Raw genomic sequence first — 72,089 nt, forward strand, 5'->3', positions numbered from 1 at the left:
CTAACTATGATGTATGCCGCATTCTTGTTGATAATGGAAGCTCGACCGATATTTTATTTTACGATGCATTCTCAAAAATATCCATTCTGGATGATCGATTAGGGCCGATAAGCTCCCCATTGGTAGGGTTCACTGACAATGCTGTGCCAGTGGAAGGAGTAATAACTTTGACCGTAGTTGCAGGTCGGTACCCCGAAATAATTTAGAGTGCAAGTGGATTTCTTGGTAGTAAGGGTGTCATCTGCCTACAACGCAATACTCGACCGACCTGACCTCAACGCCCTCCGAGCTGTGATATCGACCTACCATTTGAAATTAAAATTTTCTACAAGCCAAGGAGTCGGAGAGGTCAGAGGAGATCAAATCCTGGCAAGACACTGCTACAACATAGCCTTACAAAGAAATGGTCAGTCTGACCCCTGTCCGGTTGATAGATTAGACACCCGCGACGACCTTGCTGAAGAATGGGGTGAGCCAATTGAAGATCTTGTCTCAATTTCTTTGAATGATGGGAATGAAGAGCACATGGTGAAGATCGGCTCCAACTTGGGAGAAGAGGTACGGACACAGCTCATCAATTTTCTATAAAAGAATGCGGATATTTTCACTTGGGTTCTGATGAACATGCCGAGGATTGATGCGAAAGTCATGGAACATCGTCTAGCTGTTGATCCCAAACATCGGTCGATGAAGAAAAAAATCTGAGGTCATGCATCAGAAAGGCAGAAGGCAATAGCTGAGGAAGTTGATAAACTCCTGAAAGTCGGGTTCATTAGAGAAGTCAACTATCCGAACTAGGTCTCTAATGTGGTTCTCGTCAAGAAGGTGAACGGCAAGTGGAGGATGTGTATAGACTTCAAAAAGCTGAACAAAGCCTGCCCGAAGGACAGTTACCCTCTGCCCAAAATTGACCAATTAGTGGATGCAACCTCGGGCCACGAGCTTCTCACTTTTATGGATGCATTCTCCGGCTACAATCAAATCAGGATGGCACCAGAGGATGAAGAAAAGACTGCTTTTATCACTGATTGTGGTCTTTACTGTTATAGGGTCATGCCTTTTGGCCTCAAGAATGCAGGGGTGACCTATCAACGGCTGGTGAACAAGATCTTCAAAGAGCAAATCAGCCGCAACATGGAGGTCTATGTGGATGACATGCTTGTAAAAAATAAATCCTCAATGAACCACATCATCGATCTTGAGGAGACCTTCAGCGCCCTCCGAAAATACAAGATGAAACCGAACCTAACCAAGCGCACTTTTGGAGTAACCTCAGAGAAATTCTTGAGCTTTATGGTATCAGGATGCGGGATTGAAGCAAATCCGAAAAAGATTCATGCCATCTAGGAAATGACCTCTCCGAAGTCAATAAAGGAAGTTCAGCGCCTTATTGGGAGAGTAGCAGCCCTGAATCGCTTCGTCTCAAGGTCGGCCGAACGGTGCCTACCTTTCTCTCAGACTCTCAAGCAGTCGAAGAACTTCTGTTGGACCACTGAATGTTAGCAAGCGTTCGAAGAATTGAAGAACTACCTCAGCTCACCTTCGCTATTGGCAAAGCTCAAACCTGAAAAGGAATTGTTTCTGTACCTGGCGGTCTCCCCTGTGGCTCTCGTAGCAGTTCTGGTTAAGGAAGAAGCAAAAATTTAACGGCTGATCTACTACATAAGTCGAGTATTGAGAGATACCAAAATCAGGTACACTAAGTTAGAGAAACTAACTTATGGCCTGTTGATTGCAGCTCAAAGGCTCCGACCTTACTTTCAAGGGCACACCATAACACTGCTCACCGACCAGCCGATTAAGGTAGTTCTACATCGAGCGGATGCTTCCGAAAGGATAGTGCAATGGATGATCGAGCTCACAAAATTTGACATCAACTATCGATCTCGATCAACGATAAAAGCTCAGATATTAGCAGACTTCATAGTAGAATGTACTATCCTGGAAGAAGCCAAACTTGAACGAGGTGAAGCTGACAACCCAGGGCTCCAGCCGAACTCCCCTAAGAAAAAAATAGATCTCCCTGATGGTTTTTGGGCCCTCTATGTGGACGGTTCCTCCAACATGTCAGGCACAGGTGCGGGTCTGATCTTGGTCAATCTGAAAGGAATTATCATGGAGTACGTGCTGCACTTCAAATTTTCTGCGACAAATAATGGAGCAGAATATGAAGCTCTGATTGCAGGACTTAAGATCGCCAAAGAATTAGAAGTAGGTCGGCTCCAAGTCTATAGTGACTCCCAATTGGTGGTGGGACAAGTCAGCGAAAACTATGAAGCTCGGGAGGACAGTATGGCCAAGTATCTCGAAAAGGTAAAAGAGATCATCCCTGCTTTTGGCAGCTTTGACATCAAGCAGATTCTAAGAGCAGAAAATACTAGGGCCGATCTTCTCTCCAAGTTGGCTACACTGGCTCTAGCTGAACTACCCAAGGAAGTCCTCTTCGAAGTTCTAAAATGTCCAAGTACGGAAGAACCGCAGCTTGTAATGGAGATCAGCCATGAACCCAGCTGGATTGACCCACTGGTTGCATATCTCAAAGACGGGGTTCTTCCTCATGATGCAAAAGAAGCTCGAAAGCTTAGAAATCAGGCCTCCCGATATATCCTTTATGAGGGCAAGCTGTACAAGAGGTTGTACTCTTTGCCCCTCTTGAAATATCTCCGACCTTTTGAAGCCAACTTTGCCTTATGGGAGGTACATGAAGGAGTCTGCGGAAGTCACCTGGGGGTCAGATCTTTATCCTACAAACTGCTCCAACAAGGTTATTACTGGCCTACAATGTACCACGACTCCATTGAATATGTCATAAAGTGTTATCGGTGTCAGAGATATGCGAATATCCAAAGACAGCCTGCCTCCGAACTTACACCCTTGAGTGCCCCATGGCCGTTTGCACAATGGGGGATGGATATCTTTGGACCTTTTTCCATGGCATCCGGACAGCGAAAGTTTCTCCTAGTGGCAATTGACTACTTCACCAAGTGGGTCGAAGCCGAACTTTTGGCGAAAATCACAGAAGCTAAAGTGCAGGACTTCGTCTGGAAGTCAAACGTTTGTAGGTTCGGCTTACCCAGAACTCTCATTACTGATAATGGGCGATAATTTGCTGGAGCAAAGTTTGCTAAATTTTGTGAGGACTTAAACATCTCCCATAACCTCACGTCAGTAGCCCATCCGCAGGCAAACGACGAAGCCGAGGTGACTAACAGGACTCTGTTGCAAGGAATCAAAGCGAGACTTGAAAAAGCAAAGAGAACTTGGGCAGACGAGCTTTATCATGTGTTATGGGCATATCGAACTACCCAAAGACTGCCCATGGGGGAGACCTCCTTTGTCTTAGCCTTCAGAATAGAAGTCATTATCCCGATTGAACTCAAGCTTCCGTCGGTGCAAGTCGTGGCATTCGACGAGCAGCGCAACTCACAGAATCTCAAGGCCAACCTCGACTTGTTAGAAAAAAAGTGGGAGACAGCTCAAGTTCGAATGGCAGCCTACAAGTAGAAAGCAGTCCGCTACTACAACTCCCAGGTCAAGAGCAAAGCCTTCAGAGCGGGGGACTTAGTACTTCGGCGAGCCGCTGTTTCACAACCTCAGAACCAAGGAAAACTTGCCCCAAACTGGGAAGGCCCGTATGAAGTCAGGGAGGTAGTCTGGCTTAGAACATATTATCTAAAAGAGCTCGAAGGAGCGGACCTTCTGCGACCATAAAATTTGAAAAATTTACGAATGTATTACCGATAACTTTGCCTTAAATAAAAGTGTCATATTCACATATCTTTTCTTTTGGCATGAGCTTATAACGACAGGGAGTAGCTCCTTCAGACAATCGAAACTAAGCGTGTCAGGAACAAGAAGAGAACCTCGTCCCGACACAAACGAAGGTCCGATTATTTAGAGATCGGATAGGGGGAGAGGCCCTCGCAACGGCCCTTATGCGCCCCCACAGCCATGTTAGGAACAGGAGGAGAACCTCGTCCTAACATGAGCAAAGTCGAAGACCCGATTATTAAGAGACCGGATGGGGGGAGAGGCCCTCGCAATGACCCTTATGCGCTCCCACAGTCATGTTAGGAACAGGAGGAGAATCTCATCCTAACATGAGCAAAGTCGAAGATCCGATTATTAAGAGATCAGATGGGGGGAGAGGCCCTCGCAATGGCCTTTATGCACCCCCACAGCTATGTTAGAAACAGGAGGAGAACCTCGTCCTAACATGAGCAAAGTCAAAGACCTGGTTATTAAGAGACCGGATTGGGGGAGAGGCCCTCACAACGGCCCTTATGTGCTCCCACAGTCCTGTTAGGAACAGGAGAAAAAAACTCATCCTAACATGAGCTGAAATTGACTGTGTCAGAAACAAGAGGAGAACTTCATCCTGACACAAATGAAGACCTGATCGTTTAAGATCGGATGAGGGAAAAAACCTCCTCAACAGCTCCTTTACACCCCTACAACCCTGTTAGGAGCAGAGAAAAACCCTTACCCAAACATAAAAAAAAAGAGAGAGAAAAAGAAAAAGCGACGAGCTACGCCAGAGATAAGAGAAAAATAAACTACATCTAAGACACAAGGGACCTCATCTCAACGAGGAAGAAAACTCTTGTCAAAAATCCTCGTCTCTAAGGGGGAACCCAACACTAGCAGAAGAAAATAGACTTCCTCAAAGTAACGAGAAGTTCAGATCCAAGCTTGAACATCGAGAGAAAGCATCAAATTCGAATGGCCTCAAAAAGACCTTCAGTCATGAACAAAAAGGACGAATCAACACGGCGATGATCAGGAACCTTCAAACAACGTCGACATCGAATAAGACAAAAGACAAGAGAAGCTCGGTAAACGACAACTCAGAGCAAGAATAGACAAGGTAATGAGAAAATTTCATTTCATTTCATTAGTAAAGAGTGCATTACAAAAGCCTTTGAAGGCCAAAAAAAAATAACAAAAAAAGAAAAGAATACATGGAACAAAAGGTAAAAGAAGCTCGGCTTCTTCTGACTTCGGACTCTCGATTCCAGCCATTATCAGGGATTGCTTTAAGTTCTCAACTTCTTCTTCCAGTTCCTTCTTTCTTAACAGCATCTCCTGATATATTTGGTGAAACCGCCGGCTTTCGCCCTCTAATTTTTGAAGCCTCTTCTTCAGAACTTCGGACTCCGCTTCTGCATCCTTGACCGCCTGCTGCTCATAGGTCAGCTGAATTTTCAATCGCTGCAGTTCGACCTTCTCCTTCCCAAGGGCTACAGATAGTTCTTCCATGGTCCTCCTCAAGGATCGAAGCTCGTCAGAGCCTTGAACCGAAATGGACTGGGCTTTTTCAGACAACTGCTTCTGAAGGTGAGCAACCTCGTCGATCGTCGTCTTGAGCCTCCTTCTGTAGTTATCTATTTGCCCGCACCAGCCGACTCGATAAGTGTTGTAATTCATCTCGATGTCCTGTAGCTGCTTCTGAAGGTCGGAGAATTTCTTCGACCAGTCCCAACCGTAGTTAGCCTGAGTTGGAAGCCAGGATGAGCTCCCTTCCAATTGATCGATCTTCTCTCGTGCAGTTGCCAACTCAATCTCGAGGGAGCTGATCTTGGAGGCCTGAGTCCAAGATCGATCGCTGGCGCATTTTTGAAGTTCCTCAAGCTCCTTCTCGAAGTTGGCCATCTTCTGACTGTAGTCCTTGAAGTCCTTTTTATGGAGGTTCTGAAGGCGAGTAACCTCCACGATGGCTTCCGAATGGCTCTTCCTCAGCCTGTGAAGTTCGTCATCCATCTTCTTTGATTTCTTCGTTAGGTGATAAACTTTCTTTCTCAGATCTCAGATCATAGACTTCAAAGGAATCCCCTACGATAGGGGAAGAGCTTCGACAGGGCATTGTTGTCGGGAAACAAGAGCGTCACAACACAAATCATTGCAAGAAAAAAAAAAGAAGTAGAAGGAGAAAAAGGAGCACTCTGTAAAGAGAAATCTGATTTCATTGATTGAATAATTCTTAAGTACAAGAGAAAGAGAAAAAAAGTTATAACAAAAGAAAAGTATAAAATTAGAGGTCTCGGACCTCTGGAGCAGAAGTGGAGGAGCTCGACGCCCCCGGAAGGTCGGTCACGATAGCTGCGGTAGTTGAAGAGGTCCCGACTGGAGGGAGACCAGCAGTAGCTTCGGAAGGTCCGGCTTCATCGTCGGACGCTTCATCCAGGAAGCTGAGGTCGAGTTCGAAAAATTTTCTGACCACCTCCTCCTGGCAAAGCTCGAAGCCTTTGATAAAGGTGGTCTGGCCGAACTTGATATTCAGATCCCTCATTTCGGAGGAGGTCTTGAACTCCTCCACTGCTTGGGCCCTTGCCTCTGAGACTAGGGTCGGGATCTACTCCTTCAGCTTGGAGACCTCGGCCTCTGCCTTCCTTCTTTCCTCCTCCAAAGCAGCCTTCAGATCCGTCGAAGTTTGTTCCTCCTTCTGGAGCACCTTTTGGAGACTTGTGACTTCGGTGACCTTCTCCTTAAGATGGGCAGCCTCAGTCCGGCGACCTCCCTCTGCCTGGGCTGCTTCCTTCTTTGTATTTTTTATTGCCTCGATGTTGGCGATGAGCTGGTGTCCAATCTGCAAGAGCGGTCAGGAAGTCAATATGAAAGCTAAGGAATGAACTAAGTGAAGAAGCGAAAGGAAGAAAAAAGGTAAATCGGCCTACCTCAAGAAAAGACCCCAGAGAGTCCCAAACCCGCTGTTCAGGATCGGCATGGATGATTCTGTGGATGATCTCGAGCAAAACGCATGCGTCGACCAACCTTTTTATTAAATCCCTATTGTTGAAGAGATTCTCCTCCGGATCCTCTTCGGAGCCGTTGGACCCTTCGATGGCAGCCCTGCTGCTGATCTTGCGGGCCACTGTCTTCTTCCTTCTCTTCCTTTCGACCTCTGGTGCCTCCTCGGGATGAGACTCTGGAGCAGAAACCTCGGTCGGAGGGCTTCTTGAAGAAGCTCAGGGGACTGCGAGCTCAACGTCGGAGGGGGCATCAATGACAATGGCCGCCTGGGCAAGCACGGCCGAGCTTGTCTCCTCTACCCTCGCCTTCTTCGCCGACCCAGAAGTTGTAGTGCCTTTCCTCTTGTGGGCCTTGAGACCCTTGGCTAGTATCTGAGCTGCATCTGTGTCCATGTCTGTAATAAAAAAAAATCAGCACAGCTTAGAAACAGAATAAGAGAAAGAGGAAGCAGTGAATGACTTGAGAAAGAAAAAATACCGACAGGATTGAGAGGACTCAGGCCGACATTGAATAAAAGTTGCTCCTTCAGAAGGTCGAAGAGAAGAGGAGCTGGATAAGTTTTAAGTTTATTGGAGGCTTCAAGATTATCCTTTCCCAGGCTAGAAGCCCGATGGATGGAGTCCCTCAAGGAGCCCCAGGGAGGCAACCCCAGCATTAGGGTCGGGCATCGAACGTAGAAGTACCTCTCCTTCCAGTTGTGGATAGAAGAGGGGGCACCTTTCAGCAACCCCTTTCTACCGAATTGGAGAAGAAGTACCATCAGTCCTTTGCCGAAGGATGACGCTTAAAGGTATAAAAGTTTCTAAACAAGAGAAGAATTGATCGGACTTCAGCTAAATGACAGAGGGAAAGAAATCCTATAAGAAACCTAAAGGAGTTCGGCGCTACAGAAACTAGAGAAATATTTAAAAAATAAAAAAGAACAAAAACAAAAGGTGGAAGTGGAAGTCGAAGCCCGATGCGAAAGATTTCCTGGTATAAACAAAAGCGGCCAGGGGGAGGGACGCTAGCCCGGTCAGTTGGCCCAGGAAGCTCAAGCTCATACTCTGGAGGAACCCTGTACTAAATCCTAATCGATGAGAGTTCGTCTAAGGTCAAAGAGTTGGAAATGGTGTCTGGTACAAAGATCGGATGAGGTCCGATCCTAAGTATGGGTTCATCTACAGTATTAGGATTTTGGGGGGCTGGAGCTGACGAACTTCTAGAACTGCTAGAGGAGGAAGTGTTGGAGGACATTTTGAATCAAATGAAATCCCCAAAAAATTTTGAAAAAATTGAAAAAAATAGGAGACAAGGCGCTCGTTGAGAAACCGAACGGACAGAATGCAGAGAAAGAAAAATGAAAGAACAGCAAGAAAAAGAAGGGTTTTGAAACTAACCTAGGCTGGTCCGAGAGGTGCAGGAGGGCAGCGAAGGCGATGGAGGTCGACCTGAAGGGCACCTAAGACCGAGAGGAATGCTGGAGGAGGACGAAGCTCTCAGAGAAGAAGAAGGAATCGAAGAAAAATCTCAGGCAAGGTGAAACCCCTGAAGGAGGGGGACAGGTTTAAATGGACCTCAGGGTCTGACGCAATAATGTTTGCAGATCTTCTTTGGCCGACCTACAACCGCCGTGTGTCCCACTCATCGTGGCAGACGGCTGATGACTGACAGAATCATTATTACACCATACCTGAAGCAACGCTCCAGTGAAAATTTTGAAAAAAATCTTTTCGGATCGCCTCGATTTGAAAAGACTCAAGCACCGACGTGCCGAACGTCAAAATATCTGAAAACAATCGAGTACGAAAATCAAAAGGGATAACTTCGGCTGTGAAAATTTCTCTGTACTTTCTTCATTCGAAACCCGAACTCGGAAGTAGGAGAACTAATGTTGGGTATAAAATAACCCCAGTCGAAGTTCGTAAGAGGCCAACCCTCCCAGGACTCTTCCGGCTTCCGACCTTGTGCGGTATCTTTCTGAACTCCTCCGACCGTCCAAGCTTTCACAGTACCATCCGAGCTCCTCCAGCAGTCGACCTTCCACAGTGTCCTCCAGATTCCTCCAACGGATGAACTCCTATCATACCCTCCGAATTTCTCCAATAATAAGCTCCTTCAGTCGTCTATCGGACTGCTCCAAATGCTCTTTGGACTTCACTATTAGTCGATTTTCTACAGTGATCGACTACTCTCCGAATCTCTTCTAGACTTTCTCCTGTCACGATCGAATTTACTCTGAGCTTCTTCCGAACTTCGTCAATGTCCAGGCTTCTCCAGCAGCAGGACTTCTACAGTAACCAGACTCCATTCAAGTTTCTACAGTGGTTGACCATCTTCCGAATTTCATCCGAGCTTCTACAGTAAGCAAATTTCGTCTGAACTTCTATTGCAAGCGGACTTCATCCGAGTTTCTACGGTAAGTGGACTTCGTCCGAGCTTCTACAATAAGCGGTCTCCATCCAGGCTTCCACGATAATCAATCTCCATCCAAGCTTCTACAATAAGCGGCCTCCTTCCGGACTCCTACAAGAATCGGACTCCATCCGAACTTCTACAGCGGATGGATTCCAGACAAACTTCTACAATGGATGGGCTCTAGCAGTTGGATTTCTACAGTGATCGACTGTCTCCGATGTCTTCCATACCTCTCCAGCCATCAACCTTCAACAGTGCCAACCGGACTTCAACAGTGCCAACCAGACCCCTCCAACGGACAAATTTCCTCTGGACCCCTCCAGTGGTCGACCTTCCACAGTGTCCTCCAGACTCCTCCAGCGAACGAACTTCCACAACGCCTTCCGAACTCTTCTATCGGTCAACCTTCTATAGCGCTTTCCAAATTTTGCTATCGATCGACCTTCTGTCGGATTCCTCATGCAACCGGACCTCTCCAGCAGACAGTCTTCAGACAAGCTTCTACATCAGACAAATTTCAAACGGACTTCTCTAGCAATCAGACTCCAGTCAAATTTTTTCAACAGAAAGTTTCCATCCGAACTTCTACAGCAGATGACTTCCATCTGCAGCATCAACGCCTAAGGTACCCAACAACAATTAACCCACCAGCAACCTCGAAAACATTTGAGCTTCTCTTAGATTGCTGAGACAGAGAGCTATTCCGCTCCACCAGACGTCCCAATCGAGCTTCAGCCATCCAGCCCGAACTCTCCGGCAAGTCGCGACAACGGACACCACTCCACTCTCTGTAACAAACTCCACGTGGCCCCACCACTCTCTGGCAAGTCGCGACAATGGATACCACTACTCTCCGTAACAAACTCCATGTGGCCCCGAATGGCCCACTATCAGGCAGTTATGGACGTCGCTGTCAATCGGTTACGCTCTCCCATCTATAAAAGAGACCCCCAAGATACTTCTCCTCTAAGCTCTAAGCACTATCTCTAAACTTTGCTAAAATTTTATTCGAGTGCTCCATTTTTGTTGAAGCAGAGTACTGACTTAAGCGTCGGAGGGTCTTGTCGGAGCACCCCCAACTCCGGTTTAGACTTTCCTTTCAGGTCCCAGCGGCGGTCGTGATCCCCTCGACTCCAGCTTCATCCAACATCGGCGGAATTCTGCACCAACACTTTATATTTATCTTTAATGCTAGATGTGACATTTAATGGCCTCTACCATTCACCTTCACCTTGGACTTGAAATAAGATCCTATAGATTCTTCAAATTAGTTTAGCATGTAGGTCTTACGTCTACAGTGAAGGTAACAAAGTTATAGAAAACCACATACATCTACCTTCGTAGTGTAATATCTGATCCTAAAAATCAAGACTTTCAAGTTTTGGCCCATCAAACCCCACAGAAAAAAAAATGAACGAAGACTCCCAACGGGAGTCTTCTTCTTCCTCCTTTTGCCCGACTAGAATAAGGACTCCTAGGGCAACTAGGAACCCTAGGAAGAGCCCTATAAAATCCTCCGTTCCTTATCCATAGCCAGCCACAACGAGCACCAGATCTCCCCTCTTATTTTTCTTGATTTTTTCCATTGAAGTCGTGGATGTCCTCATCGTGTTCATCTCAAATTCTCATCGGAGACCTTATCAGAGTCAGAGGTAAGCCCCAGCCCTCTTTTCTCTCTGACTTTTTCTCCTTTCCATGGCTTTGTGCACCTTCGCTAGCCATCAGAATCATCAAAAATCCTCAAAACATTATGATCCTATTTTGCTCTGTTCGATCGAGCATTCTCTCTCTTTTTTTCTGTTGGGAATAGTGTCCCAAAGCCAATCGTCAGCCTATTGATGGTTGTGCTTATTTTTATATTTATACATGAATTATGAATTAATAAAAATTATTTTGACATCTTTCATCACAAAATGTTTCATCTTCTAATGAACTCCTATGTTGTGGTGAAGTCCTTAGGACTATTTAGACTCGACAAAGGAGGATTTATAGTTTAATCTTTAAATCTGTTCGCGACCAAATGATACGTTGTTACCAAAGACGACAACGTTTATCAAGCATAGGTCGTTGTGTGCCATATAGGTTGGTTGTCCTCTTAACCAATGAGTGTGGAGACACTGGTATGGCATACAGGTGAGATGTAAGGATACATCTGCACTGAATGTGACTGACTCCGGAGCTATTTCTACTGTCAAGATTTGCTCTGATAGAATATGGGTATAAATATCTCTCCGACCTGAGACCGCCACGGTGACTTGCAAGCAACTCACTACACTTAGGCACTGGACTACCTGAATTTTTAATTCTGTGACGGAAGGCTGCTGGGTGTAGTCAAGTACTTGACTTGTCGGTGCATGTGTCAAGATGGGATTGACCACTCCAGTTTAGGAGCTATGTATAGTTGTGTTTCAATTTAGCAAAATCTTGGCTAGGGTAGTCTTTGTGAGGAGTCACAGAACTGTTTGAGTTAAGCACGATTCGGATGATCTGATCAGGATTGACAGTTTAACCCTGAGTCGTCCTAAACACAGGGGTCAAAAGGATGAATTATACAGTAACCATATTCATGTAGGTTCTGAGTGTTGTGATTGTGACTCTTCGACCTATCCGGATGTCGGGTATCATTGCTAGATGGTCACTTTAATTAGTACAGAAATTGATTCCTATACTACCGGCTTAGGTTCGAACCTGCGGGGTCACACACATTAGAGGTTCCAATCTGATCTGATGGCTGATGTAGAATCCTACATGTTTGGGACTCAGTGATCGAGAATCAGGATTCTCTGATCATGAGTTTCACACATTATGGGTACCGGGGTCAAGAGTCCCACTGGTTGGGATTTTTCGATCAGGGTTACATATCGATGAATTCTGATGCCGATTGCCCATCGGATTTGGACTCAGTATTTATGAGAGGTTTAATTAGTGATTTGATCGCTAATTAACTCAATTTGATTGAGTAATTTTTTTTTTTTTGATCAAGTCCAATTGAATTGGATTCAGTTGGGTTTGACCCGATTAGGTTAAGAGTTGACCTAATCGTCGAGATGGTTTGGTCCCTGATTTGATCAGGGGTTGGGCTTAATCAATTTCTGATTTGATTAGGATTTTATTGAGCCTAATTAAGCCTAATTTAGTTGGGTTTAAATTAGTCTAATTGGACCTAACTTATTTGGTTCAATTAGGTTGGTTTAAATAATTAAACCACCTTGACCCAATCTCCATGTGCCACCTCACTTCCATTGCAACCATTTGAATTCATGAGAAGGAACTTCTCATGATTTTTTTTCTCACACTAAGCCCTCTCCATACCCCACTTTAATATGCCAAATGAATGGATAAGGATGATTGGTTGGCCATTCAAATTCAAAATAGAGTTTGAATTTGAATGGGCAATCAATCTTTGCACCTTATCCCTTTTTTTATGCCCCATTTATTACATGAGAAAAAGGTTTCTCATGAAATCACTCCATGCACAATTTAAGCCATGCCTCATGCCTTTAGTGGATAAGGGATGAGTTGGTATCCATTTGAATTTAAAATTTGATTTGAATTCAAATGTGCAATTACTCATCTTTATCCTTTCTTTTGGATAAGATGTTTGACGTTGTTATAAAAAGAGGAGAAGAGTGGGGCGTGCAAGAAGAAGTTTTTTTGGAGAAAAATTTTGGGGTGTGAGAAAGTCTTGTGCGTGAGAAGAAAGTCCATATCCTTCCAAGAGAAAAAGAAAGAAAAGAAAGAAAAGTGGGTGCAAGGTTTCCGATGAGTTTCCTAGAGTTTTAGCTTGGAGTTCGGGAAGTGAGAAAGTGAGCTACGAGTATCGTGAGCCCACAAAATCTCAGAGAGATCTTCAACATCTTCTCAAACATATCTGTTAATGATCTGAAGCATCCAAAGAATCGACAGACATTGATCGAAGGAGTTCGATCAGCATCGACCGTCAAAAGGGCTCTACAATGAGCTAGCACTCGTGAGGAGTCGATCAGACCGAGAGCTTCGTATGGATGATCTACAGAGGCCAGACACACTGTGTGGCTGCATCACGATGATCAGACTCTCTCAACGGTGATCAGATTACGGTGATCTACTACCCGCACAAAAGTATTATGTTCTGAACATATTACAGTAAAGTGTTTACTGTTCGAATTTGAATTTCAAATTTAAATGAATGCATGCTATATATCATATTTAGATCCTAGTGTAGAATAAATTCATATTAATTAATTAGATTAATTAATATTTTTTCACTATAAAATCATAATTTTGAAAAAGTTTTAAAATTATCATTTTACCCCTGCACTGAATTTCCCCATAAATGGTATCAGAGCGGGTTTTTAGATATGATATATATATTTGCATGCATAGATTAAGTTGTAATCTAAAAGTTTAAATTTGAAATTTAAAATTCAAAATTTGAAATTTAAATTTTGAAAGTTGTTCGAAATTCAAATTTCAAAATTTTAAAATTCAAAATTTGAAATTAAAATTTAAAATTTGAAAGTTGTTTGAAATTCAAAATTCAAAATTTTGAAATTCAAAATTTAAATTTTGAATTTTGAAATTTGAAATTTGAAATTCAAAATTCAAAAATTTGAAATTCAAAATTTAAAATTCAAAATTTGAAATTCAAAATTTGAAATTCAAAAATTTGAAATTTGAAATTTGAAATTTAAAATTTAAAATTTAAAATTTAAAATTTAAAATTTGAAATTTAAATTTTGAAATTGGTATATTTAGATATACTTGATCCAAGTAGCAAGTAATTGAATTGGGTTGGTTGCCATGGCCGTCCGATCATAGGAGAAAAACAGGGTTTAAAGGCCCTCTCCTTCCATTCGATGGAGTCTCTTATGGCGGTAGGGATGTCACTGTAATTATATCCCATACAGACGAAGCAGCGAAAAGAATTAATTGTAAAGGTTCAATTCTGAAATTTATCATGAATATGTTAGATTAGATCTAAAGGAATATTCATGATTTATTTTGATTGAGTTATTTTCTGTTATGTAATTAGCAATAGGATTGCTATTTATAAAATATGCTAATCTATTTGTAAAATGAGTCAACATATTTGGTGAACAGAAAATAAAACCTTTCAAATTTGAAAATTATTTTCGAAATGCCAAATCCTGACCCATCAGTCCAAATACTTAATTAAAAGAATTAAGTGTTGTCTAGTAGGTCTAGAATTGTGAATTAAGACCTAAGATAATTGCATAAACTTGTGGGTCAATGGGTTAGATGGATTAGGTCCATAATTGGGTTAGACCTAAGGTTAGCTTAAAGAAATAGACTAATTTAGAGTAATTGGTCAAATCTAATCAAAAGTTGAATTAGATTAGGTCAAGGATACTCTAGACTCAACTCCAATAGTTGTTGTTAAATGGGTCCATGTCTTTAACTAGATCAAGATTGACTTAATTCATGGCTACGCGGTGGAACCCTATTTACTAAGTTGATCAAATTAAAACTAATGAACCGATTGGTGTCTAAGATAAGTTTGGCAGTTTGACCAGTGGTTTTTAAGCGGGAGCTACTCGCAGTGATTTGATCTCTGACGAGTTAATGGCTTATCCCCACCACTGATCTCACTTACCTGGCCAACCTGGTGAATTAGGTTTTGATTAGATCACTTGGTGATTAGGGCTCACCCATATCATTAGGTAAATCAGTTTGACTGATTTAGATGCCCCTAATGCCAGCTTTAATTAAATCTTTTTTAATCTGACTTGGTGAAGTCAGTGGGAGGATTGAAATTAGCTGGATATTTTCTTCTCATCTATCCTTTAATAAAATCCTCAAAAATTATTAGGTCCCTAAAAATGATTAAGTTATATTGATAACTAAGTCATAGCCTCCCATTAAGTGAGTGATAATGAGTCCATTAGTTTAATAATCATTGGAGGCCCAAAGGTCTGGTGCTTATTGACTAATGAAATTATCATTCATAATATGATAATTTGGTTTGAGTCTTTCTGATGGTGATCAGGTTAGCCGGCCAAAGTCGGGTCTGATCATTTATTGGTTCGATTCACTAAATCAAATCATGTTAATGGTTGGACCTAACCAGATCTTTTCAGTGGAGGCCAAAGCCTACTGATTAAGTTCTGGGGCAAAATCAATTACTAGAAGTTGTTTAGAGAAACAACTGGTTATGAACCTACCCATAGATGCACATGGGTTGACCAACCAAAGTTGGGCTCGTGTGTAGTCTGTGTAGATTCTAGTACCCACTAAGGAATTAAAGTAATTCCTCGAATTGGAGGTTGAGGCTACTAGTTCATAAAAATACTGGGAGAAACTTTAGACTAAAGTCCAAGTCTTTAGTATTTATAATTTATGTACTAATAGAGGTCTGGTTTTTCTTTATGCAGCTATGGCTACTACCCTGTCCCTCCGGTCATTATTAGATAATGACAAGCTCATGGGACCTAATTACGATAGCTGGTATCGAAAATTAAAAATCATCCTTGAGCATGAGTGGATCCTTTATGTAGTAACGGATCCGGCACCTGAGGAGCCAGCCCCGAACGTTAGAGGGATGGTCCGAGACACTTATCAGAAGTGGCTCAACGACCGCACCACCGTTCGGTGTATTATGCTGGCGGCAATGAATGATGAGTTCAGCCACAGGTTCGAGAATGCCCAACCACAGGAGATGCTTCAAATGTTGAATGACTCCTTTGGCATGCCTGACGATGTTGAAAGGCACAAAACTAGTTGTGCCATTTTCAATGCTCGGATGAGGAATGGAGCCTCAATCACTGATCATGTACTGTACATGATCGAAATGATTGAGCGCCTAAGTAAACTGGGCTTTCCCCTGCATGAGCAGCTCGGTAAGGATGCGATCCTTAATTCATTACCCAAGTCCTTCCTCCCCTTTTTACTCATTTTCGGATGACAAAGCCTGCAGTGAACTACCACGGCTTGTTGGCGTTGCTGCAAAACTTTGAGAAGGATCACCAGCTCCATAAGGAGTCAGTGAATGTTGTGGGAGGGTTTTCTTCTGGTCGTCGACCCTTTAAGAAAGGGAAGAAGAAGAACAAGAAGAAGAAGAATAAGAAGGTGCAGCTGCATGCTGGGACGTCTGCACAGGGTCAGACCAAAAATGCAAGCCCGACTAGAGCCAGGTGGAGTGCTTCTTTTGCAAGAAGCAGGGGCACTGAAAGAGGAACTGTCCTCTATACATTGCCTCCCTGGACCCGAACAGGCCGAAGAAGAAGCAAGGTACTTATATGATAACACCTTGCAACTTTTTTATTTGTGATACTACTGCCTGGATATTGGATACCGGAAGCTCTTATCATATTTGCAATTCGATGCAGGGTCTGCAGGTTAGTAGGAGATTTGATGAAGGCGATAGATTCCTGAATGTTGGAGATGGAAGCAAAATTTCAGTTCTAGCATTAGGAATCATAAACCTTGTAATCAATTCTTGAAATATAATTCTAAGTGAATGTCACTATTGTCTAAGCTTTTTATTAAATATTATTTCTGTAGGCCTTTTGGCCATGAACGGTTATCAATTTTTAATAAAAGAAAATATTTGCAATATCATTTTGAATAGTATTATAATGTTTGTTGGACAACTTAATAATGGAATTTACTTTCTATCACAACCTGTTAATGTGGTTCAAACCTTCGGTAAATGCCCTAGAATAGATAATGTGTCAGAAGTCTACCTTTGACACTGTAGGTTAGGTCATATCAATAAGAACAGGATAAACAGGTTGGCTCAAGAAGGAATTCTTGAAGTAGGTGATTGTGAATCACTTCCAACCTGTGAGTCCTGTCTTCTTGGTAAAATGACCAAATCACCTTTTACTGAAAAAGATGAGCGAGCCAGTGAACTCTTGGGTTTGGTACATTCTGATGTATGTGGACCCATGAGCTCAAGTGCAAGAGGTAGATATTTTTACTTCATAACCTTCACAGACGACCTATCGAGGTATGGGTATATCTATTTAATGAAGCATAAATCGGAGTCGTTTGAAATATTCAAACTATTCTGAAATAAGGTAGAAAAATAAATTGAAAAGTGTATTAAAACTCTTCGATCTGATCGAGGAGGTGAATACCTTTCCAATGATTTTCTGACATACCTTGGGGAGATGGGATTCTCTCTCAGTGGACTCCTCTTGGAACACTACAACATAATGGTGTATCTGAAAGGAAGAATCGGACTTTGTTGGACATGGTTCGATCCATGATGGGGTTTGCTGGTCTGTCGATCTCCCTCTGGGGATATGCGCTCGAATCGGCTTGTTACCTTCTAAATAGAGTTTCGAGTAAGTCTGTAACCAAAATGCCATATGAGATATGGATAGGACGTAAGCCAGTACTCTCGCACCTTAGGGTTTGGGGGTGTCCGGCTTATGTTAAACGTTTAATTACGGACAAGCTTGGACCTAGGTCTGACAAGTGTAATTTTATAACGTACCCAAAAGAGACCAAAGGGTATTACTTCTACCTAGCTGATGAGCAAAAAGTATTTGTCAGCCTTAAGGCAATCTTTTTGAAAAAGAGTTCCTTGGTGAAGGGACTGTTGCCTCTAAGATCAAACTTGACGAAGTTCGACAGGTGAAAAAATTGACACAAGTTGCTGAACCTGAACCAAATTTGGTTAGATCAGATCCGGAGCCCATTGTTCAAGCACCCTTAAGGCGATCTGGTAGAGTACCACGTCAACCAGACAGATACTATGGTTTCTTGATCCGGAACGACGATCCTATCGAACTTGATGAAAATGATGAGGATCCGATCACCTACATGGATGCAATGTAGAGACCCGACTCTGAGAAATGGCTGGAGGCCATGAAATCCAAAATGGGGTCCATGAAGGTCAACGATGTGTGGACATTGATTGACCCACTCGAAAGAGTAAAACCCATAGGGTGTAAGTGGGTCTTCAAGAGGAAGAGAGGCGCAGACGGAAAGGTGGAAACCTATAAAATCCGTCTGGTTGCCAAGAGATATCGTCAACGTTATGGTATAGAATATGACGAGACGTTTTCTCCTGTGGCAATGCTCAAATCCATTTAGATTTGCTTGCGATAGCTGCCCATCTGGACTATGAAATCTGGCAGATGGATGTGAAGACAGCTTTCCTAAACGGAGAGCTGGATGAAGAGGTGTATATGATACAACCTAAAGGATTCACATCCACAGATGAGTCTAAGGTGTGCAGGCTACAGAGGTCCATTTATGGATTTAAGCAGGCATCACAGAGTTGGAACATACGTTTTGATAAGACGATCAAGATATATGGCTTCGTTAAGAACGGAGAAGAGCCCTGCATTTATAAGTGAGCTAATGGTCCAGTAGTAGTATTTCTTGTATTGTATGTGGATGACATTCTCTTAATCGAGAATGATGTCTCTGCATTACAGAAAATAAAGATTTGGCTGTCGTCACAGTTCTCCATGAAGGATCTGGGAAAAACTTCCTACATCCTAGGGATGAGGATCTATAGGGATAGATCTAAAAGATTGCTTGATTTATCTCAGTCCACGTACATTGATACTATGCAGAAGAGATTCAGCATGGAGAATTTCAAGAAAGGCTATCTTCCGATAGGCCATGGAATTTTTCTCTCGAAGAGGGATTGTCCGACAACACCTCAAGAGAGAGAGCGTATGGGTAGGATTCCATATGCTTCGGCAGTGGGATCTATCATGTACGCCATGACATGTACACGACCAGATGTGGCATACTCACTAGGGGTAGTGAGTAGATACCAATCTGATCCTGGGGAGAATCACTGGAAGGTTGTTAAAACCATCCTGAAGTATTCAAGAAATACTAAGGACCAGTGGCTTGTTTATAGTGAATCGGACTTGAGACTTATAGGGTTTACAGACTCTAGTTTTCAGTCTGATCACGATGACAGCAAAAGTGTGTCGGAATTTATTTTTACCAATAATGGTGGGGCTATCTGCTGGAAAAGTTTTAAGTAGCATATAGTGGCTGATTCAGTTTGCGAGGCGGAGTATGTCGCCGCATCAGATGCTGCCAAAGAAGTGGTGTGGCTAAGAAAATTCATCACCGAGCTCAGAGTAGCACCCTCCCTTGTTGGTCCAGTTCTGCTCTACTGTGATAGTTCTGGAGCCATTGCTCAAGCGAAGGAACCAAAGGCACACCAGCGGACGAAGCATATTCTGCGCCACTACCATCTCATCCGAAAAATTATGGATCGAGGTGACGTCGATCTTCAGAAGATCGACGGAAAAAAGAACCTGGCTGACCCACTCACTAAAGCCATTGCGGTGAAGGAGTTTGACAACTACAAGTCGAAGATGGGTTTAGATACTGCACCGATTGGCTTTAGGCCAAGTGGGAGATTGTTGGGAATAGTATCCCAAAGCCAATCGTCAGCCTGTTGATGGTTGTGCTCATTTTTGTATTTGTACATGAATTATAAATTAATAAAAATTATTTTGACATCTTTCATCATAAAATATTTCATCTTCTAATGAACTCCTATGTTGTGGTAAAGTCCTTAGGATTATTTAGACTCGACAAAGGAGGATTTATTGTTTAGTCCTTAAATCTGTTCGCGATCAAATGATACGTTGTTACCAAGGACGACAACGTTTATCAAGCATAAGTCATTGTGTACCATATAGGTTGGTTGTCCTCTTAACCAATGAGTGTGGAGACACTGGTATGGCATACAGGTGAGATGTAAGGATACATCTGCACTGAACGTGACCGACTCCTGAGCTATTTCTGCTGTCAAGATTTGCTCCGATGGAATATGGGTATAAATATCCCTTCGACCTGAGACCGCCACGGTGACTTGCAAGCAACTCACTGCACTTAGGCACTGGACTACCTGAATTTTTAATTCAGTGACGGAAGGCTGCTGGGTGTAGTCAAGTACTTGACTTGTCGGTGCGTGTGTCAAGATAGAATTGACCACTCCAGTTTAGGAGCTGTGTATAGTCGTGTTTCAATTTAGCAAAACCTTGGTCAGGGTAGTCTTTGTGAGGAGTCACAAGACTGTTTGAGTTGAGCACGATTCGGATGATCTGATCAGGGTTGACAGTTTAACCCTGAGTCATCCTAAACACGGGTCAAAAGGATGAATTATACAGTAACCATATTCATGTAGATTCTGAGTGTTACGATTGTGACTCTTCGATCTATCCGGATGTCGGGTACCATTGCTAGATGGTCACTTTGATTAGTACAGAAATTGGTTCCTGTGCTACCGGCCTAAGTTCGAACCTGCAGGGTCACACACATTAGAGGTTCCTATCTGATCTGATGGCTGATGTAGAATCCTACATGTTTGAGACTCAGTGATCGAGAATCAGGATTCTCTGATCACGAGTTTCACACATTATGGGTACCGGGGTCAAGAGTCCCACTGGTTGGAATTTTTCGATCAGGATTACATATCGATGAATTTTGATGCCTGATTGTCCATCGAATTTGGACTTAGTATTTATGAGAGGTTTAATTAGTGATTTGATCGCTAATTAACTCAATTTGATTGAGTAATTTTTTTTTTTAGATCAAGTCCAATTGAATTGGATTCAGTTGGGTTTGATCCGATTAGGTTAAGAGTTGACCTAATCGTCGAGATGGTTTGGTCCCTGATTTGATCAGGGGTTGGGCTTAATCAATTTCTAATTTGATTAAGATTTTATTGAGCCTAATTAAGCATAATTTAGTTGGGTTTAAATTAGTCTAATTGGACCTAACTTATTTGGTTCAATTTGGTTGGTTTAAATAATTAAACCACCTTGACCCAATCTCCATGCGCCACCTCACTTCCATTGCACCCATTTGAATTCATGAGAAGGAACTTCTCATGAATTTTTTTCTCACGCTAAGCCCTCTCCACGCCCCACTTTAATGTGCCAAATGAATGGATAAAGATGATTGGTTGGCCATTCAAATTTAAAATAAAGTTTGAATTTGAATGGGCAATCAATCTTTGCACCTTATCCCTTTTTTTACGCCCCATTTATTACATGAGAAAAATGTTTCTCATGAAATCACTCCATGCATAATTTAAGCCACGCCTCACGCCTTTAGTGGATAAGGGATGAGTTGATGTCTATTTGAATTTAAAATTTGATTTGAATTCAAATGTGTAATTACTCATCTTTATCCTTTCTTTTGGATAAGACGTTTGACGTTGTTATAAAAGGAGGAGAAGAGTGGGGCGTGCAAGAAGAAGTTTTTTTGGAAAAAATTTTGGGGTGTGAGGAAGTCTTGTGCATGAGAAGGAAGTCCATATCCTTCCAAGAGAAAAAGAAAGAAAAATGGGTGCAAGATTTTCGGTGAGTTTCTTAGAGTTTTAGCCTGGGGTTCGAGAAGTGAGAAAGTGAGCTACGAGTGTCGTGAGCCCACAAAATTTCAGAAAGATCTTCAACATCCTCTCAAGCACGTCTGTTAATGATCCGAAGCATCCAAAGAATCGACAGACATCGATCGAAAGAGTTCGATCAGCATCGACCGTCAAAAGGGCTCTACAACGAGCTAGCACTCGTGAGGAGTCGATCAGACCGGGAGCTTCGTGTGGATGATCCACAGAGGTCAGACATGCTGTGTGACTGCATCGCGATGATCAGACTCTCTTAACGATGATCAGATTATGGCGATCTACTACCCGCATAAAGGTATTGTGTTCTGAACACATTACAGTAAAGTGTTTACTGTTCGAATTTGAATTTCAAATTTAAATGAATGCATGCTATATATCATATTTAGATCTTAGTGTAGGATAAATTTATATTAATTAATTAGATTAATTAATATTTTTTTATTATAAAATTATAATTTTAAAAAAGTTTTAAAATTATCATTTTACCCCTGCACTGAATTTCTCCACATTTTCGACCACCAGCACTGCCGCCCATGACACCGCACCCATGAGCCATGATCCCCACCTTTCTACCTTCCTTCTCCAAATGTCATGGCCACCGGTGATCGGCCAATGACCAGAGAAATTCGTGAAAAGGGGACGGTCCCTTATTTTTCATTTTTCTTCTAAATTCTCACTGGTCGAACCTTGCCGCTGGCCATCTCTAGCTCCACCATCACCTTCACCTGTTGTCGGACCTTCGACTGTGCCGCTACACCTTGTCGAAGCACGAGCCACTGAGCCCCCCCCCCTCTCGTGTTCCTCTATTCGGCTAGGAAAAGAAAGAAGAAGAGGAAAGAAAGAAGAAAAGAAGAAGAGAAGAAAAAAAAATAAGAAAAAGAAGAAAAAAAGAGAGAAGATTTTCTCTCTCCTTTCTCCCCCTCTTTCTCCCTCTTTTCCTCTCTTCTCTCTCTTTTTCTCTCTCTACTTTCTCTCTCTAAAATTTCTCTCTTCTACTTTCTCTCTCTAAGAAGACCTATAGATCTCGTATCAGGCCATCTTTTCCTCTTCTAGAGATCCATGTTGACCTCAGCATCGGATTGGTTATCCAATCAATCACTTTCTGTTATTATTTAATTTTATTGAATTTATGGAATAAAAATTAATTTTGATTTAATATTTTAAATAGGATTATCTGATTCATTTATGGAAGACTAAAGATCTAGAGTGATCAAGATAAGTAGATCTTACGCTCCTTATTTATTTTCAAATGATCATATTTTTTATGCAAGTAAATTGATGTTGATGAAATCATATTTTTTATAAAATAAGTATTAGTATATGTGATATAAAAATATATATTTTATTATGAGCATTGATTCCATGAATGTGTTTTATGAAACTAGTATGATTATGAAATATGAATCTTATTATTTTTTTATCTATATATATGTATGTTTTAAGAAAAAAATATAATGATTTCAAAGGCTCTCAGATAGCTATGAACGAATCTCTTCAAGAAGGTCGACATCTGGAGCTAACATCTATAACAACACAGGCCCTACCAGCGAGTATAAAGTTGGTATACAAAATATGAACTTGTCGATTAAGAATACTGATTCTGTCATCGGTATAAAGTGACATAGCACGAATATCTGTGAGCATGATTTAGAAACATGACAAAAATAATTTACGAAATATGTTTATGAAATGTTTATAATTTATATATGCATGATTGGTTTATGACTTATTTTATTATATATTCTATGAAATACTTTATTTTATATTATTTATTATTTTTTAAATATTATATTTTCATAGAAAAACTGATGCTTGATCCGGTAAGAAAGCGCAAGTTCTACTTACTGGGCTAGTGTAGCTCATATTCTTTTTATTTTTTTTCTTATACAGAGGAATAAGGTTAGAACCGGTAAAGAAAATTCAGGCTTGGGAATCTGCAAAGCAAGCTTGAAAATTTTATAGCTGAAGTTTAATTATTTGATGATCACGAACTTATAGTAAATAATTATGAATTTTGAGATATGGATTTGTATTTGATTTTAGATTTAGAAGCTCTGAACCAATTTTGATTTAATTATTTGATGAATAATAGAACTGAATCTTTTATTTGTTGAGTTTTAGCTAATTATGATTGATTGACTTCGTATTATCATGGGCCCCATCCCTCGGTAGCATGGTTGTGGTATGTTTCGAATTTGGGATGTGACATTTTATGGTATCAGAGCCTAGGTTATGATTACTTGGGACTGTGGATTAAGTGACTAGGACATGATATAAGTAATATCAGAGCTTAGGTTATGATCAATAGAGACTATGACTTAAGTGGGATTTAAATATAAAGGTTATGATCACAAGAAATATGATGGAAGTAGCAGAAAGAATTCAAAGTCTGAATTTCAGATCAATAGGCATTATAATAAATTTTTTTTGCAAAAAATGGTATATGATGTGTATTAAAGAATTGGATGAATTATATTTTGAATTTCAATAAATAAGGCTTGACTTAAGTATGAGAGATGTTGACTCTGGAATAATGTTAAATTTTGGATAGAAAATGATGAACGACAGGGAGGACGAAACTCTTTTTTTAAGAGGGATAGAATGTGATAATCTGAATCTCAAAGTAGTCAAAAAGATAAAAAAAAAATTATTTTAGATAAGAAAGTTAGGATTGATAGAACCAGATCTAAGAGTATAGTACAGATAGTATGAAAAATAAGATTCCTATTGGTAAAAGAGTGAAGATATACTAAGTTTCGAGGATGAAACTTTTTTTAAGAGGGGTAGAACATAATATCCGATCCTAAAAATCAAGACCACCAAATTTTGGCCCATCAAAGCCCATAGAAAAAAAAAATTGAATAAAGACTCTCAATGGGAGTCTTCTTCTTCCTCCTCTTATCAGACTAGAACAAGGACTCCTAGGGAAACTAAGAACCCTAGGAAGAGCTCTATAAAATCCTCCTTTCCTCCTCCATAGCCGGCCATGATGAGCACTGGATCTTCCCTCTTATTTTTCTCAATTTTTCCTGTTGAAGCCGTGGATGTCCTCATCATGTTCGTCTCAAATTCTCATCGAAGACCTCACCAGAGTCAGAGGTAAGCCCCGACACACCTTCCTCTCTTTCTTTTCCTTCTTTCCATGGCTTCGTGCACCTTCGCCGGCCATCAAGATTGTCAAAAAATCCTTAAAACATTATGACCCTATTTTGCTCTGTTTGACCGAGCCTTCTCTCTCCATTTTTCGGCTACCAGCACCGTCGTCCATGGTGCTGCACCCATGAGCCATGATCCCCACCTTTCTACCTTCCTTCTCCGAAGGTCATGACTGTCGGTGATCGACCAATGACCGAAGAAATTCATGGAAAAGGGGTGGTCTCCTGTTTTCTATTTTTCTTCTAAATTCTCGTCAGTCGAACCTTGCCGTCGGCCATCTCTAGCTCCACCGCCACCTTCACCTACTATCGGACCTCCGATTGTACCGTTGCACCTCGTCGGAGCATGAGCCACCGAGCCCCCCCTCTTGTGTCCCTCTGTTCGGCCAGGAAAAGAAAGAAGAAGAGGAAAGAAAGAAGAAAAGAAGAAGAGAAGAAAAAAAAGAAGAAAAAAAGAAAAAAAAAGAGAATTTTCTCTCTCCTCTCTCCCTCTCTTTCTCTCTCTTTGCCTCTCTTCTCTCTCTTTCTCTCTCTAGAATTTCTCTCTCTATTTTCTCTGTCTAAAATTTCTCTCTTCTATTTTCTCTCTCTAAGAAGACCTATAGATCTCATATCAGGCCATCTTTTTCTCTTCTAGGGATCCATGTTAACCTCAGCGGGATGACTCCGAATCGATTAATGTCCGAGTGGTCTATCGGACTGGTCACTTAATTAACCACTTTCTGTTATTATTTAATTTTATTAAATTTATGAAATAAAAATTAATCCTGATTTAATATTTTAAATAAGATTATCTAATTCATTTAAGGAAGACTAAAAATTTAGAGTGATCGAGATAAGTGAATCTTACGCTTCTTATTTATTTTCAAATGATCATATTTTTCATGTAAATAAATTGATGTTGATGAAATCATATTTTTCATAAAATAAGGATCAACATATGTGATATGAAAAAGTATGTTTTATTATGAGTATTGATTCCATGAATGTATTTTATGAAAATAGCATAATTATAAAATATAAATTTTATTATTTTTTTATCTATGTATATGTGTATTTTAAGAAAAAAATATAATGATTTCAAAGACTCTCAGATAGCTATGAACGAATCTCTTCAGAAAGGTCGATATCCGGAGCTAGCATCCATAAGAACACAGGCCTTGCCAGCGGGTATAAAATTGACATACGAAACATAAACTTGTCGATTAAGAATATTGATTCTATCATGGGTATAAAGTGACCATAGCACGAATATCTGTGAGCATGATTTAGAAACATGACATGGACACATGAAAGAATGATTTACGAAATATATTTATGAAATATTCATGATTTATGCATGCATGATTGGTTTGTGACTTGTTTTATTATGTAATCTATGAAATATTTTATTTTATATTATTTATTATTTTTTAAATATTACATTATCATGAAAAAATTTATGCTTGATTATAAAATATAAATTTTATTATTTTTTTATCTATGTATATGTATATTTTAAGAAAAAAATATAATGATTTCAAAGGCCCTCAGATAGCTATGAACGAATCTCTTCAGAAAGGTCGATATCCGGAGCTAGCATCCATAAGAATACAGGCCTTGCCAGCGGGTATAAAATTGGCATATGAAACATAAACTTGTCGATTAAGAATATTGATCTTATCATGGGTATAAAGTGACCATAGCATGAATATCTGTGAGCATGATTTAGAAACATCACATGGACACATGAAAGAATGATTTACGAAACATATTTATGAAATATTCATGATTTATGCATGCATGATTGGTTTGTGACTTATTTTATTATGTATTCTATAAAATATTTTATTTTATATTATTTATTATTTTTTAAATATTACATTATCATGGAAGAATATAGGCTTGATTCGGTAAGGAACCGCAAGTTCTACTTACTGGGCTAGTGTAGCTCATATTCTTTTTATTTTTTTTTGTACAAAGGAATAAGGTTAGGACCGGTAAAGAAAATTCAGGCTTGGAGATCTGCGAAGCAAGCTTGAAAATTTTGTAGCTGAAGTTTAGTTATTTGGTGATCACAAACTTATAGTAAATAATTATGAATTTTGAGATATGGGTTTGTATTTGATTTTAGGTTTAGAACCTCTGAACCAATTTTGGTTTAATTATTTGATGAATAATGGAACTGAATCTTTTATTTGTTGAGTTTTAGCTGATTATGATTGATTGGCTTCATATTATCGTGGGCCCCATCCTTCAGTAGCATGATCGTATTATGTCTCAGATTTGAGGCGTGACATGTAGACCATTATTAATTATAAGAGCTAACATCTATGCTTAGGCTATGTTTGGATGCTACTAGATGATAAAAGTTTATCTAGCTAACTATAATAGCTCAAACCCTTTTAGACTCCTTGGACCTAGCCCAAAGTGATCAGAGCTTGATTACTAAACACGTGCGTGGATGGGAGGAAGAAGACTCCCATCAGGAGTCTTCTTCTCGATGGGAGTCTTCTTCTCTCCCAATTTCATCAAAATCAGGTCAGTTGGAGTCCAATTTAGATTAGAAAATCACGTCTATAAGAAGACCCTTCCCATCCCTCAGATCTTCATACTAATTATTTGAGAAATCACCCTAGATCACCTAGGAATTTCTCGAATCTTCTCTTGAGTTATCATCGGGAAGAGATCACCAATAATCTCCTCTAGCTCCATCAGACTAAGATAGCTTTCTTCTCCTTCCTTCTCTTTTCTTTTTCCTGGTCTTGCCCTCATCGTTGATGCTCGGATTGGTCCAGCAAGCCGCACGATTGGCTATCAAGTTAGCTTGAACAGGATGGTCCCTATTATCTTCTTTGCTTTGCCAACCATCATCGGCAATGGCCGTTGCCAGGACTGTAGCCTCACCACCTCAGGAGCTGCCATAGGTGATCGACCTCGGGTATTTCACCACCACCATTGGGAGAAGAAAGAAAAGGGCAGAGTATCCCCTTTTTTTTTTGGAAGAAAGATGAAGAGAGGGGTTGTTCTCTCTCTCTCTCTTCCCTCCTTTCTCTCTCTTCTCTAATTATTTTAATTAATTAATGATTGATTTACTTAATTATTTTTCTCTCTCTTAGATGGATTAGTAAAAGATTCTAGATAATTGATTTGACTTATTGGATCTCATTTTATAAAATTAATTTTATCATATAGGAGAACAATCCATCGGGCATGAGAACATCGAGTAGGATTTTAATTTTTAAATCATATTTTAGTGAGTTCTATTTGTCATCGACTGAGGTAAGAATCTCTGCATTAGATCATCAGTATAAATATTTGTTTATTGACTTGTTCCACTGGATTTGTACCATGAGATTTGATTTGCATGAAATGATATGTCTTTTGTGATTTTCAATATGAGTATTATTTATATTCATTGTACATAAACATAATGCCTAAGATATGTTATGTGGCATGAAATTTTAATCATGTTGAAACTTTGTAAGGATTTATCGATAAATTTGGAATCAAATTTGTCAAATTAATACATGAATAATCAAGTGAATAAAAAGAATTTTGGACTAACCTCATCATGTGATAGTCTCCATGGACTTATACATGGGATAACTGGCCAGGAACTTATGCCTCCACTGGTTCATGTATGGAGTCATTTCCTAAGAGGTATGAGGAACTTAAGGAGTCATTCCTGGATTGATTATTTGAACCCTAGTAAAATGCTCCACAACTTCATATTTTATGAAGGGAATGGTGGAGATTAAGTCATGTATTTAGGGTTATGAACTTTTGTAAGGGTATTTGATGGGTCATATTGTGTCCATATAATCCTTGTACCCAACCATTTGGGTATTTTCAAGAGATGAATAAAAAAAAATATTACTTAGTGTTCTCTTTTATCATCTCTTATTTCCATCTTAAATATAAAAAAGAGTGATCTAGTATTCTATTTTGCTTCCACTGTTATCAACAAGTCATCAAGTTAAAGTTATCTCGGAGCCAAGATGAAATAACTTTAACCACACTGCAACCTCTTATTTTTCTACCATTTTACTCTTGGATGGCTTTTTTCACCATTTCTTTATTGCCATGCATTGCTTTTTTACCATTTCTTTATTGCCATGACTTGCTTGTTGCAAGATGGCGTTAATAGTGGATAATGAGCGCCAACGATATATCTAATAATCTTATTCACTAGTTAAGGGATGAATATCGATGACTAATGTTGTCCATGAGATCATGCTTGCACATTCTGTATCCATGCACAGCCTTCGTGGCTAGAGCTGAACAAAATTCTATGGTATTGCAATATTAACACTACCAAAACATTAAAACGTTAATAAAAAACAAAAAAACCACGATTACAGTAAACTTGGGGATGTATTTTTGTTAGAATTTGACATCTCGAGATTTAGCCCACATTAAGCCCCTAGCGAGGTTCGCGATGAAAAATGGAGTCCAACGAAACTAAGATCACCCCAAACGGAGCTCGGATGGAGGAGATACGAGCTTTTGAAGTCGGCATGAAATCCGAGGCGGCAGAGGACCGCCGGCCCGTAGCCGCCGCCTCGGGCCAGTGGAGCGGCTGCAGGTGGCAGCGCATGGCCCAGGTAGGGCCAACGTGCAGGATGCGCGACCCAGGCGGGCGTGCGGCCCAGGCCGACGTGCGCAGGTCGGCCCAAGCCCAGGCGCCTTGCCTAGGCCCTGTACCCCAGTCCACCGTGGATCGGGTGGTTCACGGCTGGGTCTGTGGACCGCATGGGCGTTTCCCATGTATTTTATGCAGTCCACGATACTATTCTGTGGACCGATCACGATCGGACGGTCCAGGGAGTTCCCAATCTTGATCCGACAGTCTAGAGGCTTGATTTGGGTTGATTAAGGAATCTTAAACCTAATCTAAGTGGGTTTAAGCCTTATAAAAGGCTGGGAACAGTAAACAGAGGGTGGTGTGGTCTTCTGGTGGTCTAGTTTTGCCGCAAATGCGCCACTCGCCGTACGGAGCCGTATGGAACCCGAGAGAAGAGAGAGAGGCGGAAGCGCTGAGAGAGAAGGAGCAGGAGGCTCCTGGACAGCGGACGCCAAGCACTTCAGGGGGTCTTCCAAGAGAGAGAGCTTTTGTGAGGAAAACTTCTAGTGAGAGAGAAATTGGATGTACAAGGGTTGAGGATGAGATCTCCTCTTGTAAAATTTTTTTTTCATAGTGAAGTTTGCATGCCCCATGGAGGCGAGCCCTTTTGTGGCTGATCCACGTATTTTGATTGTTTCGTTTTGTTTCTTCTTTCTTCCTGCTGCATCGCGTGGTACTGAAAAAGTCTTGAGAGGTGGTGTCCTGACCAGATATTCACCCAACAAGTGGTATCAGAGCAAGGCTGTACAAAGATGCAGATTGCAGCGGTGGTGAGCAAGATTGAAGATGGAGAAGACAGGATCAATCAAGATGGAGATCAACAAATTTGATGGTAAGAGCAATTTCTCCTTGTGGCAGGCAAGGGTGAAGGACGTGCTCATCCAATAGGGGTTGATCGATGCTCTCTTATGCCATGAGAAGCCGACCACCATGGAGGTGCAGGATTGGAAACGACTACAGATGCAGGTGGTGAGTACCATCCGTATGTACCTGGTGGATGAGGTGGTGATCTATATGCTGAGCGAGACTTCTCCGACGGTGCTGTGGTCGAAGCTCGAGGAGTTGTACATAGCGAAGTCTCTCACCAACACTCTTTTCCTCTAGAGGCAGTTTTACCAATTGCGGATGACTAAGGGACAGAGCGTGCAGGAGCATCTCAGCCACTTTCAGAAGATCCTCACCGACTTCCTCAGCATTGGCGAGAATGTTAAGGAGAAGACTAGGGCACTGATTTTGCTGGCGTCGCTTCTCCCTTCGTACGAGTCCTTGGTGACTGCTCTTCTAGTGGGGAAGAGCACTATCAAGATAGACGAGGTCACCACGGCGATACTCCAGAACGAGGTTCTCAGGAGGGAGAACCCAGCTCCGAGCCCAGGTGGCGGTAGCTCAGCTTTGGTGGCTTCTGGAGGAGCAGAAAGCGGTAGACAGAGCGACAGGAGATCGCAACGAGGGCAGTCTAAGTCCAGGAGGGACTTGAGCAAAACCAGGTGTTACCGGTGTGAGGAGTTAGGGCATCTAGCCAAAGATTGTCCTCAACTCAAAAATCGGATGGTGGCTGCTGTAGCGACGGCTAGCAGCGATTCAGATGGAGATGTCTTGAAAATATCTGATGAGGTATCTACTTCTTTCCAGCAGTGGATATTAGCTGTATGGAGCCGTACGGAATCCGAGAGAAGAGAGAGAGGCGGAAGTGCTGAGAGAGAAGGAGCAGGAGGCTTCTGGATAGTGGACGTCAGGTACTTCAGAGGTTCAGAGGATCTTCCAATAGAGAGAGAGCTTTTGTGAGGAAAACTTCTAGTGAGAGAGAAATTGGGTGTACGAGGGTTGAGGATGAGATCTCCTCTTGTAAAATTTCTTTTTCATAGTGAAGTTTGCATATCCTGTGGAGGCGAGCCTTTTTGTGACTGATCCACATATTTTGATTGTTTTATTTTATTTCTTCTTTCTTTCTGCTGCATCACATGGTACTGAAAAGGTCTTGGGAGGTGGTGTCCTGATCAGACATCCACCCAATAATTTTTGGACAGCGGACGTCAGGTATTTCAGGGGTTCAGAGGGTCTTCCAAGAGAGAGAGCTTTTGTGAGGGAAACTTCTAGTGAGAGAGAAATTGGGTGTACGAGGGTTGAGGATGAGATCTCCTCTTGTAAATTTTTTTTTTCATAGTGAAGTTTGCATATCCTGTGGAGGCGAGCCCTTTTATGACTGATCTACGTATTTTGATTGTTTTGTTTTTGTTTCTTCTTTCTTTCTACTGCATCACGTGGTATTGAAAAGGTCTTGGGAGGTGGTGTCCTGACCAGACATCCACCCAATAATTTTTGGGTGGGGCAAAGTTGGGGCTGTGTTGTTTAGGTGGAAGAGATGCGGAAGAAGAAGGCAATTAACCACAGATAAGAGATATGTAAAATATGAGTTCTTATTTCTCGCATGAGCAATATACATGATATCCCAAGCAAGCAACTATCTAAAGGCTACCAAGATTCTTCGACAAACTAGCTTTTTACAGCCCTTCATTTGCCGAATACTTTGTTTAATTAGAACTCAAATAGTACATCAGAACAACTCATTATCTACCAATTAGTGACTTTTCAAGCTTTCAGCAACTGTGATTAATTTTAGAACATGACCTTTCTCCTGCCAGATGACCTATAACTTGTATTCCATTTGACTTGACGACTAGGATGACAAGTAGGAATTAATTACATGCAAACGGCTGTATGTTATATATCCAGCAAACGTGCACCATTTGTCTATCACATGTATTATCACCAAATCATGTAGGAATATACATATTAGTACAACCCCTCCAACCAGCAACTAAGCCTTGAAAACAACTAAACATAGAGATTAATAATTAGGAAGGTCACCATTTTTAACGCTAGCCCAGAATTCATAGTCTAGAAAACATAATCATGTAGGAAATTCCTCGAAAGTGTAGGAGGAGACTTCGGGATGTTAAGTTCCCAGAATTCATAGTCTAGAAAGGACAAGGGAAAGCGATGGGAGCGGCATGGATCGGGGTTGCATCTTGCGCGCAAAAGAAAGGCCCACCTTCCTTCGCATGAATCCACTGTTGGATAGCCACTGCACGGATGTCAAAGCACTCCAAGCACCATCATTCATCTGCCTGCACAACTCTCAAAGCGACCAGTGGATGATCCATTGACAGTGGATTCGTGAGAACGAAGGTGGACCATTCTTTAACGTGAAAGATACACCCCGGACCCGAGAGGCATACTAGTCTATCTTCCAATTGGAGCAAGCTATTGGTCTATCTTCCATTTGGAATTTCAGGGTGGATGGAAGGACCAAGACCAACCAGGTCAACCAAGAATTTCGAGTATATAAAGGAAAAAAAAAAGGAAAGTGATGAGTCCATCGTCCAATTGGAGCCAGCTACTGGTGTATCCTCCAATTGGAATTTTAAGTGACCGTTGAAAGCGAAGGACCAAGACTAGACAGGTCAACAAGGACCTCAATCTACAAAATGTTCTCTCAAAACAAACACAAGGCGCTACTTGTGTGGGATTCGATCCATCCACACCTCCATGGACAGAAGCAAGTTGCTTCCCTTCCTTCATTGGCTTTTGTGCTTAGCTACAATCCACTTGGTTTTATCCAAAGCAGTAGCAGCTGCAGTAGCTAGTCCAGTTTCGGCAAATTCAGAAGCAGAAGCCCTCCTCTCGTGGGGAGAAAGCCTCAACTTATCTTGGGGCATTCCCAATAATAACCCCTGCAACTGGAGCGCTATTACGTGCAACCGTGCCAAAAGTGTGATCGGAATAAATTTATATGCTTCTAAACTTGATGGCACTCTTGGTAACCTCAACTTCTCCTCCCTTCCTAACCTAACCAGTCTCGATCTTAGTTCTAATTGTTTGTATGGAATCATTCCTACAAGCATCGGTAGTCTCTCCAAACTCACATATCTTAAAATGTTTGACAATCTTCTTTCAGGCTCCATTCCTTTAGAAATAGGAAATCTTTCTTCTCTGAACCATCTATTCTTATCTAGGAACAGGCTCACTGGTGTGATTCCTCCCTCATTAGGTAATTTGGTCTTCCTTCAATCACTTGACCTATCAGAAAACAATCTCATTGATATGATTCCTCCCTCATTAGGCAATTTGGTCTTCCTTCAATTTCTTGAATTATCTGAAAACAATCTCATTGGTGTAATTCCTCCATCAATATGCAATTTGTCGTTTCTTCAATTACTTGACCTATCATGGAATTCGTTGATTGGGCCGATACCCCAAGAGCTGGCATTAATGTCAGGACTCACAGAAGTAGACTTGAGTGCAAACAGTCTGACTGGTGAGATTCTTGCAGACATTGGTAGCCTTTCTGGTCTTTCATACCTTAATTTATCAGAAAATCAGCTTTCAGGATCCATTCCTTTAGAAATAGGAAATCTTTTTTCTTTGAACTATCTAAGCTTATCTAGGAACAGGCTCACTGGTGTGATTCCTCCCTCATTGGGCAATTTAGTCTTCCTTCAATTACTTGACCTATCATGGAATTCGTTGATTGGGCCGATACCCCAAGAGCTGGCATTAATGTCAGGACTCACAGAAGTAGACTTGAGTGCAAACAGTCTGACTGGTGTGATTCCTACAGACATTGGTAGTCTTTTTGATCTTTTATACCTTAATTTGTCAGAAAATCAGCTTTCAGGATCCATTCCTTCAGATATAGAAAATCTTTTTTTTTTGAACTATCTAAGCTTATCTAATAACAGCTTCACTGGTACGATTCCTCCCTCAATAAGCAATTTGGTCTCTCTTGAGTTACTTGACCTATCATCAAATTCCTTGACTGGGCCGGTACCGCAAGAGCTGGCATTCATGCCGATACTTAGCAAGGTAAACTTGAGCACAAATTTTTTGAGTGGGGAGATATCCATCAAAATATTCTTCAGTTCCCAGGTGAACATTCTGGACCTTTCCCACAACAACCTCTGCACTCTACCATCCTCCTTTGCATACATGGCTCCGTTTCAACAGGGCAAAGAATTTGATCTATCATGCAATAACTTAGAGATTCCGCTTAGCTGGGCCAAGAGCTATGGGTTGGAAGGAATGCTTTGTGGGAACAAATGTTGCATCAATGACACTGAAGTTTCCACACCTCAGCACACGAAAGATTACAAGCATGGAAAGCACAGAATTCTCATCTTTATCATGGTTCCTGCTCTTATGTTGTCATTTATTATTGTGATCCTGTGTAAATATAAATGTTCATTTAGTCAGCAGAAAGAGAAGGAAACGGCCAAAGATAAAATTGAGATGAGAAATTCAAATATATTCTCCATTTTGAACTTTAATGGTAAGGTTGTGTTTGAAGATATCATAGAAGCCACAGAGAACTTTGATGACATATATTGTGTTGGAATTGGTGGAAGTGGGATTGTCTATGAAGCAAAGTTACCTACAGGTCAAGTGGTGGCAGTAAAGAGAATTCATTCACCTGAAAATGAAGAACTTCCCCATAACACAACCTTCATAAATGAGATACGAGTAATGACCGAAATCCGGCACTGCAACATTGTGAAACTTTATGGATTCTGTCTGCACAACAGATTTATGTTTCTAGTTTGCGAATACATGGAAAATGGAAGCTTAAGCGAAATCTTATGCAATCACCAAAGAGCTTTGGAGTTGGATTGGGATAGGAGGATGAGGACAATTAAAGATGTTGCCGGTGCACTGAGTTACTTGCATCATGATTGCTCCCCACCAATAGTGCATCGAGACATATCGAGCAACAATATTTTGTTTGATTCAAAATTGAGGGCTTGTATCTCTGATTTTGGTGCTGCAAAACTCTTGAATCTTGATTCCTCTAATTGGACAACTTTTGTAGGCACGTGCGGATATGCTGCTCCAGGTACAGCCTAACAATTTGGTTTATTATTGACATCTCTTTCTTTATCATCAATAGCATGTTTCTCTGTTGTTCTTGGTGCCAATTACTGCAGCTGCTCAAGATGTGAGAAAGTATTCAACTAGTATAGTTATTAGTTTGTCTCCTAACCATGGCTTCGTTGTAACCTAGGATCTCAAGCTTTGACTTATCTAGAAAGGACGAATATAAGGATTACTACATTTTAATTCAGGATTGTCATCATTTCTTCAAAAAAAAAAAAAGAATAAAAAATATAATCTCATGTCTGTCATAATAAATGGTCAGTAGATATTCTTGAGGAAATTGTTTTTGGTTGTCTAAATATTTACATATAGAAACATATATTTACATAATTATTGTTTCATTCTTTCAACAAGTAGAAGCTAAGTTAGCCAAGTCGCTAGTTATTTCATATGCTTGGGGCCAAAAAAACAAGATTCAGAAAAACAAGCATAGCTTTCAAATTGTAAGTCAAATTTCAGTGATCCAGGACATAATGCAAAGCTTGTGACCAGATGGACAAAAGTTATGAATCAGTCAAAGGCTAATTCCATCATTTTCCTATCATTTTTTATCAACAAATCTTGTCTTTTATATTTTAGGAGATATTTAAGAAATTTCTATGTCCATCGGCTTAGAGAGTCCAATTTCCATCGGAATAAACTGGAAGATATAGATTGACTAGTAAGCATGCTTATGTTGGAGCTTTTCCTATTCTGAGTCATTTAGCTATTTTTGATTATTTAGAATTGGAGTCTTATAGATATGTTAGATAAAAACAGTTAGCACAACTTGTAGAAGAATATGTTTGCTAACTTGAATATTTCTATTCACGTATCATTGGAACACATAATTTTTTCTAACCATTAGACTCCTGAATAATCCCACTTATTTACGGAGGATCAAAAGACACATTTTGCTAAGAAGATGTCTTTTTATAAGGGTCACAATTCTTTTGTTAAGACACTATTAAGAGACCTGTCTTGTTAGAAGGCGCACAACTAATGGTAATGGACACATCTCTTAAAAGTGACTATTCCTAAAAAACCCATAAATAGGTTTAACACCACCAAAGTAGAGGACGATAGATATATAATTGAACATCGACAATAATAATCTCGAAACTGATGATGCCCCTTGAGATTTTTCTGCTCTCTATTGCTTACGAAGATAATGTTCTTCTTCCTTGTTTTGGAGGTAATGATGTCTCTTTTTACAACAGGCTTGTGCTGTGAAACAAAAGAAAAGCATAAGTAAAAGTTCATTACATTTTTCTTTCATGCAGAGCTTGCTTACACGATGAAGGTAACAGAAAGTTGTGACGTTTATAGCTTTGGGGTGGTGGCATTGGAATTATTAATGGGAAGGCATCCTGGAGATCTCATTTTATCATTATCAACGTCTATTGACCAGAATACAATGGTAAAAGATGTGTTGGACCAACGTCTCTCATGTCCTTCTATTTTGGGGATGAAGGAAATATGCAATTTAGTTGCAGTGGTGCTTTCTTGCATATGTTGGGATCCAAAATATAGACCAACAATGCGATGTGTGACCCAAAGGTTGTCAAAATGTTGTCTACCCTCACTGGATCTGGATGACAGAATTACGCTATTCCAGTTGAAGAATCTTAAAATGTAATTTTGGATGGTCATGGTTGTTGTAGGATCAGAAATTCTGATTATTCATGATTTCATGTGTATTAGCAAATGGTATTAGGCATCAGCATTTTTGTTTATCTTGATTCCGCATTTTGTATAAATTTCTATAAGCTTATTATGAGAAATTTAAACATGCAGTAGCATCTTGCAATCAAGGTCAACAATATGAATCAGATAATCAAGGTAGGTTAGTAATTTTGTTACAATTGTTTCATTTATTTTAGAAGAAAAGTGAGTTAAGAAGAGATGAAGTAGAATCAGAAGTGGTGTTAGGATCATTTTAATTTTGTAGGTCAGCTGGATATTGTATCATGGTAATTTTTCGTATTGATCATTATTAGAAATGTTAGAACCAAGAGGGCTTGGACTGTCATTTGCTTTTATATCTTCCAGAAGGATTCAATCCGACTTGGAATGTGATAGTTGAGGTTTTTTTTTTTTCTCTCTCTATAGGATCTGGGCCAGCCCCCTCAAAACAGTCTTGGATACTTTTTAACATAAGTATAGCCCATCTTATAATCTAATACTTTTGTTATTGAACTGGCCCAACCCATGAATCCTTTGAGATTTGTGGTCCAGTCATCCAAACAGATCCTAACCATTGTATTCTATATGTTGCTTTGTAGCATCCTCGGAGACGACATTGCATGGGGTGAAAAGAATTTTTCTTAAGCGACATTGCATGGGACGAAAAGAATTTTCTTAAGCGGCCTGTCCTACTTGAACTACTTCTTGGGTGCAATAGAATTCTCCCTTTGAACATGTTCACTCTATGTTAATAGTCAATGAACAACTTCTTCTTCCTACCTACAGGTGGAATAATCTCTCCTACAACCATATCCTCACGTTCATGCATTGACCCCAGCAATAAGGATCTAAATAGATTTAAGAGATGATGGAGCACCGTCTATCTCTAAAATTTCCATCTAGCTACCTCTCCCTGTCTTCTTCTTCATCACCATGCCAAAAGTCTTTCACTCTTATATATTCTTCGCTTCTAGCAGGAGGATCCATGCTATCATGCTCCAACCCACCACTTGGATGACACGCGATATAGCCACAGATTTCCTGGAGCATAGCCATAAAAAATGTACAAGATCTGCTGAATGAATAAAAATTTTTATAGTATAATTCTTCAAATAGAAAAATTAGCTCCAATATTATTAGATAATAAAAACAAACCAAATAAGAAGTTTTTGAACATATTGATGTAAAGTGTTAATCAAAATTACAGAGATCTCATCTTCTCCTTCCCTTGTTTTCACCTTTTTCTTATCAGCTTTGACACCATAAAAAGAAAAAGAAAACAAGGGAAGAAGGAGAAGATGAAATCCCTATAATTCTAATTAACACTTGTTGCAGCTAATCCCCTGTTGCACCCATTATCGGTAAAGAGCAACTATAAAATGAAGTCCATGTTGACTGAAATTATATCCGACGGAGACCCTCCGATGCTTAAGTCAGTGGGGAGTGGTGAACAGCAGATTAATATTCAAAGAAGTAGAGTTTCAGCTCGAAAGAGTCCTTACCAAATACTATTCATTCACCTTCTTTTATAGACGAGTAGTTGGCAACCGTTTATAACGGTTAGATACGTGAGTCCCTCTTATCTCGATATTATGTGATCGTAGGGTGGGTGGTTATATTCGTCACTGATCTGTTCTGGTCATTATGCGCTTTCTACGCTGGCAGTTTCTGGTAAGCCGACTCTATATCGATAATCAGAATATGTCGATCGTATGTCGGTAGTTGTGGAAGTCTGAATAACCATCGATCGGCAACTTTGATATGCCGATGGCCATCGGTCTGAAATCAATCGAGTTGTCATAGTTGGAAGTTGTTGATGGCTGAGGATAGCCGACTGTTGGTCGGCAAGCAGATTGATAGTCAACAGTTTGTGCTTATAAGATCGATTGAAAATCAAAATCAGAGAGTCGGCTGAATTACCCCAACAGTTTCCCTCCGCTCCCAAGTCCAAGATAGTTTGATATGCGGATTGTCACATGGTCTGACATGTTGGACGAAGAGGGTTGCCACGTGTTGTCTCGAGCTCCGATTCAACTGCAGATATTAATGATCACTACAAGAAAAGAGCATTTTTGCGAAGAAATTATTTATGACAAAGATATTTTCATTGCTGCTAACGGTATTTACGATGATAAAAATATTTATCATAAATAATTTACTATTTACGATGAAAATAATTTTTCATCGCAAATAGTCACGTATCAATGATGAAAAAAAATTTTCATCGTAAATATTTATTATTTACGATGAATATTTTCATCATAAATAATTTTTTATTTATTTTAATTTTAAAATTTTAAATATTAACGATGAAATTATTTTAATCATAAATAATTTAAGTATTTATAATGGAAAATTTTTTTTGTCACCAATAATTTTATTTCTAATGTAAATATTATCGTCGCCAATATTTGAAAAAAAATAAAAAATTTAAAAATTATATATTATTTACGATGAAAATATTTCATCATAAATAATTGAATATTTGAGATGAAAAAAAATTTCATCATAAATACTTGATTATTTATAATAAAAATATTTTCATCATCAATAGTTAAAAAAATTAAAAAATTAAAAAATTAAAAATTACTCATTATTTGTGATGAAAATTTTCTATCATAAATAATATAGTGTTTACGATGAAAAAAAATTTACATCATAAATGCTTCATTATTTATGGTGAAAATATTTTTATCATCAATATTTAAAAAATTAAAAATTAAAAAAATTAAAAATTACTAATTATTTATAATGAAAAATTTTTATCATAAATAATTAAGTATTTATGATAAAAAAAATTTGTATCATAAATACTTAATTATTTATGATAAAAATATTTTCATCACCAATATATAAAAATTAAAAATTTAAAAAAATCATAAAATTTAAATTTCTAATTTTGTGTAAGGCGACTGCATCTATTTTTTGTAGCAGCTGTATACATCTTTTGTCCTTTTACATGGTAAAGGAGCAAATGTAAGTTATAATCCAGGCCGAACTTTTTGTATGAAAAAATTATATGAAAGTGGATGATATTCACAGATTAGAGTAAATAGATCTTTTTCAATGAAATGAGCTATATATTTATTTACAATATAAAATTTATCTATTCATCACTATCACTATTACTAGTGATATCAATGAATCTTTCTGATAGAGTGTCTGTCTTAAGCTGCATGAAAGGAGCCTCCTTTCATGCAGAAATCATATAGTCAAGCAGCGTATTCTAGCATGGCTTTTACGATCTCGAAAGGTATCGTGCTTTTCGTATTGATCGATGCTCAAATGTATCTCTGTAGGAGTTTCAATCATGAGAAAATAAATAATATGAGTACTCATCTTCCTAACAATACAAAGCATAAATATGAGCTTGTGCTTTATAACACAACTTACACTATCGTCAGCTCTGCTTTGATTCTGATGAATTACTAGATTTTTTATGCTCACATAATTTCTCTTGAATTTTTCAAGTTCGATCTTCACATACATGTAATATACGAGCTTCTGGATCTCTAACTTTATGTCCTTATCCTATCCTCTAAATCTCAATCTTGATGGATTTCTCTTGCGATCTCAAAATTATCGCGATATTCTCATACTCCGACTTCTGGAATGAGGACTTCAAGAAGAAGATGAGCTCTTTGAAGATCGAAGATCTCAAATCTATCGATCTCCCATAGTACCCATTCCATTGCGGAAGCCGAAGAGCTGTTCTTATAACAATTATTAGCAACATAAATTAAAATTTTCATCATAATTATATTTTTTATATAATTTTTTTGAAAAAAAATCATAAATTAAGTATTTATATAAAATTTTTTTGATTAATAAAAAATTATTTTTTTTGATGAAATTATTTTAAAAAAAATTTTAGATCAAAAATTTCTTAGATTAAAGAAAATTAATTTTATTTTTCATCATGAATATTTTTTTAATGTCATTTTTTTTTGTTAAATTTTTTGGATGGAAAATTTTTTTGGTGGAAAAAATATAAAATTATTTTTTAATGAAATTATTATTGGGAAGATTTTTTTAGATAGAAAAATATAAAATTATTAGCGACGTAAATCAAATTTTTATCGTAAATAGTCTTTAATTTTTTTTAATTTTTTTTAAAAAAATTATTTACAACATAAATTTATTTTTCATCGATAATCATGTTTTAAAAATATTATTTTAATCAATTTTTATGAAGGAAAGATTTGTTAATGGAAAAAAAAATTTATTAGTGACGTAAAAAATTTTCATTGACAAAACCATTTTAAAAATAATTTTTTTTATTTTTTTGAATAAAAAATTATTAGAGAAAAAAAAATTTTGAACGGTATTTATTAGCAATGAAAACTTTATTTTTATTGCTAGTAGCCTTATTAATGATAAATATTTTTGTTTCCATCGTCAATAATTTATTTTATAAATTTTTTGGATAAAATTTTTTTAGAGAAAAAATTTTTTAGTGAGAAATTGTTTGGCGAGATTCATTGGTGACAAAAATTATCTTTTGTCGCTAATATGATATTAGCGATCAAAATTTTTGTTGCTAATAGTTTTATATTTATTAGACATCAACTCGACGTCCCTTCGCATGAAACCCTCTTCCTCTCCCTCCGTCTCCCCTCTCGGAGCCCTCCCTCTCCTCTCTGAGCGCCCTCTCTCTCCCTCTCCCTCTCCTTCTCCTCTTGGAGCACCCTCCCTCTTCTCTCCGAGAAGAGAGCCCTCCCTCTCCTCTCCGAGCACCCTCCCTCTCCGTCTCTCCTCTTCGAGCGCCCTCCCTCTCCTCTCTAAGCCCTCCCTTTCCTCTCCGAGCACCCTCCGAGCCCTCCCTCTCCCTCTCCCCTCTTCGAGCCCTCCCTCTCCCTCTCTTCCCACCGGTGACCGCATCTCCACCGTAGCCACCACCATTGCCGTTCGCCGTCATTGCCGTGGGCTTCTCCACTGCTGTCGTTGCTATCCACCAAAGGTAAGGGTTCTTCCCACCCTTTTTTTTAGTTGATTTGGCCACCGAGGGGCGGAGGGAGTTGCAGGGGTGGGGATGGGCGGTCGGAGGCGACACGGGGGCCAGGGGTTCGGGGGCCGGAGGGGGTTGCAGGGGTGGGGGTTGGTGGCCAGGGGCGGGGAGGGGGTCGGAGGGTGGAGGGGGTTGCAGGGGTGGAGGTGGACGGTTGGGGGCGACATGGGGAAGGAGGAAGGTCGACCGGGACGGTTGGGGAGGGAGGAAGGGAAGAGAGAAATGAGGAGAAGAAAAAAAAAAGTAAAAAAAATATTAATCAAATATTTTATTATTTGATTAACAAAAATAAAATTTGGATCACGATCCGAATTGGATCAAGGTTGGGATCCGGGTCAAGATCTCGATCTGGGTTGGGATCCAGATTGAGATCTGATCAGAATCCGAGTTGGAATCTGGGTCATGGGGGGTTGGAGAGGGCGGAGGTGCCATGGGAGGTGGGTCACGGGGGGTGGGTGATGGCAGCGGCACCGCAGGAGCGGGGTCACGAGGATCGAGTACGAGTGGCATGGGGTGGGTGACGGCGCCCGCATCGCGGGAGGTTGCGGGGGCCGAGTCTGGAGCCCGTTTAGGAGAAAAAATATTTTTAGGTAAAAAATATTTTAGAAAAAAAATAAAAAATTATTTATTATATATGTAAAAGTTAAAATATGGATTGGATCGGGGTCGGGAGAGGAGAGTTAATTAATCCAAATCCAATCAGATCGGCTCTAGGCCAGACCAAATGTCTACCCGAGCCCAGCCCGATGGCCAAACTGACCCTATTTTTTTGGCTAGAGCCCAGCCTGAATGGTTTGGGGCCGAGTCTGAAGCCTGGCCCGATGGGCCTCCTGGCGATCCGACTCACTTCCAGCCCTATCTGCGAGATTTCCTCCACGGTGCTGCTTTTGGTGAATTTGAAAAATGAGGTAGAGGGAGCGGAGGATATTCGATGCGAGATTAGATTTCATGTTATTATTTTACGTTTATATTATTTTGCATGCTCAACTACTTATAGTTTATTTTATATTTATTGCATAAATTTTTTAGTGTTACTGTTGAAATTTATAAATTTTTTATTGTTCCACTAGCACAATGCACATTACTTTTGCTTATTATAATTTAATTATTTTATATGCTATTTTATATATTTTTATTTATTATAATTAAATATAAAAAATATTTTTATTTTCAAAAAAACTCTACTAAAATTTTTGATGAAAAAAATTTAATGCAGAGTTACTCTTTTTTGATAAATTAGAAATCCATCTTTGAATGTATGTTTAGAGATAGTAGTTAAATGACATTGAGTCATAGATTCTCGTTCAAGAGTCGATCTTGATCGAGATCGACTTTTGAATATCTCATATTCAGATTTTTTGAAAAAATAATAATCTTATTATTGTTAATAGTTGATATTTTGTTTCATTATGTGGTACTCAGTAGTTATCTATCCACTATTCTCCAGGTATATGGTGGATGGGGTGCGTAGGCACTATATTCACGTCATATACTTGGAGAATCATGGGAAGATGCTGTCAAAATTTTTACAATAATAACATAAAATATCGACTAATAATAATAATAAGATTATTACTTTTCTGAAAGGGATAGGGTCGCACCTATTAGTAATGATTTAAAATAGATAGGATCATACATTTTTACTTCATTAAATTGGTGGAAGAAGATTTTCTATGTTACTGTTCAGTTTGTGTTCTTTAATGCATGCTATTTTGTATAAAATGATCCATGTTTGGATCTAGGTCGGGATCCGATTCGAATGAATACCACTAAAAATTTTTTTGTTGTTAATGATTTTTGTATTTATTGTTAGATGGACATCAACAAAAGTTGGATGAATATCAAAGATATTTCTTTGCCTGAATGTTGAAAAAGTATTTGAGATTTTATTAAGTTTGCACAGCATAAGACTGACAGTGCTAGTCGGATAAAGTGCCCATGCAAGAGATGTGTCAATATAGTATATCATCACATAATACTTGTTGAGGAGCATCTGCTACGTTATAGTATGGATAAGAAGTATACTTGCTGGACATGATATGGAGAGGGTGATTCGAATGAAGTTGTGCACGACGATGATGATACTGAAGATGATAGTGATACTCTTGAATCCATCGTATACTTGCTATTGGATGATTTACATCAGGATGTTTGTTCAAATGTACACATAAGTACTAGTACATCTGAAGGCAATTCTAATCATGAACACAATATCCAACTTGAGATAGAAGGGACTTTTGAACAGTTTATAACACTTGTAAAAGATGCACGAGAGCCACTCTATCCAAATTATGCAAAGTTCTTTAAGTTAGAGTTTTTGATAAAATTACTTCATATTAAAACCACGAACCGATGGAGTCAGAAGTTATTTGATCAAAATTTGACATTGATTAAAGCAGCTCTTCCCAATAGAGAGAGACTTCCAAAATCATATTTTGAAGCAAAATTATACATACAAAAATTGAGACTTGACTATATTTCTATACATGCTTGCAAAAATAATCGTATATTATTTTATAAGGATAACAAACAAGCAACTGAATATCCGAAATATAGTGAGCCTAGGTACAAAATTGATAACAAAAAAAAAAAGAAGATATCTCAAAAGATTTTGAGGTATTTTTCATTGATTTCAAGACTTCAAAGGTTGCATATGTCCACAAAGACAATTGAAGAAATGAGATGGCATCATGAGCAGCGAGTTCTGGAGGAGAACATACTTAGCCATCCGACCGACTCTGTAGTGTGGAAAGACTTTGATGCAAAGCATCTGCACTTTGTGAGTAACTCGCGCAATATCCGACTTGGTCTAGCGACAGATGAATTTAATCTCTTTGGCAATTTGAGTACTTCTTACAGTATGTGGCTTATGATGCTAGTTGTATATAATGTGTCACTTTGAAAGTATATGAAAGAACCATTTATTTTTGTCATTGTTGATTCTAGATCTGAAAGTACCAGGTAATGAAATTGATGTATATCTACGACTGTTAATCGATGATCTGAAGGAGCTATAAGAAAATGAAGTACAGATATATGATTTTGTGAGTCGAAGAAATTTTAATTTGCATGCTTCGATTTTATGAACCATAAATGATTTTCTTGCATATGGAAACTTATCTGGGTAGAACACAAAAAGATATCTGGCATGTCCAATATGCAACAAGGATGCATCCTCCTTATATTTAAAGCATGGATAAAAAATATGCTTCATGGGTCATCGGCAGTTTCTACCTGGTAATCACTCTTGGAGGATCCATTATAATCAATACTTTGATGGAAAGTCCGATCGACATCTACCACCTAAGAAGTTAAGTGGAGCAGAAGTTTTAGAACAACTTGAAGTCATTGGAAACGTCCAATTTGATAAAATATCGGGTACTTGCAAGTAGAAGCGTACTGAAGCTGAGCTGAATTAGAAGCGAAGCATTTTTTTTGAACTACCATATTGGAAGTAGCTACTACTTCATCATAATCTAAATGTAATGCACATTGAGAAGAATATTTGTGATAATATCATCGGTATAGTATTAAACATCTCAGAAAAAATAAAAGATAGTACAAAAGCTCATCTTGATTTACAGAAAATAGAAATCCGACTGAAGTTATATTTAATTCATCGAGGTGACAGCTTTTTTATGCCACCTGTATATTATTTACTGTTTGGCGAGGAAAAGAAGAGTTTCTGTGGATGGTTCAAAAACGTAAAGTTTTCTGATGCATACGCTTCAAACGTATCACAGTATGTTAGCAACAACGACGGCAATATCTCTGGCATGAAAAGTCATGACTCCCATGTGATGATACAACGTTTACTTCCTATGGTCATGCGTGGCTATTTAGGTGATGATGTTCAAACTGCATTGATTGAGTTGAGAGTGTTCTTCTAAGAACTTTATTGCTGAAATTTGAAAATTAACTTACTTGAGAAGTTTGAGAAGGATATCGTGCACATTCTTCATAAGTTAAAAAAAAAAATTCTACCATCAGTTTTTGATATTATGGTGTACCTGGCTATTCATCTTCCAAAGAAAGCTCTTTTGACCAGACTGGTATATTATCGGTGGATATATCCTATTGAAAGGTAAAAAAATTGTACGCACTTTATCATATCAGTTATAAGATGTAAATATATTTTTAAAATTTAAATTTATTTTTATTTATAGATTCTTATGTATCTTAAAAAAATATGTACATAATAAAGCACGGCCCGAAGGATCTATAGTGGAAGCATACATAGCTACGGAGTGTGTCACATTTTGCTCGATGTATCTTGATGATATCAAAATAAGATTCAATCGTACAGATTGTAATGCAGACCATGAATGGGGTGATAATGAATCGACACTGTCTATATTTAAATAAATGGTTTGACTCATTGGTGGAAGAAGATATGAATTTATGGATGTGAATGAGCTATCCAAGGTACACTTCTACGTTCTAAATAATTATGAAGAAATTAAAGATTTCATTGACTAAGTACCATCTTAGCATACTGTTTAATATTTTAAGTAATTTTTTTATGTCGATGTAAAATTAAAAATCATGACTTGTTGCAGTGAGCACAAGAGTATACTATGCAGAAAGAATAATACGGATGCTGATTATTGACATAGGAGAAAATTTGCAAAATGATTTGAAGACCTTGTAAGTTGCATGAGTAATACATTATTTTTAGTAATTATAAAAATAATTATTTGAATCAACATAATTTTTTATGTTATCGTGTAGATGAAATATAAGTATTTCGATAAAGAAGAGGATGAGACCGATGAGTTATACGATTTAGCATGTGAATCCGATAGAAAGATTAACCACTATAAATCCTGTATCATTAGAGGAATGAGATTTCATATAAGAAAGCTTGAGATGCAACGATGGATCCAGAATAGTGGGATTGCTACGATAGAATATGAAGGAGAAGAAGAGATTGAATATTATGGTGTACTAATAGATATCATAGAACTGAAATACGGGTCCAGTAATTCTGTATTCTTGTTTTAGTGTGAATGGTGGGTTATTAGCAATAAAAAGATTGATATTCATATCGATCCACACTTTATCAATGTAAACTTTGTACGAACATGATACCAGAATGAGCCGTATATATTAGCAACTCAAGCGAAATAAGTACTACATTTGAAGGATCTAAAGTATCAAGGTAATTGACATGTCATACAAAGAATAATACCTAAAGGCATATATGACATACCAATCTGACTAGAGATGGATGAAAATTCAGATTTACATAAAGAGAAAACTTTTCAAGAGAAAGAACAAACATTAACCGAACTTCTTATTGATGAAGAACTTGTAACAGCTCCTTTGAATAGGACTGATCTGCCGTCCAACGACGTTGAAACTGATTTTGTATTTAATCTTGATGAGTCAGAGGATAATGATCAGTTCATAAATGATGATGAGATAAAAGATGATACATTAGTCGATTATTGTGATTCGAAGGAGGACCTATACATCAAAGAAGATACGAATATTGATGAATAGATTTATATTCTTTGTTGAATCTTCTCTTGCAATAATGGTATACGATATAATTCTATTCATTAGAAAGTAATTTATTTTTTATTGTTATTATTTAATATTATATTCATTTATATATCAAAAATTATAGGTATGGCACCAGAAGACAGACGACGATATTCAAGTTCGCAGCCTATCCCTTAGGCTGAGGCGCTTCACCCATTTCCACTATCGTACCAGCAAAGTCGCCAGAGGGTCCTGCACTGGCAGATCCCAGTGAGGCAAGTCCGAGTGAAGCGAGTCCGAGTGGTATTATTATATTTTTTATATAATAAAATTTAATTTTTTTTTATTTGGATAGCTATCATACTAATAATTTATTTATTGTTATTTCAGGCCAGTCTCCACTGGTGATGAGGCGAGGGCGAAGTCTATCGATGAACCTTGCTCGAGAGCATTGGAGATGCGAGCACCTGGGACAGTATTTCTGTATTGAGATACCATCCGACTACAGCAGGCCCATTAGGAGATGGTGCAAGCCATGGCAAACCGAGATGGGCATCATATGCCACAGCTATGCCCCCGTGATGCTTTTCAACTGGCGTCACGTTGTATGGGCTTAGAGAGAGATTTTCTACATCCAGTTATAGATAAAATAAATTATACTGTGAATATTTAATTAGCATAATATTCTTCTAATATTTGTTATTGGCAGGGTTATTTGATATTATTGATTTTGAGGAAAATTACATGCGGAGAGCTATGGATGCTCATTTATGTTTGCATTTCAAGGAGTATCGCCACCACATTCATCAGCATTGGTACCATATGATGTAGGACCATAGGGTGGAGGCAGCATGACAGCGGCCCTATGATAGTATCACTATGGATGATTGGGCTCTCGTATGCTGGCATTACGAGGATCCGGCATATCAGGTTATACATCCAAACTTTTTTTTTTCAGAGTTTAATGATTGAATCATTTATTCTTAAATTTAGTTTGTTACCTACTAATTTGACTGCTAACTGTATAGAGATGATGTGCCCAGAACACTGCGAATTGGGTGAGACAAACTGTGTCACATTGTGGGGGTTCAAGGTCGTTCGCTCGTCATATGAAGTATATGGTAAGTAATTTCTAATTACCATATTTTAACTCTCTAACTATTTAAAATTTTTTTAATTAATTATTTTTAAATTACAAAGAGATGCAGAGAGTGGCGAGCTTTTTGGTAGGATCGATATCTACCAGTGGACCTACCAGCAACGGCCAGAAGAGTGGACGACGGGGAGCTAGGAGCTTTTTATAAGTTTTTTTAATTATTTTTTATTCATAATTTTATTTTTAATATAAAATTAAAATAACTATAACTTTAATTTTCAGGACCGTATGATAGGCATCAGATCCCAGCCTATCCTTGAGGGCTCGATTGCATCCACAGATGACGAGATCTATGATCAGATGCTTAGTACGAGATCCTGTTATATTAGAAATTTAGGGCATGGGATTAGTGCTCTCTCATTCTCATGCTCGTCCAGGGCTGACATCCATGCTACCTGCAATGCTTGACTGACAGAGGTGTAGAGATAGGCTACGAAGATCGACAGCGGACTGAGCAGCGAGCTAATGAGTTGGCTGCACACATCGACGAGTACCAACTGCTCCAGATCTAAATGATAGAGCAGATAGTGGAGATGGAGTGGATGATATAGCTGATGAGGCAGCAGCAGGCCGATCCGAGCTCTTTCGAGTTCTCTCCTTCCCTAGTCCGTTCTCCTTCCACAGATACCGACACTTGATGGTCTCTTTATGTAGCTTTCTATTTTTATTTCAGATCTCTTATAATTTTAATTTAATATAATAAAATAATAAAATTTATTTATAAATTTATTATGTAAATTTTTTATTTTAATTTTATAAATTATAAATAAAAAATATTATAAATATAAATTAAAAATATATATTCATAAATTATTTTTAAAAAATATATATATAAATTTTTAGCGATAGAATTATTTTTGATAAAATATTGATCATCAAAAAATATATTAGCAATGAAAAAAGTGATCGTAAATAATTTTTTTTAAAAATTTAAAAATATTAAAATTTTATATTAAATTAATAATGATGAAAATAATTTCATCATAAATAATTGATAATTTAATAGTGATGAAAATTTATATCAAAAATTATCATATTTGTGATAAAAATTTACATCGCTAATATTTTTTTATAAATCTAAATTTCATAAAAAATTTTAATTAAATTAATAGCGATGAAAATTTTTTATCATAAATAAATTATTTTTTTATTAGTGACATAATAATTCATCATAAATTCTTTTTTTTATGATTAAATTTTTTATCGTAAATAGTTTTCGAAAAAAAAAATTAACAATGAAAATTTTTGATCGATAATATTGATTATTGATAACGAAAATTTTTTTCATCATCAAAAATTATCAGCGATGCCATTATTTATGACAAATATTAGCAATGATAATTTCATCGCTAATAACTATTACCAACAAAAATCGGTTATTAGCGACGAATTTTTTACGTTGCTAATACCCTATTCTGTTGTAGTAGCCTTTTTCAAAAAATGAAGGATCTCCAGCAGTTTTGTCATTTCGGTAACTGTGAGATCATCATTGGAGTGTCGCTTCGAGAAGATAGTCCAACGTTCGGCAAATCCGGATGATTCGATTCTGACTAGTCAATTTTGATCATGTGTCTAGATATCATTGGCTCTGTACTGTTCACACGAATAGTGGTGAGGTGGCATGATCTGAGGGTAGGTACGTCGAACCGTCCGATCAATGGTCGGTTTTGATGTAGCCATATTTTGAAATCTAAAAGAGTCCTGATTTGAATAACTTCATTCTAACTGTTGAGGGGTCCTATATATATAAAGTCACTTTTATTTGGACTTTCTGCTTTTGCATTCATCATTTTTCTCTACAACAAAAGGTTCTGCCTCAGGTGCTGAGTGCTTTCTCCATTCACATCATTTCTTAATTCCAGGTCGAGTTCTCATTTCTTCCTCCTAGGGTTTTTTTTTTCTTTTCTTCTTCTAGGTTCTTTCATTTTCAATGGCAAGTAGGAGTAAAAAAATGAAAGTTTCATCTTCTCAAGATAGTCGGTTGGAGAATCCGACCGATGATTCTCTTTTAGATCCAAAGATGGAGGTTTCTTTCTTGTCCGGACCCAATGTCGATCGGCTCTAGGAACAGTATCATATTTTAGAGTATTTTCAGCTTTTTACTCCTGGTCCTGACGGTCGGGTGAACTCTCCTCCTCTGGATCAGGTTGCATTCTATGTGGAGGACCTTCGGGCTGGTCTTCAATTTTTAATTTTGGAGTTCGTCTGAAATCTTCTTGATTATTACCATCTTTATCTCGCTCAGCTGGCTCCGAACTCTATTTGGCTGATTATCAGCTTTGCTCTGTTGTGACGTCTTATCCCGATCAACCCTCGTCTTTTTCTTTTTCGAACATTCTTTATCCTCCATCCTCACCCAAAAGCCAAGGGTTGGTGATTTTTCAATCCGAGGAAGGGTCTGTCTTTTATTTTCGATTTTTCATCGTCCATTTTGTGGATGGAAGAACCAATTTTTTTTATTTCTTCTTTGTCTCCTTGGGGCTTTCCTTCATGCTGAGGCGATCCAAGAACCGGCTCCAATAAGCATAGTTGGGTTGACATCATCAATCGGGAAGATTTCCTCCGACTTAAAGATATGGAAGTCCCAATGCAATGAGAGCTAATGACAGAGTAGGCTCTCTATGATGCTGGACTTAGTTCGGTAAATTCTTTAGGTATAGCATAATTGATTGCTTTATTTTTTGTTTGCTTCTAAACTTTGAATTGAACTTTGTCTTTTGCTTGCAGCTATGCAGTCGACAGCATGCATCTCAACTGTCGACATCCATCTACATGCTACCAAGAAGAGAGCAGCGACCGATGCCGAACCATCCCAATCACCGAAGAGAAGTCGGGGTGAATCTAGGTCGGTACCGATGAGGGAGTCCAACATCTCATTGGTAATAGCTCTTGGCATTGAGCCGGTTATAGCATTATCAGCTTCGATAATGCTTCCTCCAATTGAAGTGCCGTTGGTCGGAGTTGAGACGATGAGAGACGAAGATGCCGCACTAGAACCATCAATGGCTCCATCAGTGGGGGTTTGGGCCGAATCTGTAGTCGTGGCTGAATCAAAATTATCAGCTGCTGTGCAAGCCATTCCGCAAGTGGCGTGGTCTCAGGCACAGTCGAGCATTGATTTTATGGCGGTTTCAAGCCAACGACTGCCAACTGCGGGCCAAAGAAAGGCGTCGGTTACTTTCACTGACAACGGATCATCGACGGATCTCCCCACCCTGTTTGACATTAGAATTCTGATTGGTGAGTCAGCTTTGGCCAATCCGACATTGGCAAAACGACTCATTGAGGCAGCTCTTCTCCCGATAGATAGAGAGAGTAGGAAAGATCGGACAATGTTCGAAATATTTTTTTCTTTTTACCCGACGATCCTCGAGGTAAGTTGATGATACTTCTTTTTCTCTTTTTTTATCTAATTTTTTCTTTTCCTTTTAGCTAGCACACGACATGCACGCTCTGGAGAGCAAGTATAGAAAAATTATCAAGCTTCGTCGGGCTTAGACAGACAAGGTTGCCATAGCAAGCACTGAGAAAGCCGCTGCCATTGAACAACTTCAAGCGGCAACTGAATGCGAGAAGGAGCTCCAGGAAGTGATTTCCCATGCAACGGCCAAACTGGAGTCCTCCAGAGCTGAATTAGGATCGGCTCAACAGAACATTGCATCCTTGGAATCCTGGATCAAAAGTAAAAAGCATTCGATTAGTTAGCTCTGGAGGGAAAAGGATAGATGTATCGAAGAACTTCAGGCAGAGCGTGAGAGGCATCGGGCCACCAAAGAGAGGTTGGCACTAGCCGATGCAGAGTCCGCTTCCACCAAAGAAGAAGCAGAATCGATGAGAGGTGCTTTGAGAAGCCATCAAGAATTTCAAAGATTCACAAGAGTTCAAGGATGAAATTTTCGAGGGCGGATTTACCTCTTACTATGTCGGATACAAAGACGGCAGAGATGCAGTCAAAAAATTATATCCAAACTTAGATCTGAGTAGCATCGTCCCTCCTAGTTCGAGAAAAGAGGCTACTGAGAAGACCTCCACGTCAAATGAAGGAGATGCATCAACTATACCATAACCTGCTCCAACCATCGAAGTTGTACCAGAGCAAGGTGAAGAAGAAGCTGACTGGTGACTAATGTAATACTTTTTCTTTTTTCTTTTTATAATCAGACTAAGTCTAATTTTATGATCGGACCTTGGGTCCCATTTTGTAATCTCTTCTTCAATGAATAAATTTTTTTTTTTTAAGTATGGAATCTCTTTTTAAACTTGTATTATCAATGTCGTTGAATAACAGTTGGATTATCGATCATCCATTGGAGAATTGAATGTCGATCAATAATTGTAGCAAAGTTTGTCTATTAGTCGGGTATTAGCCGACTTAGCTTGTATACTTTTTAGGTATTTGATAGATAGTGATAAGTCGAATATCCATCGATTGACCGTAGTCAAGTCGGTGTATTTTCTACTCGATCGGAGTCGAGTCGGCAAAATATTCTGCTTAGCTAAAGCTAAGCAGCATGAGTAGTTATTCGACTTAAGTCAGTTTTTACAATAAAAAATCAAGATATAGTCGGTACAAACTGATCGATTATTTATCAATGCTGTCATTTGACTTAAGTCAATTTTTATAGTGAAAATCGAGACACAGTCGGTACAAATTGACCGACTGCTTGTCGGTCTGATGCCATTTTGTAGATAACTTGTAGTTGATTGAAGATTTCAAGACTTAGAATCCTAATTTTTCATTCTAAATATCATATATGTGAACAAATTTATTGATAGTAAATCTTCAAATTATCAATATTTCAAGTCTGAAAAATAGTCGTTCTATTAAGAATTTCTAGCCGATATGCACCCGAACGAAGTATCTCAGTTATCTTGTAAGATTCTTTTCAGTTTGGAGATAATTTTTCTTGATCCAGAGGCTTTGAAACTTCTACTTTTCTTAGGACTAGGTCTCCTATACAAAAGACCTTCAGCTTGACTTTTGCATTATAATACCGGGCTATTCTCTACTGATATGCTGCCTTCCAAACTTGAGCTTGCTGTCGGACATTCAGAAGTAAATCTAAGTCGGCTCTCCAACATTCAGAATTGCTCGGCTCATTATATTGTTCAACTCTTACTGATGGCAATCCGATCTCCAGTGGAATCATCATTTCAGTTCCATAGGCTAGGTTGAATTGCAATTCTCCTATCGGTATACGAGAAGTTGTTTGATATACCCATAAGATCGAATATAATTCTTCCACTCAGAGGCTTTTAGCTTCATTCAGTCTGATCTTGAGACCATGTAGAATTATTTGATTTATTATCTTTACTTCATCGTTGGACTGTGGATGACCGACTGAGGTGAGCTTGTGTGTGATACAAAATTTTGCATAAAATTTTTTAAAAGTTTGATTATCGAATTGTCGACTATTGTCAGTGATGATAGTGTGTGGTAGATCGAATCTATATATGATTTCTGAATAAAGTCTTTCATCTTATTTTCAATGATTTATCCCAAGAATTCAGCTTCTACCTATTTGGTGAAGTAATCAATGGCAACCACTGTAAATTTTCTCTAATCGGATGTCAGAAGAAAAGGACCTAGTATATCAATTTTTATTATGCGAAGGGCCATGGTGCAATGATTGATGTCAGCTGGCTGGCTGGTTGATATTGTATGTTAGCATATTTCTGACATGGTTCACATTTTTGAACAAGTTTAGCTGTATCTTTCTTTATGGTGGGCCAATAATATCTTTGTCGTAAGACTTTATAAGCCAATGATTTATCCCCCAAGTGATTTTCACAAATCTTTTCATAAACTTCTCAGAGTGCATAGTCAGCATCCATTAGTCTCAAGTACTTTTAATAAGAGAAAAGAAAATAATCTTTTATAAAATTATCCATTCATTAAAATATATTATGAAGCCATCCACCATAGTCATTTGGCTTCTGAAGGATCTACAAGTAGAGTTCCATCAGTCAAATATTGGATGATTGGATCCATCCAGCTTGGCTTGTCATTGATTTGTAGCACTTCTTTGACTTTGTCAATGCTTGATTATTCAAGATATTTGATGAACGTCCGATCAAATGAGCTGAATAAAGTAGTTGCGAGTTAAAAAAATATATCAGCTCAAGCATTTTTTGCTCTTGAAATATGAGAAATCTCAAAATATTTCAAAGTCAATGTAAGATTTTTCATCACTTTCTGAAAGTACTTCATCATAACGAGGTCTCAGGCTTCAAACTCACCCTTAACTTATCTGGTAATCAATTGTGAGTCAGTGAAGACTTTCAAATTGTCAATGTCAAGTTCTTTGGCAATCTTCAAGCAGGCTAAAAGGGCTTCATACTCGGCTTGATTATTTAAAGCTTTAAAATTAAATCAAAGAGAATATTTGGTTACAATCCCTTTGGAGTTGGTGAGAATGAGACTGGCACCACTGCCTTGTGCGTTGATGCTCCATCAATATGTAGCACCCACACCAATGCTAAGTCGGTCTCAAAAATTTTAATCTGCTTCGATTTGTCATCGAGTTTATCCTCAAGATTATCATCGGATACGATGCACTCGATGATAAAATCAATCAAAATTTGTGTTTTCATTGACGATCGTGGGTGATATTGAATATCAAACTCGCTGAGTTTTATTACTCATTTTGCCATTCGACCTGAAGTATCAAGTCGGTAGAGAATTGCCTTCAATGGCTGATCTATCAAGATAATTTTTGGATATGCCTGAAAGTACGGACGAAGACGCTATGATGATATGATCAGAACATAGATCATCTTTTTCACTTTTGAATATCTTATTTCAGCATTATGAAATACTTTACTGGTGTAATAAATTGACTGTTGAATTCAATTTTCATCCTCTTGGATGAGTACCGAACTAACCGCCTCTATCAAAGTCGCCAGTTAAAGATATAGAGTTTCTCCCACCTTTGATTTTATAAGTAATGATGGAGATGTCAAATATTTTTTTAGATCTTCAAAAGATTGTCGACACTCATCTGATTATGAAAAGTCTTTCACTTGTCGCAAGATCTTGAAGAAGGATAGACATCTTTCTACCGACCTTGAAATGAATCGACTGAGTGCAGTGATCCTTCCATTGAGTTATTGTATCTCTTTTTTGGAGCTTAGATACTTCATATTGATGATAGCTTTTATTTTCTTAAGATTAGCTTCAATTCTTCATTATGACATGAGAAATTCAAGAAACTTTTTGAAAGTTATCCCGAATGCACACTTAGTTAGATTCAATTTCATCTGATGTCGTCGAAGTATGTCGAAGGCTTCTTCCAAGTTTTGAATATGATCAGCAGTTTGAGAGCTTTTCACCAGCATATCATCAACATAGACTTCTATGTTATATCCAATTTGTGCCTAGAATAGTTTGTTGACCAGCCATTAATAAGTAGCTCTGGCATTCTTTAAACCGAATGGTATTACTTTGTAACAGCAGATACCTTTGTCGGTTATGAAGGTAGTATGCTCTTCATCTTCAGGTGCCATCTGAATTTGATTGTAGCCCGTAAAGGCATCTATGAAACTCAAAAATCGATGTCCCAAAGTCGCATCAACTAGTTGATCGATCTTTGGTAAGGAGAAACTATCTTTCGGATAAGCTTTATTTAAATTTATGTAGTCGATGCAGATTCTTCATTTTTTATTGATTTTTCTCACTATCACTACATTGGCGAGTCAATTGGGATAATTAGCTTCTCTAATGAAGCCAGCCGTGAGGAGCTTGTCAACTTCTTTATCGATGACTTTTTGCCTTTCATGAGCAAAAGATCTTTTCTTCTATATCATCGGCCTAACTTTAAGATCAATGTTCAGTCGATGGGTTATTACTTTCGGAGAAATTCCTAGTATATCAGTTGTTGATCAAGCAAAAATATCAGCATTTGCTCTCAATAAATTCATCAGTTATTGTCACTTCGGATCAAACAAGTGACATCCAATTTGGACCATCTTCTCATAATCTTCTTCTTTTAATGGGATAGAAATCAGTTGCTCGACTGGTTGACCTCTTTCTTCATTTTCTCTTTGATCTAACTTTTCAACAGACAAAGAGTCTCCAGATTGATTATTCTTTTTGGAGACCATGAAGCAACGTTGAGCAAGTTATTGATCTCCACATATTTTTCTGACTCTATTTCTTATTAAAAATCAGATCAATAAATGATATGTTGAAACTATCGCTCTCAAGGCATTAAGTCCAAATCGTCCAAGTATGGCGTTGTAAGCCGAGGGGACTCGGACGACTGTAAATATCAGGAGGGCGGTACTTTATTATCGATCTATTCTCATAGTTAGTGGGAGAGTAATTTCTCCTTCCACGATAACTATATCTCCAGTAAAACTGATTAATGCCGTTGAGACTCTTCTGAGTCGGTCAGTTGGTAGTCGCATTCGAGAAAAATCGAATAAAAGAAAATATCAGTAGAGCTTCCATTATCGACTAGAATTTTTTTTACATCATAGTTTGTTATCATCGTCAAGACGACAATAGCATCATCATAGGGAGTTTGTATTCTCCGAACATCATCTTTCGAAAGAGAGATTACATTGTCAAGTCATCATTTCTTTGCCGACTCTTCTTTGAAAGTTGCCCCCCAATCTTTTGGTCGCCCAGAGATCATGTTGATCACTCCCACTGTTGGCCGATTGTTAATCATTTTCTCAGCTTATGGCTGAGGCTATTGGTCAGTGGGAGGTTCAATCGGACGATCTCATCAAAATTTTTTAAGGTAGCCACGTCGGATTAGGGCCTCCATTTCATCTTTGAGTTGAATACATTGTTCGATATCGTGACCATGATCAGGATGAAATCGATAGTATTTCTTCTTATCGCGACTCCTCGATGGCACTTTCGTCGATGGGAGATGTCAAAGATACTCCTCTCCTTCGATCTCCATTAAGATCTACGCACGAGGATCAGAAAGAGGAGTCTAGCAGTCATGCCTGCTGCCATAGTTGTTTGGCCTTAGATTCTATCAATGAAGTGAAGCTCGCTTATTGATCGTTGACCGACTTGATTCATCGGAGCTTTACTTTTCTTTTATTTCTTTTTCTGACCTTTTCTTCTGTCTGGCACTAGTCAGAAGCGCCTTCATCCTCACGAATATACTTGTATGTGTGCTCCAAAAGTTCAACATAGGTCCGAAAGAGAGTTTTATCCAGAGAGTAAGTGAATCTGGATCCCCTCAGACCTCTCTTTATAGTCAAAATGGCCATAACTTTATTGAGGTCCCTGACCTCAAGCGTGGTTATGTTGAAGCGAGCCACAAAATCTCTTAATGTCTCTGTCTTGCCATGCTTGGTGGAGAAGAGACTATCAAATATCCGTGGCACCTTTTGACTAGTACTGAAATGGGCCATGAAGGAATGCTCGAGTTGCTCGAAAGAATTTATGCTCTCCGACTGAAGTCCAGAATATCAGGCTCGAGCAGCCTTCCGAATAGTTGCCAGAAAGCCAATACATAGGAAGGCATTGGTTGCCCCCTGGATTATCATGAGAGCCTTATAGCTCTCCAAATGATCAATTAGGTCGGTGGAGCCGTCATATGGCTCCATCTATGACATCTTGAATCAAGACGGGATCGACTCCTCCAAGATATACTGATAGAGAGGTTGGGTAGTGTGGAAGTCGTAGTCATTGGAAGACTTCCGACCTTCCACTTGAAGTTGGACAAGTTGGCGGTCGATCTCTTTGAATTTACGCTCGTAGTCGTCGAGCTGCTGTTGCTGAAAAAATTCAAAGGTAGAATCCCTTGAAGAACTTGAGGATGGAGAAGCAGAAAGTACACGCGGCCTCTTCTCCTTGATACTATGTATACAGAAAGGAAAGAGAGATTGTCGTGAATGATGAGCGGTATGATGAGAATGTCAGAAAAGTGGTTGCTCGACTCAATGAGAATATCGAGACGATCGTCATTCTGAAGATGAAGAAGGTGAGCACAGTGGAGGACGGCGGTTGTGCCTGGATGGCACTGAATGAGCCACTGGCTCCTCCACCAATAGTTGCTGCTGTTGCTGTGTCTGTTGTTATTGGAGGCTGTGCACCACTTCCGTCAACACCTTCATTTGCTGCATTAGAGCAGCAATTTGTGCGTCCGTAGTGATTACAGGATGTGAAGAGCTGGGCTCTGCCAATGGAGGTGGAGGAGGGAGATCTTTCTGACGAAAAAATTGCCTCACGGATCCTGTAGAATTATTTTGAGCTCTGGTCTTTACCATGATTGCTCGTATTCCTCTCCCCTATCTGGTGCGCCAATCCCCTGTTGCGCCCATTATCGATGAAGAGCACTTGCAAAATGAAGTCTACACTAATCAGAATTATGTCCGATGGGGATCCTTTGATACTTAAGTTAGTGGAGAGTGGCGAACAGTAGATTAATATTCAAAGAAGTAGAGTTTCAGCTCTGAAGTATCCTTACTAAATGCTGTTCATTTATCTCCTTTTATAAATGAGTAGTTGATAACCATTTATAACGGTTAGATATATGGGTCCCACTTATCTCGATATTATGTGATCGTGGGATGGGTGGTTATACCCATTACTAATCATGTTCTGGCCATTATATACTTTCTGTGCTGGCAATTTCTGATAAGCCGACTCTATGTCGGTAATCAGAATATGTCGATCGTATGTCGGCAGTTATGAAAGTCCGAATGACCATCGATCGGCAACTCTAATATGCCGATGGTCATCGATTTGAAATCAGTCGAGTTGTCATAGTTGAAATTTGTTGATGGCTGAGAATAGCCAACTGTTGGTCAGCAAGCTGATTGATAGTCGGCAGTTTATGCTTATGAGACTGATTGAAAGTCGGAATAGGAGAATCGGCTGAATTGCCCCAACAATACTTATAAATATGTATATGACAATATACGGTCCAATTATGTGTTTAATAAAGAAAATATCAATTAGATCTGGACTGATAGAGCTTACATGTCTAATAAAAAAAATATCGATCGGACAAATAGAGCTAACAATATATGGTCCATTCTTTTTTTCCTCTAGTAGTTTGATTCCACAGCAGAATTGATGAAATCCCAGATAATTGATGAAATCTTTCAATAAAGAATTGATCAAATATAGCACCATCAACGAATGAAATTTCCTTCTTAGCGAATAAAAAATTGATGAAATTTCCTCTTATAATAATATGGGAACCTCTCAAAGATCGTGTTTTAGAAGTAATCCACTGCCCCAGCATTGCGAGTAATTGCCAATGACTTGACTTTGTACTATTGATATCCATTTTGCCACATGAGACTCGCATGTTTGACGGTTCCTAAAAATATTGCTAATAGAAATAGTGAGGTAAGTTCACAAGTAAAGATCAGAGAATGAGAAGCTCAGGTGCCTCGATACTAGCTCTCTAGTAGTCAACTAAAGGGGTGTAAAGTTACCTTTAGTATTTGCATAGCACGTAAGCCAATTGGTGCTGCTTTGTATTTTCCTTTTATTTTGTTTACTCAATAGAAGTTGGCTATTGAAGTTCCCTGATCTTAAAATGGTATGGAGTGAAATATTTTTTAAGTTTTCAGATTTTGAGCTTGAGCCTGAGTTAGCCGATTCACTTCAGCTTTTTAATGGATATTGTTGCCTAGAAAGATAGCAACCCAAGAGGAAGATGAATTGGATTGTTTGAAAAATTTTAACTAAATTAATAATCTAAGCAAGTATATACTTCAAATTAAACTTATTTGAATATTTGTGAAGAGTAAACAATATGTAGCGGTGGAATAAATAAAACTATATAAGAATAAAAATGATATAAGGCATGCAAAGTAAGAGGGCACAACATAAACACACAAATTTTATAGTAATTCAGTGCAATCCCTTACTTGCATCCACTCTCCAAGCTTTCTTTGAAAATTTTACTATAGTCAACCCAATTATAGTGCATTTATTTTATCCAAAATCATAAATAAACTCAGTTGATTTTTTAGGATCATCAATCACAACCTATACACTGATTATTTTTCGGACTCACAATCAATCTAGTTAGTTTTACAGGCTCACCAACCAAAACCTAACAAGTCTAATTTCGGACTTAGATGGGCCTAATCCCCAAGTTTTTTTCCCCCCAAAGAAACTTATAAAGAAAATAAAATACAAGATATAATTTTCAGTATAAATAAAATAAAAAAAACTCTTTAAAGTTCGAAGAAGTGGCTATGAAATAGCTCTTTTGAAGCTTCACTTCTCTTCAATTAATGCTTGAGAGGATGTAACTAGATGAGGTTGGAAAAGATCACTTATTGAAAGCTCTCAAAATAGTACATTTAATCCTCTTTTTTCTTCTCTTTCAATGGTATTCAATTAAGCTCACAAAAATGAATGTTTCATCCTTCAATCCTGCAAATCTTACTTTTCAAATTGATTCTCTAGCTTTTAATAAGCTTGATATTGGCTGGAGAATGAATTTTGACTATTGGGAGGCTTGGACTAGCCATTAGAGACAAAAACTAGCCGTTAGAAATAAATCTGCACAGTTCTGAAAAAATTACAGAATTAACAGTTGGGCTTCGAGTCGAGTCAAATAGGATTCGAGTCGACTCGAGCTGTTTGTGAGTCCGCTCGAGCCTTTTCTCCAAAAATATAGCTTTCTATCTTTTCCTGTAACTTCGACTCAAGTAACTCGAGTCGACTCGAGATGTCGCTTGAAGCTTTGAATTTTTTGTTCTAAAAAAAATTATTTTTCTATCATTCTGTGTTGGAGTCGACTCGAATGATACAAAAGTCAACTCAAAGATATGTTGGCTGAAACTTTAGCATGTCAGATCTTTTATTTCTTCTATTTTTAGCTTGAGTCGATTTAGATAAAATTTAAATCAATTCGGATAACAGCTAACTGAAAAATTTTGAATATTTTTTTATAAGAGTGGTTTTTTGACTTCAACTTTTGACAGCCTCTTTCACTTTGATTTTTATGACCTTTCACACCAAAAAAGCTTCTAAAACTTCTTATTTGAGATTTGTAACCCTTTAAATGCATTCTTTTGATGCTTTGGAATTTTTCTGAAATATTGACTTCATCAAAGTATTAGTTCCATTATATATCCAAATATTTTGTTATCCATCAAAATCAATCTCTGAGGTCAACAATCTCATCTTTTTTGATGATAACAAAATTTTAAGTATATGCACAATAAAGCATACAATGTGTTTCAATTATTTTTCTAATATGATTTAAGAAGTGAATAACTAAACTCTTTAAGCATATACCTTATGAATGCTTCATTTTATCTTAAATTCAGATATCAAAAAGCAATATATATTTCAAGAATATCTAAGCAAATAAATAAATATTTTAAGTATATAATCAACTCAAGCAATTCAAGCATATATTCAACATTACTCTTTCCTTTTTGATAGCATCAAAAAACTTAAGAAAAGGACTCAAAATTATCCATCAAAATCAAGTTAAAACTCAAATAAACACACATTCAATTGTCAGAATTTGATTTGAGTTCTTCTCCTTTCAAAGTTAACTTAAATTTAACTTTCAAACTCAGATTAAGATATCTAATTTTCAAATAAGATTTCTTTCCCTTTTTACATTCAAATTGAACTTGGATAGTTTAAAAAAATATAGTTTTAATCATGCATTTTTCTTTTTCTCAAAATCATATATGCAAAACATACCTCTCATATGTAATTAAAAATACTTTAAGCTTTAAAGATTCAATAGAGATAGAACTTTTCAAGACAAAAGATTTTGAATAAATCATTCAATACAAATCATAGGATATATTTTATTTTTCAAGCAAAATTTTCTTCTTTTCTTAAGAAATATTACTCTATTACATTCAGAAAAGGTATGATATTTTTTAAATTTATCTCAAATGATGTCATATTAGCTATACAAAATCAGATTTGAGATAAACTTTTTTTTTCTTTTTGTCAAAAGATAAAGCAATAGAATTTAAGATAAGAATAAACTATTTGATACCAATAATGAGAATTATGATGCCAATTGTAACAATATTTTTAAGAAATATATTTTGATATCAATTGAAAGAAGTTTGAGTTTATTTCTTTAAAAAAATAATCAATTTAATTCTTTTTGATACCAAATATTTTGATATTCAACCCAAATAGCAGCTATCTTGATACCAATTAGAGATTTTAAAAGAAATACATTTTAAATCCATTCTCGAGAATAATCAATCATAGAAAAATACTAGAATATATTTCAAATTCAGCATGATATTAATTATGAAAAATATTTTTTAAGACCAATTTTTCAAAAAAATGATCAATCAAGACAAAACATTTTCTGGATACCAATTCCATGTCAAAAATAATGATACAATTAAATCATGCAAAGTATGAGTGAATCAACCAAAAAGGTTCACATCAAAGTACAATATATTTTTTTTAAAGATTAATAATGACTTTCCAAAGCAAATTAAAAAAAACTGATTTCTTCAAGATAAATCAAATGGATAGAGCAACAAGAGTTATAATTAGATCAAGACAAATAAGTACAAATGATTAACAATAATATTCATTTTTAGTAAGTTTCAAAATGATTTCTTCTTTAATGTTCTAATAATATTTTCTTCCTCTATTTTTCATAATTAATGCTAAAAAATTTAATTAACTTAATTCTTCCCTTATTTTTAATAATAAATGTTAAAAAATTTATTTTTTTTAATTCTCTCTTTTTTTCTTTCAAATCATGTACATTCATTTAAAAAATAAGCTTTGCAAGAATATACATTTCTCTCTCCTTGTATTTCCTAATAAAAGCTAAAAAACTTAGTTTTCTTAATTTTCCTCCTTAATTTTATAAATAAAGTAGACTATTCAATTAAGCAAATGAGTATAATCAAATACACAAGTCAAGTATTAAACACACTGAACTTTTTTTTGTAGAGGATCAAATTTTATTGATCATTAAAAAGTGATTACAAAAAGATAATTATAAGGATAGAAAATATCAATACATCCAAAATATATGCAGAGCTATACCTATCGAAAAGTGGATTGCTAGGAATACAAATGCTCTATGAAATAAATCCTAGCATCCTAAGATAGTAGGTTAATAGATCCCTTAGTAGAAGGTCTAGGCTAGGAAGGTGAGAAAAAATTTCAAATTTGGTGGGAGATGGGTTTGAAAAGAATTACGGCTTAAAAAAATTGAAAAAGAATGACAGAGCCTTGAAATATTTTCAATTGAAAAACCTATCCCAGACATAAGGGTCGACTCCTATTAAATCAAGAGTCGACTCTTGAAGAAAGGTCGACTCTAGTGAAATGGGAGTCGGCTCCTTACATAACTATTTTTTTTCTTGAAACTATGAGTCAATATCTCAAATCAAAGAGTCAACTCCTTAACACAGAAAATAATTCAAAGATTTTAGATCCAAAGAAAATTAGCTTAGTTAAGATTTGGATCAAGGGTAAATCAAATCAATGGTCAAAAATAATATATAAATCAAAATAAATGAATCAAGTAAGGAACTAAGAATCAATCAATTCAGATAAGACCAAATCAACAATAATCTAGATAAAGGCTCTGGGAGTGAGGTTCAACTAGGAGATTTTCAAAATCTGAAGAATCAAAATAAGATGCAATCACGTAAAATAACTATATTAAGCATAAGACCTTTTGTGAATTGTCTTATCTTGAAGTTCTTAGGTCATGTAATTTTTCAGACATTTCAATTATTAAATAACTTATGAGAATGTCAAAGTTTACTTTGTAAGATTTTCACACACATAATTTCATATGATTTGCATGCAAGTATTTTTTTATGTAGCCAAGTTTATTTTAATTTAGATCTCTTAAATGATAGTATGATATGAGGTTTAAAGGAGCATGCTGAATTTAGAGAATGCTGAATTTAGAGTAAAAGCTTATGCTTATAACAATTAAAATGATATATAGAAGAGAGCATATTAATTTTGAAATCAAATTATTCAAGTCATAGAGTAAGATCATTGCAAATATTAAAAAGTTATCAAAATCAATAAATTCAGCAAACAGTGATGGTATGATGCAGAGAAAAATTTAGCTTTTATCCAACATCATCACCCATCTACTTCAAGTCCAAAGCCTCCATTTTCAAGAATTCACTTCTTTCATACCATTGGATGCTAGGCATATCTACAAAATCATTTTCTGAATTTTGTTACCCAAGCTTTCTTAGGTCCATTGAAGTTAGTGCAAATGATCCCTTTCAAAACCCATATTTGTTTAACATAAGTATAACCATTTCTTTTAGCATTACATTCAGAAATTTTGTGGTCTACTTTGTTGCATTAAAAAAATGTGATAGAATGACATGATAAGCTCTTGAAAAAATATTCTTAATAAATTTTTATTTTCTCAATTGATTGAAATCTATTCCAGCTTTATTGAAAATAGCCTTTTGATTATTTAAAATTGATTAAGCTTTTGTGAACCATTTGTGAATTTTTTAAGCATGGGTTTCAATGTATTAATCTCTTTTCTAAGATTAGCATTTTCTTTCATAAAAGATTTTTTAGATTTTAATAGAATTTTTTCTTCATCTAACATTTTTTCTTTTAAAAGATTATCTTTTTCTACCAAAATTTTGTTCTTCTCTTTAGCCAAAAATAGATTAAACTTTTTGATTTCTTTATTTTTTAGCCTTATCTTTTTGTATTCATCTATTAAGTCATCAAAAGGATTCAAATAATTCATCAAAAGTAAACTCGAAAGAGTTTTCAAGGATTATCTCATTGTCATTAGCCATGAGGTAAGGATTTGAGATACATTCTTCTTCTTTCTCAATTTTCTTTTCATCTTTGTGAGCCATGAGGCATAAGTTGGAGTGAGCTTTCTTATCTTCTTAGAAGCTTGATTTTTCTTCTTGATTTGCTCCCTCATAAGTTGCTTCCAATGTCTTCCAAACTTGTTTCGCTGAAATGCAAGAAGAAATTAAATTGAATTCATTTATATCCAATGAGTAATAAAGCATATTTATAGCTTTAGTATTTAGCTGAACCGTTTCTTTGTCATTCATCAATGCATCGAGTGTATGTAGGCCATTAACTATAATCTTTTATAAATTATAATTATGTTCTTGCATGAAGATTTTCATTCTAATTTTTTAATAAGTATAATTTGATCCATTAAATAATGGGGGTTAATCTATAGAATGGCCTTCATTAAAAAAAGCTTCAATTTGGATTGACATGATCTTTAACTCAAGATCACTAAATCAATAAACAATATTAGAATACCTGTTATAATACCACTTGTTGTCCGAAAAGGTAGCAATCTACGAGGGGGGTGAATTGGGTTGTTTGAAAAATTTTAACTAAATTAACAATCTAAGCAAGTATGTACTTCAAATTAAACTTATTTGAGAGTTTATGAAAAGTAAACAATATGTAGCAGCAAAATAAATAAAACTATGTAAAAATAAAAAAGATATAAAGCATGCAAAGTAAGAGAGCACAACACAAACATAAATTTTATAGTGATTCGATGCAATCCTGCACCTACGTCTATTTTTCAAATTTTTTTTGAAAATTCTACTACAATCAATCTGATTACAATGCATTTATTTTATCCAAAATTATAAATAAATCTAATTAATTTTTTAAGATCATCAATTACAAACTATACACTAATTATTTTTTGGACTCACAATCAATCCAATTGATTTTATGGGCTCACCAACCAAAACTTAATAAATCCAATTCTAGGTATGGATGGACCTAATTCTCAAGTTTCTTTTTTCTAAAGAAAATAAAATACAAGATATAATTTTTTACATAAGTAAAATAAAATAGAAAAAAAACTCTTTGAAGCTCAAAGAAGTGGCTATAAAATAACTATTTTGAAGCTTCACTTCTTTTTGATTGATGCTTGAGAGGATATAGATGAGGTTAGAAAAGATTACTCTTTAAAAGCTCTCAAAATAGTGCACTTAATCCTCTCTTTTCTTCTCTTTCAATGATATTCAATGAAGCTCACAAAAATGAATATTTCACCCTTCAATCCCACTAATTTTGCTTTCCAAATTGATTCTCTAGCTTTTAATAGGCTTGATATTAGCTGGAGAATAAGCTTTAGCCATTGGGAGGCTTGAACTAGCCGTTAGAGATAAACACTAATCGTTAGAAATAAATCTGTATAGTTTTAAAAAATCTATAAAACTAGCCATTGGATTTTGAGTCGATTTGGATAGGATTCGAGTCAACTCAAGCTATTTGTGAGTCTACTCGAGATTTTTTTTCAAAATACAGCTTTCTATCTTTTCCTACAATTTCGACTCAAGTAACTCGAGTCAACTCGAGATGCCACTTGAAGTTTTGAATTTTTTGTTCTGAAAAAAATTACTTTCTATCATTCTATATTAGAGTTGACTCGGATAATACATGAGTCGGCTTGAGGGCATGCTAGCTGAAACTTTAGCATGCCAAATCTTTCATTTCTTTTATTTTTAGCTTGAGTCGACTTGGATAAAATTTGAGTTGACTTGAATGATAGCCAACTAAAAAATTCTGAATATTTTTTTGCATGAGTGACTTTTTGACTTCAATTTTTAAGAGCTCCTTCCACTTTGATTTTTATGACCTTTCACACCAAGAAAGCCTACAAAACTTCTTATTTGAGATTTATTTAATCCTTTTAATGCATTCTTTTGATACTTTGAAACTTTTCTGAAATATTAACTTGATCAAACTATTACTTCTATTATATACTCAAACATTTTATTATTTATCAAAATCAATTTTTGAGGTCAATAGATATAAAACTAGGTTAATAGAAAATAGGATGAGTGTTCAGAGATAGGATTGCTCTAGAGACATTGCAATAACTCCTCTTCATTATAAATTCCAACATGCTGGTGGTATGATACCATATTTTATTGATGGGTTTTTGAGATCTTCACTTCACTATAGGTTAAAACATTTCTTTGTTGGCTATGAACAATAAGGAATTTAACTTAAAAGAAATTGTAAGTAATGGTAGAAGTGTGTTGTATTACATATGGTAGAAGTCAGTTGATAGCAAAGTGCAAGCTCATTTGAAAAGTCTAGCTACAAAAATTCAATCCATTTTTTTGGTAGAAAAATTTAATCTATTTAAAATAGACAGAAGAATTAAGAAAACAAAATCTACTTACACTATAATGCACAAAAGGTTTATTAAAAATAATCTATAGAAGCATGAGATGGTCCTTTTGCGACAGTATTGCAACCTAATGAACCAGAAAACAAATGCTTATCGTCCTTAGCAAGTATTTTCTCTAAATATTTTGATCATAAGATCAAGCTGCTATTATATGCATGTCTAATCTCTTGTGTAGTCACATGTATAATATTTAACAAACTTAGCATCCCATAATGCCATATATATATATATATATATATATTACCTCCAATCTTTGTTGAACCATCTATATCTTTGTCTGATCTTTATCGAATGAAGTTAGATGATCGAATCGATGCAGACCATTGAATGCAATTACTCATCAATCTTATCTTTCTTAATTATCTATATCCTTTCTATTTATTGAACTCAATTTTGTATAGAGATGTAATCGTCTCAACAAAAATATGTCCAATAGTAGCGATTTAGTAATATAATCTATTAATTAAAGATTTTAAAATAAAATTTTTGAAATTATATGGATTTGTTGGAGTACATATGAGGTAAGAAATGTACTACTTTTTTTAGATTTATCAAAAAATTATATGATATTTATATCTTTAATTTTGAGTCATATTGTTTGTGATTTATGAATATGAGGCATGACATTTACTTGTTAACTTGATATTATTGTAAAATATTAGTTGATGCATTATCAATGGTTTTGATTCTGTTATAGATTATGATCAATGGATTTTGATTCTGAATAGTTTTATGTTTTGTTGGATTGAAATATGAAATTGATTTTATCGAAAAAGAGATTTGATATGAGATGAATTTTGACTCACAATCTGACTATGTATCAAAACTCTATCAGTGGGATTATATACTGGTATATTGATATCCTGCCAGTGAGATTATATGCTAGTATATTGGTACCCTACCAATGGAGATTATATACTCATATATGACACCCTATCACTGGAGATCATATGTTAGTACATCGACATGCCGCTAGTAGGGATTGTGTGCTAGTATATTGACATCCTTCCAGTGAAGATGATACGTTGATATATCGATACCCTACTAGTAGAAATTTTATATTGACATATCGATATCCAGCTAGTGAATGTTGTATATTGGTATTATAATTATTCGAAGCTCATTATGTTCTAGCCATATTGTATGAATATGGCCATAGTTTATAGTTGTCAAGGTAAATATGATGTTTGGAAAGAATTGATTTATTAAAAAAAAATTAAATTTTGAAGAAAAAATAGATTTTGTGTGGTTCTTATTTTGATTAGTGCTGTATATTTTGAGTTAGATTTTGAATTAGTTTATTATACATGCTTATTTTTAGTATATTATTATTGTTTGACTTATCTAGTTAATTATTCATTATTGGATTGTTTAACTTATTATTCCATATCTTACTATTTTTATAGATCTTGAGAACTAACATAATATGAGAATACGCTCGAAAGAGTGATTAAAAGCAATGCTCCAATATGTTTATGTTAGATTGAAAATTTTAGTGAAGTTTGATATATGTAAGATCATTTAAGTATTATGGGACTTTCTGAGGAACTAAATTTTGGATTTTAGTTATTTAAATATAGATTTATTATTTAAATTTATTCTATTATTTATTTTATAATATTATAAAGAGATGTCTTGCATGTTTATGGAGAGAATTTTTCATGAATATGCGAAGGCTGCTATGATCCTTGGTTTGCGATCTCAGGATGGAGCTGTGACATGCAATGAGGATTGACATAAATTTAAGATAAAGTGGATCACCTTCAGGAACCATTAGCTCTATCTCTCTCTAAAATTCTCTCTTTTTAGAACCCTCTATCTCTCTCTAGAATTTCTGCCCAGCTTTCTCTCCCTCTCTTCCTCTTCTATAGCCCTATTTAATTCATATTTTCTAGCAAAATAACAGGAAAATCACAAACAAAAAAGAGCATCCTCTTTTCCCTAACAAAATCTGGTGATAATCCAACCAAAACCCATGATTCTAGGTCTAGAGAAGGTGGAAAGGAGGATTAATTAAAAGATAAGAGAGTTGTTATCTTGAGTCAAAGGGAAGTTGGAAAGTTGTTTAAATAGAAGAGAAACCAAGGTTTGGAGGTCCCTTCTAGCCCCCAATGTATTTGGTTCATGACCAAATCCAGAATTGGAACTGGAATATAATTTGAATCCTAGGGAAGAGTAGGGGTTTGGTTTTGGAGGGTTAGGATATTTCTATTCCCCTTGGAATCGAAATAGAAATAGAATTTTTTCCAACCAAACAGTTGGAATGGAAGTCATTCATCCTCATTTTCATTTTAGAATCTAGATCCCCCAAACCAAACATGTCTTTAATGAATTGTCCCTTAGGACAAAAGATTGAAAAGTATAAAAATGATTTTCCAGTACCAGCCCTTGGTTGGTTGATGTTTTTAGCTTTACTCAAACTAGTGCAATAAAAGACTTCAAGCCAATCACCTATACTGCATCTACTTCAATATCATCATCCTTGACATCCAGTTTTGATAATTGGGACCATATAAAGAATTTCTCTTGAAGAGCTTCCTCCTGAAATACAACTTTCTATCTTTTGGTTTTGGTCCTAAAATCCACGCGCTCAGAGTACTTCCTAGATTTGACATTTAGCCTCTTTTGACCCAAACTTATACATGAGACATCCGACGTGGGAGAGTGACGTCTTTACTTCAAACCCTTGATCGATGTGTTTTTCAGCTGATCCTTTTTTCTTCCTTCAGATCGGGACTCAACCTTTTTTTGTTTCCCCTACATCCATTCCACCCTTGGAGACAAGCAGGACCGGAATCCCATCCCAAGCAAGTGGTGATACCATCCCAAGCAAGTGCTCCATGGTCTTCGGCTGACTCCTTGCTACTTTTACTGATTTAAGCCAATGAAAGGATCGGTAAACGAGCAAGCAATTTCCAAGCCAGCTTGCGTTTGGCTCTAAATTTAGCTCGAGTTCAACTTGCTCGGTGAAGAAATGACCCAAGCTAAAGCCAGACCTATGTTATGTTTGGATACAAGAAAAATTGCTTGGAAAAAGCTTATTTCTTGGAAAATCTCATTTACTTGTTTAATTAGAAAATTAGCGAATTCTAGAACTATATAAAACTAGTTTTCCAGAAAAATTTTCCGTGCACGTATCTCCATCTGGATAATGCGAAATTTCTTATGTTACCCCCCAATTGTTCTTAGGAAGTCTATTTTGGCCTCTATCCAGCCTATGTTGGCCTTGTGTTGAGGAGGGTAGATCAAAATTATCATTCAAATCAAGCGGAGGATTATCATTGCATGCATGGTTGCCATGGCTTCACTCCTGGAGGCACAGCATTGAACGCAGCCTGCGGTTACCACTTTGTCGTCTTTCAAGTGGCAGATTATAGTATCCATTCCCTAAACACTTGGATATCAATTGCGGGACTTGAATTATGATTTTGTGTGTAGCATTTGGCTTGTGCTACCTGCTGTCATATTTGATTCATTTTCAAATCCAAGTGTGCAATATTGTTATTTATTCTCAACATATACCTAGGTTCCATTTAGCATGCCAAAGTTGTTTCCTCGCTTCTCATCGATCGAGCATGCAAAAGTATGATCGAGGGAAAATATTAGAATGATAGGGCGGCATTCTACTAGATATCAACAGCAAATGGATAGAGCAATGAGGTTGTTTCTTGAATCTTTGAGAAACACTGGCTCATATATTTTACGGTGGCACTAGTTTTCCATTATTATAGACTTGATTGCCTAGTGGACATGGCCAAATTATTTAGAGTAGAAGTGATATGTTTCTACATTTTCTGCTTGATTCTCTATTTGTTGCACACAATTTCATGATTCTCTTTCAATATTGTATTTAATCTAAATTTAATCAAAGTTGTTGTGTACTCATGGTGCACCTGGTGGGTCACCGTAAATTAAGATTTAAAGTTCCAACAGGATGATCAGGGGTGTCCAGACTGTCCCATCCCATTCCTGTGAGACAATGGACTGGCGATAGTGTGAAACTTTGAAATCCACATCCACAGGCCACCCTACCCATTCCGTCTTCACCCCAACTAGGTCACACATGGAAATGAGTGATTCATCATCTCTCTCAATGGAGAAAAAAATAAAAAATTAAAATAAATCATCCTCTGACCGATAATCATACTTTTTTTTCTCAAAAAACCTAATCATTCTCAAAAAAATATTTATCTTGCTTCTAATAGCAAAATTTTCAAACTCAAAAGACTGAATCACCATGTTAATTGCCTAGAGCAATAATTTAAAAAAATTAAGTAATAATAAAACAATCATGGACATACACTTAAACTTATTTAGTTATGCAATATAACGGTCTTGCTTACATTATTGCCACTCATTTGGTACCTAAGCATCAAGTTGTAAGTTTCAACACTAGAGTATTGAAGGGAAAAGTGTCTAACTAGATGACTAGAATAGTAGCTCATATCCAACAGTTAGGAT

General features: G+C 37.3%; 1 protein-coding gene across 1 annotated transcript; it reads left to right on the forward strand.

Moving 5' to 3' along the window:
* The first annotated feature begins 32,797 nt into the window (after nucleotides 1–32,797).
* LOC105045442 (MDIS1-interacting receptor like kinase 2-like) lies at nucleotides 32,798–36,840 on the forward strand. The gene is made up of 4 exons (XM_019850572.3): nucleotides 32,798–33,149; nucleotides 33,582–33,826; nucleotides 34,115–35,138; nucleotides 36,442–36,840. Exons 1-4 carry the CDS (start codon nucleotides 32,798–32,800, stop codon nucleotides 36,795–36,797), a joined length of 1,977 nt encoding a protein of 658 aa, XP_019706131.3. The 3' UTR covers nucleotides 36,798–36,840.
* Nucleotides 36,841–72,089: the final 35,249 nt, after the last annotated feature.

Source organism: Elaeis guineensis, chromosome 5, assembly GCF_000442705.2.
Source record: "Elaeis guineensis isolate ETL-2024a chromosome 5, EG11, whole genome shotgun sequence".
NCBI lineage: Eukaryota > Viridiplantae > Streptophyta > Magnoliopsida > Arecales > Arecaceae > Elaeis > Elaeis guineensis.

Coding starts and splice junctions, on each gene's coding strand:
- LOC105045442 (XM_019850572.3), top strand. CDS start 32,798: ATGGACAGAAGCAAGTTGCTTCCCTTCCTTCATTGGCTTTTGTGCTTA. Junction 33,827..34,114: donor TAATGTCAGGACTCACAGAA/GTAGACTTGAGT, acceptor ATACTTAGCAAG/GTAAACTTGAGCACAAATTT. Junction 35,139..36,441: donor GTGCGGATATGCTGCTCCAG/GTACAGCCTAAC, acceptor TCTTTCATGCAG/AGCTTGCTTACACGATGAAG.